Here is a 70,059-nt window from a genome sequence, read left to right as displayed (position 1 = left end):
AACATTTTTATTTCAAATCTCTTTTCACCCCTCCCCAAAAAGACATGGGTCAGTACAGCAATCATAAAAAGGAGATACAAACACAAGAGTCCAATGTCTCCCGCACTGACACTTACAAAAAACTGGGAGTTGTACAAGGGGTTTCCAAACAGGACCTGCAGCAGCTACTAACGTCCCTTTGTAAGAGTCACACATGCCTATTAATACAGTATATACAAACACCCAGTTCTGGAACTAATCTACAGGGACAGCCCAACACCCACCCATCTATCCCCAGAAAAATACCAAAACACACCCAAAGTGCATTTGTTTTGTTTATATCAAAACATCTTTCCCTTCTCCCACCCCACCCGCAGACCCTCCCACCCCATTTAAGATTGGCCTGCAAGTCTATTTTAACCATTTAGTAATTTTTTATAGTTTATGAAAATAAATTATACAGCAACTATTTTAATAAATTAAGCACAAAAAGGGGGAAGAGAGGAGGAAAACGAAACGGGAAGACAAAAGCCAGGCCACGCTTTGGCTTGGAGGAGGGTGGGGTGGGGCGGCACATGAGGACAGAAGTGGTTGCAGGGGTGCGGCTCCCCTTCTGGTGAAGGGCTGGCAGCCACCCTGAGCCCAGAACGACACCCCTCTTCACAGAGTTTCTTAAAAACAACCAAAAAATGTACAGCAGTGGCCGTGCCACAGGCAGTACCAGTCTGGGCATCCCAACGACCGGCCTGCCCACGGAGCGGTGCCGGGATCATGCTTGTCCCTTGGAAAAGGTGCTGGGCGGAACGGTGAGGGGGGCAGGTTCCCGTTCAAGGGAGCACCAGGGATGGAGGAGCCAGACCAGCCTGCCCGCCCCACCTGAGCCGGGCAGAGCAGTGTATGAGCTCCTGGCTTCTGATCAACAGAGTCCTTGGTTCTCTTCACACCCTCTCTCCAGGAGCAAAGATTGCAGTCCGGCTGCAACCAGACACTCACGTCCTCTCACCACGGCTGGCTGCTTTTTACCTGCCCCTTTGTGCCTCTTGGCACTACGGGGGCTGGGGCGGGGGAGGCGGGGAGCAGTTCCAGGGACCCTCTAACCGAGATGAAATGAGCGTGAAGGCAAGTCACAGACTCAGTGTGCAGGACTGGCTTCCTAGAGGTAGATGGGAGTGGGAAAGGATGGGAGAGGGGCACAGAGGACAGCACGAGAAGCAGGAAGAAACTGGGCTGGCACCTACCAGGAAGGTCAAGAAGCGATGAAAACGACAATGACAGTATGGAATCTGTATGTAAAGAAAGGTCTTTCCCTGGCAGATTAGAGAATCAGTATTTTAAATACAATTCCTTACTCTGTTTTTCTAACTGCAGCACCTGAGTCCCCCAGTGCCTCCATCTCTACGGTCCAAACCCCACCTCACTCCTTCCAAGGCTTTGCTCTCCATCTTCTCAAGGCCTCCTGTCCTTTTGTGCTGAGCACGAAGGCTCCGATGTCAAAACAGGATAAGTCACAGGGACTGGCAGACTCAACTTTGCCTTCTTGAGCTTTGAGGCTCACTAATCCTCCAGCTATCATGGGGGGAGGGAGCCACACTTTGCTTTCTTTCTCCTTTTTTTTTTCTTTTTCTTTTTTAATAAAAAAGATTTTACTCCCCAGGAGCAAATAAATCATTTTGAACTACTGATAAACACTGCTGCAGTGAAAAGAAAGATGGCTACATGTATGCAATAGCACAAATTCAGTGTAAGAACAGCTGTGTTGACAATTAGAGCTAAAAATCAGTTATCCACCCCCCCCCCCCACACAACAAACCAAACCAAGAGGATTCCCATAGGGAAAATGTCTAACTCAAAAGCTCCTCCCTTAGGGACAGGGGGCATGTCATTCTCTTTAAAGTGGAAAACAAATGGCAGGTCTCCCCACAATGGAGATGCTTTCAACACCCCAACTGGTAACAAGACCCCTGCAAATGAAGACACGCATGCGGACACACACACACACACACGCACACACGCACGCACACTGCCTTTCAGATCTCCTTCCTGCAGCCAGAGAGCCAGATCCCAGTACCTCGCCCTCCATTTCCAGGGCTCAAAGCCAAGGCAAAGGCAGAAGGGCAGGGAAAGGGTCTAACCTAAGGGGAAAGTCTCGCCTAGCCCCGTTTCCTGCTGGGACCTGAGGGCTTCAAGCAGTCTTGCCCTTTTGGGGGCCTAGGGTGAGGGCCAAAAAGGCAGGCACCCCAGGGCATCCAGCTCTACTTTTGGCTTTCATACCCGGACGTGTGAGCACTCAGCCCCCTCCCGGCTCCCCAGTTCTTCCTGGATGTACACCATAGGCTGGTTTGCAGCCGTCTCCGCGGCACTCCCAACCTTAGGGAGGCTGACACCATCAGCCCCCGGGGAGAGGGAGGAGAGGAGGAGTAGAAACCCTAATGGCGAGCTCCCCACCGAGCCTCTCCTCTCAGAAGCCTGCACGCTGCAGGCCGTGGCTCACATTCACTAATCTAGGCACAGGCTGGCCACCGGGCCAAAACCATCACCAACGGTCCCAAACTCCCAGCCGTTACCCACTTACCTAGTCCTCAGAGCAAAGCCCCACCCTCCTTATTCTGTGCTCCTGCCACAGCACGTGAATTTCAAGCAACAGCAAATTGTAGCAGTAGTTGTCACTTAGCTCACAGTGGTTCACACCTGTCCTGAGGAAGGTTACAGTAGATCAATCACGAACAAGTAAGGGTCACACAGGCAAGGACCCATTAATTGTGGGTTGTGAAATCGATGATGGGTCCCTGGAGGTGAGAACCTTTTCCAGTTTGTGACTTTAAAATACAACAACCAAAAAGGAACGAGTTGTGGACTGCATTTCGATTAGCACGACACAGAACTGGCAAAGGAGAAGTGGGCCCAGCCTGGAAAAATGAAGGGGAGTGCTGGCGACAGGCCAGCCACTCCTGTTCCCGCTCTGACCAGGCAGGCCGCTCAGCCAGCTGCCCCACTCCCGCCTCTTCCTCCTCTCACCTCCCGATGGAGCCTGTCTCTCCCTGTGTAACTGTCTCGCTCTACTGAGGAAGGTCTAGGCTATAGCCTGGGCCATACTAGCACACAGACAAATCACGGACACGTGTGCATACTACGCTCTCCCAGAAGGAGAAAGAAGGATGGTGGTGAGCTTGGATCATGCCTCCTCAGCTGGCTTGGTTCTGGACCTGAATGCAGGAATTGTCCAGTGGAAACCCCTCGTACCACAAGGGGTACAAGGGCTCTGCCTCCCTCCCTGGACTGCACTGAGAACAGTGAGGCCCCTGGCCATGGGCAGGAACCAGCCAACTTCTGGCTTTGGATTCCACTTCACCATCACAAGCCCTCAGCACTGAGACTTGCCTGATGACTAGAAGTTTCCATCTAAACCACAGGCCCTGAGAAAGGAGTGACTGACACCGTCACCTAACCTGGGGCTGTGTCCTGTTCAGAACACCCTGCAGATTGCTGTTTCCATGTTTCTGTTGTGTGTTTCCTGTCTGTCTTACCCTCGCCTAGCACCCGAAGGCCTCACTGCCACAGAGCTCTCCCAGACCATCTGGTCTGTCCTGATCTTACCCAGCTGAATTTCTTTAAAGATAGCCCTTGGTTCTTGCTGCCACACAGAGTCATTCTGCAGCTGCTGCACGTGCGGCAGTCACTTAAAAGCTCCCTTAGGCCAGATATGGTGCCTTTCCCCTCTTGCGTTTCCCACAGTATCTACCCCAGAGCCAGGTAAATGCATTAAAACACACTATAAAAAAAGAATTTTTAAAAAAGTATGGGTGGCTGAAATGTATAAAAGAAAAAAGTCCCCAAAAACCCAAAGAGCTGCACGTCAGCTACTCAAGGATCCCGATGGATTGCAGACTGTGGGCTCTCGAGCTGGGGGGCACCTTCTGCAAGACGGCAAGTTCATCCGCACCCTCAAGAGGCAAGACTCACAGGTTCAGCCAATTTCTGGGACCATTGTCTTCACTGGTTGGTAACACTCCCACGGGATCCAAGGAGAAAAGAGGTGCCTCATGACAAATCAGAGGTGGGCTATGTTTATGCCACGAAGCTCATTTTGTGACCCCCTCTTTCCAGACAGATAACAATGCACGTTTCCTTCCTGTTCCGCTATAAGGAGGAAGACTGGTCATTCCATGCAAGACATAAGGCAGAAGGCTAGCGCTTCCAGATGAAGCAGTCCTATAAATTACCAAGACACTGGGCCTCACCCCAAACCATCAGGAAACCACAAACCTGAAGATATTATTTATCTCATGAGACGAGGCAGATATAAACCCAGGGGAACCAGGCAGGCTAATGGAACATTTACGAAAAAGAGCAGTAAACACGCAAACAGCTCAATCTTCACATCTTAACAGCAAACCTCTCCCCAGAGTAACTCTACAGAAAAGCAAACTCATAATATCATATGACTTGACAACGGCCCACTTCAGAAAAACTCAACAACCACTGAAACACACTGGAGCTTCACCCCCCTACTCCACTCCCCCACTTCTGTCTGGAAGGTGGACAACTCACTCCCAAATCGGCACCGGACAGACTTCCCAATGAAGGGGGAGGCAAACAGGATCAGACTCAGGAAAATGTCTGTGTTGCTAGAAAAAACACAGGAAAATAAAAAAGCCCTTGCTACCTCCCATCCCAGAAGTGGGACAACAGGGATAAACCTAAAAACACGAGATCCAATGCTTTCCTCCTCTCTGATCCAAAGACACTCCATTAAGGCTGAGACACTGGAGAGCTTCTCGGAAGAGCGCTAGCACGAGAGCTTCGTTTCTCCCCATTCTCCATATTCCCTCTCACTCGCTGACAGACATATGGAGGTGAGTAACACTGACTCCTAAGTCATGGGTACAGTCTGCCATTAAGAATCCGGAAGCATGCTCCATTAACTTTAGCAGCTCATGATTAGGGCTCTCAACCGCTCAGGTGATGAGAAAGTCGATTGCTCGATTGCCTTGGCAGCTGGCAGAAGCAACAGAAATGATGCTACCATGATCAGAGTGAAATGTACAGTTATCTCAAGGGGAGGGGTGGAGGGTGGAGGGTGGAGGAAGAACGCGACTGACTTGAGGTCACAAAACTGCGGAATTCAGTATGACAAAACTAACACGGCTTCTATGAGAGGTGATTCTGAAACCAGGTTCCTAAACTTTAAAGGAAAAGGATGTGAGGCGTCCCTGCTTTCCCCGTCAGAGGCCCTCTGCCAGTTCTTGTTCAGCAATCTTCTATTCGAGACTACCCACTCTCGCTTCTTCCCTGCTCCCATTGAAGCTACCCATGCTCAAACAGAAGAGGATCCTCATCCCTCAGAAACTCCCAACTCGATCTGCACTTCTGACTCCTTCTCTTCCCTTCTTCAAGGTCAACGGTGAACACTCACACTCCGCCTTTGGCACCAGCTGAATGACCGTCACTGGCAATCCCCCCTCCCCTCCCCTCCCTCGGACCTGGCTCACCCTTGGCACCACTTCCAGTCCAATGGGCACAGACCCCAGCTGCCTTTAAAGGAAGTTTTCCATACCGAGAAATGCAAATATCCAAAACAAAATGTCTAAAAAAGGAACAGTGTTGAGACTTCTTCCAGTTTTCCAAGGAGCTCGTCCAGCTCCAGGGTAGCGCAGGGGCTGGGCGTGACGAGGTGGAGCCCCGCGCACAGAGTGTGGTCGTGTGCTTCTTCCAAGCCCCAGGGCTGCGAGGGGGACCAAAGTCTTCGCACGGAGGATCTCAGCCCTTCCAACTCCCTCATTTCTCCTCACTCCCCCTTCCACAGTAGCTTCATTTGGTTCTTCAAAACTGGAGCTTGGCAACCAAATGCCTAGGTGAAAAAAGAAAAAAAAATGAGAGCGGCTCAATGGAGTGGAAGCAAATGGAGAAGAGCCCAGAGTCTGGAGGTGGAAAAGTACAGCCCCAAAGGAGAACTCTGGATAGCCAAAGGCTTCCACAAACCGTGGGGAGGGCTCAGGATGTAACAACAGCACTTGCCGGGGCACCTGAACAGCCCATGACTTGGACGCCAAAAAAAGGCCCTAAAATAACTGACAAATGTATTCTGTCCTATCGCCTCACTTCTATTCCCCTTAATTTTCCACCCATTCCCCCCCCACTTTTCCTGAGGCTCACCTGCTCCAGGGACTAAAAAAGAAAGAAAAAAGGGGTGCCTGGGTAGCTTAGTTGGTTGAGAATCTCTCTTTTTTTTTAAAGATTTTATTTGAGAGAGAGCGTGCGAGTGAGGTAAGGAGTGGGTGGGGGGGCAGCAGGCTCCCCACTGAGCAGGGAGCCTCATATGGGCTTGATCCTGGGACTCCAGGATCATGACTGAGCTGAAGGCAGACACCCAATCAACTGAGTCACGCAGGTGCCCCGAGCATCTGACTGGACTTGAGCTCAGATCATATTCTGAGGGTTGAGAGACTGAACTGAGCGCAGAGTCAGCTTAAGAATCTCTCTCTCTCTCTCCCCCTCTCCCTGCTCGCTCTCTAAATAAAATCTTTTTTTTTTTTTTGAAGATTTTATTTATTTGAGAGAGAGGGAGCATAAGTTGGGGGTGGGTAGAAAGAAAGAGAGAAGCAGAATTTCCACTGAGTACGGAGCCTGACGGGACAGGGCTGGATCCTAGGACTCTGGGATCGTGACCTGAGCTGAAGGCAGACACGTAATTGTCTGAGGCCCCAAGCCGCCCCTAAATCTTGAACAAAACTGGAGTAACCCCTGGTGAGCCCAGTTGGGAACAGTCACAGGTCTCTGCAGCTTCTGGCTATCAAAGAGGACTGACACATAGTCACAAAGGCCAATGTGGTTTCTGATTTAAGAAGGGCATCATCCCACCTGTCACTCTGTCTGCTGACTCCAAGCACTCCAACATCAAACTCCAGGTAACAGCACGCACAGACCAAGTGGCCCACTCAGAATTCCCAAATTAACATCAGCCTGACCGACAGGAAGTCATGAGGGCCAAATTCTACAACATAAAGATTCTCCCTTCACGAGTGTCACTTGACTTTTTGTCAAGGGGCCCTAAGGTCTAAATCAGGAGTGAGGACAGCAAGATGCTTATTCTTTGCCATAGACAACAATCCTGGTGTCACACACACCAAAGACACCCTGGGAGTTCATTCAGTTCAACCCTTTGCCAATTGATGACCACGCCCTCCCCCATACTCATGACAGTTGGCTACCCCTGGCCTATACCTCATCAGATCAAGTCCCTTCCCATCTCAGGGCCTTTATACTCACTGGACCCCCTTGCCCAGAACGCTCTGCCTTGATATTCAGATCTCAGCTGAAATGACATCTCCTCACAGGGGCCTACCCTGACCACCCAAACTTGAGTACCACTATCCCACCCCTAATCACTAAACTCCACCGGGTTTTATTCCTCGTGTAACATAGACAGTCAACTGCCATTAGCCTATTCACTTCTTTACATGCTTCCTGTCTGTCTCTCCTCATGAGAATGGCAGCTCCGCGAGGTCAGGGCTGTAGACCACCTCGCCCAGCACGCTCTTCCCGGTCCACACTGGGGACTTAACAAGTACACAGAGCTGAAGGCAGAGCCCCATAGGGTGCTCACTAAAGCCGGAGGAAACCCACTCCGATTCTGGACCTGTCTGGTAAAACAGTTCTTCTGAAGTGGGACTGAAGTCGAACTCCTTATACCTTACATCCATCACGGCCCTTGTCCTACCCCCAGAACCACACAGGGTAAGTCTAACCACCCCCGCTTCACACTTCTTTCAGCTAGCAAGCCCCTCTCACCCTGAAACATCTCAGCTCCGTGTTAGTCATTTACTCCTCACCTGCTGAAGCTGGGAGCGCCGCCCCCCCGCCCCCTGCCCCGCTGCGCTGAGCCCACCTCTGACTGTGCTGCTGGGGAGGGGTCCTTTTAAGGCACAGCACCCACAGAGGGGCTCTAACTAGTGGATCCTGATTCCTCCACAACGGTGTGTTTGTGTCAGCGCGCCTCCCTGGCTCCTTCCTACCTTCCCATCCTAACTGCAGCCAAGCTGCCAAACAGAGAAAACCCCCAGCCATCAGAACATTTGGATGTTTTAGGAGTCGCTTCTGAGGGGATACAACTTGCATGTAATCGAAGATATGACAAGATGTACACCCAGTCCAGGATGCTCTAAGTTAAAGCTCTGCAGTGTTCCAGAGTTAGGATTTCTTGATCTCTCTTCTTTCATTCCTTCTTGCCTTGTTAATCTTTGTTAGCCCAGCTCGAGCGCTTTGCCCCCCATAGAATAGGATCAGTGACTTCCAGAGCTAAGAGGGGAGGTACACAGCTGGGTTCACCTTAGCCACGGCCCAGGAAAACCCATGGGGGCATAAATGCCAGTCATCACGCTCTCCAGTTATGAAGAGAGCAGAGAGCGTAGGGAGATGAAGACTCCCTTCATCCTCAGACCGTCTCACTGTGGGTTTCTCCCCTAGTTTGTCTCGTGTGAGAGACAGCGCTGGGGAAAAGAGAAGGTTGGAGAGGAAGCAGACGCAGTCAGTGTGCAAGGAGGACAGTCTACATGAAGAGTAGATGGGGTCACCACCCCTGGCGGATCATGAGAATGTGAGATTTCCCAGGTAACCCACAGCACCAAACTCATGACTCTCTGGCAATTTTGTTCCCTACTCACCTCTACCTTTCAATGCCTCCACGAAGGCAGTTGAAAAAAGACTAATTGGAATCAATCTGCACAAACCAGTATTTTTATGGGGAAATTAATGAGTAGAATTCAGTTAAAGTAGTGACGGGAGAAGAGCCTCTTAGATAAATGGATCCCTTAGCTAATTCACTTATTCTTTTTGATTGTTTACTCTTCAGTGGTCCAGGTGGAACCCTAACTAGAAGAGCGAGCTTGTTTTCCTCACCCTCACACTCCAAACCACTGGACCTAGGAGTTTTCACTGAAGTGCATGCCTGTTGCGATGAAAGGCACATCTGCATTCTCTTGGATGACATTATCCTTCCCTTTGGTTTCCTGTTTTCCATGTCATTCGTGCAACAGCCGGTAGATAAAGTATGAGAAGACTGCATACTTAGCTACATTTCTGTGTCGTCCTCCTTGTTTATATCTGGTGGTTAGCTTGCACGTTGCTTGGCAAATACTTTTTAAGCCCCTCGTGTCTATCTGCTCTTCTCCCATTTGGTGTATGTGCCTCCTGGGGGACCCCCATTATCAGACTTTGTGACTCTCTGGGCAGATGCCTGGATCAGGAGTATACACATGGGGTGTGGGGGAGGGAGGTGAGGCCCAGCACATGACAGTAACTGTCCGGGAAGAGACTCGGCTGGACAGTGAGGCAGTGAGCTCATACCCTTGGTGGCGATCAGCAGGGGGCCCCTCGCTACGTGGAGGGTTCAACCTCTTGCTTCTGTTTGGAAATGAGCTGCGCTTCCTTTAGAGACAGGTACACCTCTTCCTGAGGATCATAGTAGTAGAATTTTCGGATATAAGAGATCAGAGGTCTATGAAAAACAAAACAGGAATACACATGAAGTGTTATTTACAAAGACCATAAGCAAAAGACCCCCTTTGTTCAAGTCCTCCTTCTTCTTCAACCCCTATATGGCTGGGAATACACAAAAAAACCTCGGCCGACCTAAGAAACTTGCCACATTCTCACTTGTTATAGTTCTGTCTCCCTCCCTCTTACCACCTCCATTCCACTCCTCGTAGAGACTGCAGAAGGGAGTCTCACACACACACCTTCCTCCCTTCCAGCTGCCATGTGACGCTTCTAGAGTTAGGTGCTAAGACATGTGAGAAGTGAAAGGAGGATGCCTGTGAAGGGCACCAGGCTCCACCTGTGCCACCAGCGGACAGGCCTCACTCACATTTTTTTTTTTCTTTTAAAGATTTTTAAAAATTTATTTATTTGACAGAGATCACAAGTAGGCAGAAAGGCAGGCAGAGAGAGGAAGGGAAGCAGGCCCCCCGTTGAGCAGAGAGCCCGACGTGGGGCTCGATCCCAGGACCCTGGGATCAGGACCTGGGCTGAAGGCAGAGGCTTTAACCCACTGAGCCACCCAGGTGCCCCCTCACTCACATTTCTAACTACACCTTCATCCCTGCCCCGACCCGTAAGACCCCGTTGTACTTAGGCAGTGGGAGATCCGGGATGTGATCTATCCGGACGAGCTGTCGGATTCGGAATCTGCAAAGGTGCTGGAGGGATTTGACATTGCTGAATCTAGACACAGGATAGAGCAGCTGGACTGGAGTTGGTGGTAGTCCTTCAAGAATGAAAACCAAGACATATTCAGAAGGAACAATGCTGCTAACTACAATTCGTTTATGAAGCGAATCCAGGCAAGGGAAATAAGGCTTCTTTAGAGTTCTCATGTGCGTTCTGTAGGGTGCAAAAGCTCCCTTCCACAAAGAACTGATTTCCATTTGCTGAAGCATTACCACTGTATTTCACTCAAGGGACTCAATCCTCCTCTGCCAAGGGCCTCCCTAGCATCACTCTTCACAGCTGAGAGTCTCGCTCTTCAGAACAGCCCAGTGAAAACCGCCAAGCTAAAGACTTTACTTGGAGCCACGTGGCCAATCCCAGGCCTGAGGCTCTCTGTGAAGAGCAGGAATCAACGCACCCCTGCTAGGAGCGGGGGATACTTCGATGGCACATCTAACAGCATCCTGAAGGGGAGAACTCAGAAAGGCTTCTCAGAGGGGTCCCCAGCCAATTCCAACTAAGAGGCTGGTAAGCAGAAGGCAATGGCTGGGATCAAGGCTACAAGCCCATCACTCCTGCCATTTACTTCAACCCCCTATTCGCCTCCTCCCACCCCTTGTGCTCCTGAAATTTTAGGCTGGGTCCAGGAACAGGAAAAAAAAAAAAAAGATGATGCTTTTAAAAGAAAACCAACGATGGTAGCTTGGGGAGGCTGGAATTAGTACCTCTCAGTGCCAAAGTGCCCGCTGCCTGATGCCAACCAGGCCCGATGGGAGCCCCACCCCCTGCTTTCATCAGCATCAGCAGGTTTGGTGCTGTGAAATTCCAGCCCCACCCAGGGGTCAGTGCCACAGAATGGAGACATCCACAATGGCAAGGACACTGAAACTGGTCCAGGGGAACAAAGAATATTCTGGTTTCAATAAACAAAGGGGCTACAGAAGGTAAATAAGCAAACTGCTCTCAGAAAGAATCTGAGCTGCAAAATCTCTGAAAGAATTCTCTTCTCGGCCGCTGTCCTATTGAAAGAAATTCTGTGGACACAACTTGTTGGAAAATAACATATCTACTGTTTCAGGAGTTTAATTTCAAACATTTAAAAATTTTGCTTGAAGGGGTGAGAAGAAAAAAAATTAAAGCTTGCAGATTGTCTCCCAGAGCCTTTGCATGGTCACTGATAACAGACTTTCTAAAAAAGAAAAAAGTCAAAATATGTATTACACTGTTACTAAGCAAGCAAGTAGGATTGACTTTAACACATTTAAGTCATTCAGTCTTCAGAACTATATTTTGAGGCAGGTATCACAATTATCCCCATTTCACATATGAAGAAACTGAGGCCTATCAGGCTCAAAGAACTTGATCGCTGCACAGAACCCACAAAGCCGGCCTGCCATGAGCATCTGCTCTGTCTGAGGAAGAGCTGAGCCCACAGAACCTCAAAGGAGGGTTCTTCAGGCGTCTCCCCAGAGCATCTGCCCCTCTGCTGCCTGACGAGGGCGCTATCCAGAACATCCCCAGGACTTTGATTCATGACCAGCCTCTCTCAGGCCTCTCCTTGCTCTATCCCTTCAATTCTGGGGCTTGAAGCACTGTAGCCCTCTTCCACCCACATGAATGGTCCTCTCTGCTCTCTCTCTCTCTCTCTCTCTCACACACACACACACACACACACACACATATCACACATGGATTTCTCTCTTGAATATATTTAAACTCAAGTGGTTTTAAAATGGTATTGGGTTCAAAGGCCTCTGAATTTACCTTCTCTCTCCTATGTTTAAAAAGTATTCTTTAGTAAATTAAACTTGAGTAATTAAACTATGGCAAACAGAAAGCTTTTGGGGGGCGGGTTGTAATAATGCTAAATTCAACATGATGTTTCAAAAACAAAGGTAATTTATGTATCTAATTATTTATTCCCAAAGACACAGTACTATCAGACCTGTGCTTAAAGAGATCAGGGTAATAAGAAGCATAAAATTATCTGATAGTTTGCCTACTTGAATTTTAATGACCATATATACTTGCCTACTTAATTGTGTTACTTTTAGCCTTAGGTTCACAAATAGCAATTTGAAACCTGTTAATTCTCTGATATTCCCTGGGGTCAGCCTGACCACTTACTGTTTGCCCCAAACGCAGCAAACAGCTGGAGCTCTCACATCCAGAGCATGTTAGCGGAAGAGGATAGAAATGGAAATAAATGTGAGACGCACACCAGGACAGCAGAAAGGGAAAGGGTGAGGTGGACCGTGACCATCAGGAACCTTCCTCTGGTCCTTCATACCAGGGTTCCTGGGCACCAATCCAGTTTCTGGCCACTTCACTGTTTTTTCTTCCCCCAACAAACACCAGGTTAGGGGTGACAAATCTCTTCCCAAGTCTGAGCACTCCCACACACAGGTTATTCTGCCAAACCAAACTGTTCCCTGAAGACCAGAATTTTCCAGGCCAAAATGTCAATAGTGCAGAATTAAGAAACCCTGGGACACAGGGAAAACCTGTCACTGAACAAATAATTATAAGATTAATGATGGTTATGAGAGAGACCAATTTCCTTAATGTTGTGCGATACAAAGTGCAATGAAAAAACAAAAGGTATTGGGGTGCCTGGCTGGCTCAGTTGGTAGAGTGTGCAACTCCTAATCTCAGGGTTGTGAGTTTGAGCCCCATGTTGGGTGTAGAGCTTACTTAAAAATAAAATCTTAGGGTGCCTGGGTGGCTCAGTGGGTTGAGCCTCTGTCTTTGGCTCAGGTCATGATCTCAGGGTCCTGCAATCAAGCCCTGCATCGGGCTCTCTGCTCAGTGGGGAGCCTGCTTCCCCCTCTCTGCCTGCTGCTCTGTCTGCTTGTAATCTCTCTCTCTGTCGAATAAATAAACAAAATAAAAAATAAAATAAAATGAAAGCTTAAAAAGTTTTTTCTCTTTATGCACTTCACAGATGATGAAGGTCCTCCCAACTAAGAGAGCTAGACTCACTTTTGAGTTTTGGCTCAAACAGCATCAAGGGTTCTGTGCTAATCCAATCACAGTCTCTTTTTGAGACTGCTGCCTGGTGGACCAGACTCAGATGCAGACAATGACCTGTTTTGTTACGACCATGCTCCTCTATTAAAAAGAGATAAAGTGGAAACCAAGATTAGGTGCCATCATTCTTATTTTTACTAAGGGTCTCTCCCTTGATGCCACTTACTCCCATTTATTTCAATTCATTTCCTTCCTTCTGCTTCTGATTTGCCACCATCCAGAACTTTTCTGTTAGTCCTAGTTTTATGATTCCCATGATCCCTGGCATCTCTTTAACACCAGCCTGCAGGCCCTGTTAGTGCACCCCGCCCTAGTGCTGAGCTGGAAAGAAAACCTGACTTTGAACCCTGGCTCTGCAACTCACTGTACCTCAGTTGTTGCTGTTGCTGTTGTTGGTGTGTGTGCGTTTTAAGCAGGTTTCAGGCCCAGCATGGAGCCCAATGTGAGACTTGAACTCACAACCCTGAGATCAAGATCTGAGCTGAGATCAAGAGAAGGACATTTAACCGACTGAGCCACCCCGGTGCCCCACTGTACCTCAGTTTCTTAATCTGTATCAAAAAAATAGAAAGAAAGAAAAGAAAAGAAGAGAGACTGTAGTATCCCTTTAAAGGATTTTGTAAGGGTTAAATGAAATAACACCTGCCCTTGTAGGCATTGGTTATCATCATCCCAGAGTCTCAACAAACAGGCTCCTTTTAGAATCTACTGACTGGTGCAGGCTGAGGACGCTCAACCCAAATGCTAATCACTACCTCTTCTTCACGCCAAGTCCCTCACAGAATCAACCTCCCAGAATGCCTAGACTTTTGCGACAAGCAAAGGAGGACAGCAAACAATGGTAAAGGAGAATACTGGCTTTGCTTTTGCCTCAATCCTTCAAAGAGAGGTCACTTACGGTCTGGGAGCAAATACGAACTCTGCTTTGCCTTCTCAGCTTAATTACAGTTTTAAGTACAAACAGATATCCTCTCTGGAGCATTCCTAACAGGTCCTCAAAAGACATCCTCCACTAATAAACACACTGCTGACTTCCTTATGCAGTCTCCACAAATCTCCGCGAACTCAGGTTTCAATCTTCTTGCTGTTAGTCTTCCCCAGTTACAGACTGGCAGCAGATAAAGCACAGGCTTTGGAGTCAGTTGAGCCTGGGTTTGAACTCTTGACTTGAGCCCTGATCGGCTAAGTGCCCTCCCACTGGAGCCTCTCAGCCTCAGTTTCTTCACTGGCAAATGAAAATGGTCTTATCTATCAACAGACCAATCTATTAGCTAACTTTGGGTTGTTGTAAGAAATGCGAGCTGTTAATACCTGACAAAGTAACTGGCACAGGATACACAGTCAATAAACAGTAGCAACCGCTACAATTTCAAGCCCTTATCAATGTTAAAAATCTTGGTTAAAATTTCTGCAAACAGGGCACATCTGTAGAATGAAATGAGCTACAGCTGAGAGTCCAGGACCCTGCAAAGTCTCTCAAATACTCTACAGGTAGTTACACGCTCCAGATTCCAGAATCTTCTGAGACGATCTCCCTGGTTCACCCATAAACAGAGCTGCTTCCCCAGCCCTTGTCAATCATCCACCACCAACCGCCATGCCTTTTACTGAGTTCTACATGTGCTTTTGCCTTTTTCTTCCTACCTGTCCTCTCTTTGAGGCTATGAGATCTCTAAAGGTAGAAACGTGGCTTATTTTTGATACTGAGTTACAGAATAAATGTTTGTTAAATAAATAACCTCCAAAAGCCACAAATTTTAAAAATTACTAGTCAATTCCTATAAGAAAGGATTCTAATTTTTCCCTTTAACCAAGTCAACTGCACGAGTTCCAACTATGTTGACGGCGCTGAGGCAAATACAAAATGAAGTGAGAATTAATACAGTTCTCACCCTGTCATGCTTTATTTAAATCACCAAGATTATAAAGCGCATTCCTGTAACCTGGCTCAATTCTGTTACTGATGTTCTGCCTGGGGCTCCCCTGGAACTTCTTTTTAGAGCAGTTTCTTGGCACACAGTTTGTTTAAGAATCTTAATTTGATTCACTGGGAATGCATGAAGTTCTCATTTTAAGTTCTGTTTGTATCTTACAAATCCCTCAATTAATATGCTTGTCATTTTGCTTTTCCCCAACCTTAGAAAAGCAGACAGACTCCTCCAAACCACCCCCTCTCTCCCCTCCATAGAGATGATACAGACAGCTCCCTACTTCGTGGGCAGAAAGGCTATATAACCACACCAGTAAGGACGGGGGATGGGAACTGCCCAATGCTCCCAAATGGAGAGATGTCTTTATATTTGCCGCTGGCAGAGATAAAAGATACAAGAACTACCTAGTCTTTAATAACAAGTTTCCTACGAACAGACAAAATCCACAGCAGACGGCCACTGAATTCAGCCTCCCTGCCACTCACCATGGCCTTTCTAGTGAATACTCTTTTTCTGCCCTGTTCCCGTAGAAATAGCCTGAGCAAGTTCTCGCCTCTCTGCTTCACATGGAAGCGTGAGATGCCTAGATCAGGGACAAGGGACACCTCTGAATGTTAAATATTCACATGTTAAATATTCACAATGTTAAATATTCTCATCCATGCGGTCTGAGGAGCAGATTCCTTCTCAGTACGTCAAAGGATTAATGCTCAGGAGCAGGGACTTATCCACTTGGCTCCAGGAAGAGCGGCTGCCATAAGAGCCAGGAGAAACGACCTCAAGGGAGTGTGGCTCTTTCCGGGAGGCAGGGGGACACATGTTGATACTATACTGCATCATACCCAAGGAAGCTACATAATGTAACTCTAGCCTTACCTGGAACCCTGGATCTCAAGAAATAGAGGAACTTCCCATTCTTGGAGTGCATGATGGCTCTCTTGATGAACTCCACCACCGACTGACAACGATCCTCAAACTTGGGGTGACACCACAGGCTGAAAGTTCCTGCCATGGAAAATTAGGGAGAGATAAAGATGTAAAAACTTACTTTTAAAGTATCTGGGAAGCTCACTTGAACATTTTAACAATTTGCAATTCTGGGAGGGTCATTTGTGGGCAAGCAGTCAGACAGAGGTCCCTGAAGCTGCCTGTTCCCTCTGCTCCACAATGAATGGAAAGAAAGAAATCGTCTTTAATAAGACATTAGTATAAACACTAATCCTTAAATCATAGACCGTAAAAAAAGACTGCCACAGAAAAGGCCAATTGAAATGCCATCCCCTCAGGAAGGTCTGCGCTCAAGCATTCATAGAACAGTCAACCAAGAAAGGAAGAGTAGTTTTGCAAGTCTCACTCATTCATGTGTTAGGCACAAAACACCAAATTCTAGTCTTTTCTTCTTTAACTTCCAAAGCCACCCCCGGCCCTGGTATGTTGCAAAGATCCCACCCTAAACCCAAAAGCAAAAGGGAATATGAAACTCCCGTGACTAAAAACAAACCAAAAACTCAAGCACTAAGTGCAAAGGAATCACCCACAAAAAGGATGGAATCCAAGAGAACTACAGTTCTGAGTCTCTCTAGCTACTTTTACAGTATCACTTAAAAAGATGAAGACAAACGCTCCATTGCAAACTGGCAACTTAAAAACCCACAAGGCTTCCATTAAAAATTCCATTTATACAAGGAAGAAAAGCCCCTTTGAACAAAAAGTAACTGGAGCACCATGTGAATGTTCTCTCCTTACTGGCCTCTCGCCTATCAGGGACCTTAGAGGTCAGGCATTTCCTGTCTCATGGCCAAGCCGTTTATCATTTTCACAGACTTATAAAAATACTTCATTCTGGGGGCGCCTGGGTGGCTCAGTGGGTTAAAGCCTCTGCCTTCGGCTCAGGTCATGGTCCCAGGGGCCTGGGATCAAGCCCCACAACAGGACATCTGCTCAGCGGGGAGCCTGCTTCCTCCTCTCTCTCTCTCTCTCTGCCTGCCTCTCTACCTAATTGAGATCTCTGTCAAGTAAAAAAAAAAAAACAACAACAACAATAAAACTTCATTCTGAAATGCTTTACTTTGCAGGGTGTTTTTCTGCTGGTTTGATTTTGGCCTTTGGAAATAGCAGGAGAGCAGGCAACAGCCATCTAACCAGTTCTCAGGTCTGTGGACTGAAGGGCCTCTCTCTTCGTGCACCTTTAAGGCAGGGGTGGGGACGGAGGAAACCATGGACAGAGCTATGCTGGCGTAACACGCCACTTCCTGCCTCACAGGAGAAGCAAACCAAATAAATACAGCACAACACGACCGAGGGCAGAAAAGACACAGCGGGGGCCGAGAAGAGCCTGCAAGAGCAGGCTAACACAGCTCGTTTGAGGCTGATCCCTGAAACTCCCCTAAGTTCTCTCCATTTTTCAAGTTTGTGACACAGGCAGTTATTCGGACAAAGGATGTAGGAACCAGCCCGGCCACTGCTGACAGCATGAGTTTCTGGCCCACGTCAAACACAGAATGCCACGATGTAAAGTCAATCCAGACAGCAGGGTTGAACAAATCAGCTTCTAGACGTGACCACAGCATTCAGCACCAGCTGAGCACAGAGGAGGAGAGACCCCTAGGGAGGAAGGCAGATAGTCTAAAGCATGTTGATCCCACAAAGTCTCTGAGTTTTGATGGCTATTTCCTAAGAGACCACACAGGTGACCTGAAGAAATTATCACCATGACGTCTGGGAGGAGGAGCTGATGCGACTCTCAGGCAAAGAAATTCACTACAGGACGGTCGCAGGGTAATCACTAAATTCTCCTCTTTGTGTATAGGATTATAACAGAAGTCTCTCTCGACGTTAAGTCTAATTATGTTTTCTTTATTAGCTAGAGCTACAGCTACAGCTACAGCAATTACCTACATAGAGATGAAAGTTGAAGCGACATCATTCGTTAAGTCTAACTATGAACAGAGGCTGGGAGAATTTGTGGAATGGTCCTAGGTTATTTCTTCCTTCTATCAAGAGAGTTCTATGGACTTTGCTCTGTTTGACAATCTTGTTCAGGCTCTCCTCTTTTGGAGAGAAATGCTGAGAGTATTTTTCAAGAGAACCCTCACCTTCCTCCCTAGCCCTGCCAACATTCCTTCTAGGGCTGAAACCAGCACCCGTAACAACATTCAATGGAGCATGATGAGATTTTCCTCCCAATCCGTAGTTCCACTTCCATAAAACCTTCCCACACAAAGGCCAGACAGAAGTAGTGACCAGCAAAGGGGGAAGAAGGCTCTCCCCAAACGGCAGCACCTCTTACCTCTGTAGTGCTCCATTCTTGTGTGGTGAGTGATACCCTGTGACCGGAAACTGAGGCTCAGGATATAGCGAGGGTCAGAGCTGTCTCGTACCAGGAAAGAGCCGTCTGGCTTCCCTTTCAGCTTCATCTCTGCATCTTCCCAATTCATTGGTCCCCAGTACCAACCACACTATCAAAGACAAGAAGTGGTCAAGTACTTCACAGCATGGGGGTAACGGGTACGTTTTTCAGCACAATCTATTTTACTGCAGGAGAATCCCCACCCTCCCCCCACTTCCAAAACATTTCACTAGGTAAGGGCTGCTAACAGTGTCTTAACCATTAGCCACCAACAGCAGACTCATTCTTTTAGCCCTCCAAAGTATCAGAAGAATAAGCCTACAATCCCATTACCAAGGCCTACAAGGAAAAGAAGAGGGAACTGTGTCAGTTAATCTGTCAAAGTCAGCTTCCACTATGTAAACAGTTCTCCACGACCGTTCTTCACCACATTCAACTGTTTTTCTCCGGGATTCGATTTTCCAACGTCCCTTATGGAATTGATCATCGCAGCATACTGCTTTGGCACTGTAAATATCGAGGCAAGAGAACTACTCTTCCTCTAAAAATAAGAAAAGGAGAGCCCAGGACAGAAGATGGAGAGTGGGAGAGGAGGCCAGCCGCCAGTCTCCAGGCACCGCCTACCTTCTCCAACTCTCGAAGGCTGGCGGCAAAGCTGCTTGAGTCGGGCCGGTAGAGGGGACACTGGAGATGCTGGGGGGGCTGGCTGTGCAGGGATTCAGCTGCTCGGATGGGAGCCATCCGGGGAAATGCATCTGCCGGGCGAGAGAGGGACAGTCACTTGTTCACCCTCCCGGCTCCCAACCATGAGCAGACCCTCCCTCCCCCCCACAAACAGAGATGCTAACTGAAGAGGGGCAAGGCATCAGAAGCTAAGCTGGAAAGGGTGGAAGCCAAAGCAGTGGGAAGGAGCTGGATGGACTGTAACAAAAAGCTGTGTGGGCTCGTGTAAGCTGTGAAGGATGGGTGGGGGCGTCTGACCCCAAGAGCGGGGTGGGGGAGCTGCTCACTAACCTGACTAAGGTGACTACTTCAGGGGCTTCACCAGCCTAGAGCGATTCCAGCTTCTCCCACCTCGAGGTGAAGCGCCGGTAAAGCAGCCTTGGAAATAGTGACTCGCTTACTTGCCCAGGAAGGGGAACGATTTTGCCAGGCAAGTAGGAAAGAATGCCGATCTCATTCATTTTACTCCTTGGGTACTGGAGGCTGGCAAAGCAGGTGTGGGCTACTAAATGCTGGGTACTTATTTACAAGGCTGCAGTAAATACGGAAAGCTTAGAAACACCAGAGAACCTTGAAAACTTTAAACGTTCTCACCATTTGAAAATTAAGGCTGTCTCCTAAATGGTATCTACTCAGAGATTGCAAAGCAGTCTCAGCAGCAAAGAGGTGAAAAATTCAATAGTCTTTTATCCCTAACAAAAGTCAGATTCACCTCCACAGGGAAAATGGGTTAGAAAAACCAGTTCTTGGCCTCAATTCCAAGGAGTTCTGGCCCAGCCAAAGGGATAAGATTTAAGTGTTCTCGTTAGTCCGATTATTTCCATAAATAGACCTCTCCCATCCATCAACAGTCTATCACTTTGTACTCCCAACTTTTACAAGGCTTGCCTCTATACTAAGCTAACCTGGGGCATGGGGTGGAGGAGGCGGAGGTAGGGGGAAAGACTGCAGGGAAGACCCCATCGGAGCCACAAGGACAGATGTAGGCAGCGTCCCACTGATATCATCTAGAAGAGAGAACAGAAGCAAGAGGTTCAGAAATATGAGCACAGGTGAGTGAGGTGAAGCAGAGGTGAGGGAGAAGGATCATCAGGCTGCCCTCTGGAGCGAGATGGCCTGACCTTCCCCCTATCTTTCTGCACAGAGGGCAACAAGCATCTTAATCTGGTGTCCTTTGTTGAAAGCAGAAATGTAAGGATGTTCCGAAAGCAGTCTACTAGCTGTAGATTCAGGGCTGATCAACAGATGGACCGTAAATGTTACAGCATGCAGGTAAGAGACCCATTTAACTGCTTAGGGAGATGACAAGGGTGCCGAGAAAGGGACAGGGAATAGTTGGGTCATTATTAGAAACCCAGGAGCTTGTTGGCTCCTGGAAAAGAAAAACAGGTCCCTATAGCTCACCCCCTCCCACTAGGGCAAGGCAGCAGAGAGGGGCAGAGACTATACCTAGGAGGCTGAGGCTTCTTCTCGGAGGAGGAGGGGGAGTTGGAGGGTGTGGAGAGGTCAGGCCCCGCTGAGAGATGTCCACGTCCACAAGCGACACAGTTTCACCTGAGGGATTCATGGACCAAGCATGTTACGGAAGCACCTTGCCCGCAGCTGAGGCCAAAAGCAAAGGAAAGCGAAGGGCAAGCAAGGGAGGCTAGAGGTTCCCCAGCTCTCAAAAACCTCAAATCCTAATGCTTCCCAGAGCTGGAGTCACCCCCAAACACCTGGGAAAGTCAGTTTTAAATTCCTTCATTTCTTGGTCCTGTTAAAGGTCAAAGATTCTTTAGGATAGAAACATGGGATTGACAGTGGAAAGGCCAACTAATTGTGGTTGTGCCACTCATTATGTAACCTTCACAAGAGGTCTTTATTCAAATGGAACCCACACCATTTATGTTTACAGACAGGTGTACCAATTTCCGCCTTAGGGAGGAAGGTAAGCAGCTTGCAAGTCCAAATGGACATGGAAAGTAAGTGCCAGAAAAATGTAAGAACTGGATGGTAACTCAAATGCAAATAAAGTTCTCAAGGTGAGCCTCAACTTCTTCCCAAATGGCTTTCTACATCTAGATTTTCCAGAATATTCGCTCACAAGAGAAGCAACCACTTCGCATATCAACTGATTCCTAAGAGCTGAGGCTACAAAGGGCAAAGGTGCATTTACAATCCTACTAATGAACGACTTCCACAGTCAGCCAAATCAGGTAAGCTCCAGAGTAGCCTGATGGGGGACGGCACATGGTTTCTTCTACTTAGAGCCTATCATGCAGTTCCGTTCTCTGCCTTATACCCTCCATCTTGCCATCCAAGCTCATCTACCCTCTCTCTACCTCAGTCACCAGAGGGTAAAGGGTATTTCATAGCAAAGGTTGAGAGACAAGTTTTGGTAGGTCTGACCCACAGGGAGAAGACTCTTAAGATTTCTCTAATTTGGCCCTTAAGGTGTTATTTCCATCAACTTTTTCTCATTCAGGAGGCTGAATTAGCCCCTCGGCTAGAATTTTATTATTTCCCAGTTAAGAAAATTAGGTAACCAACATCTCTAAAAGGCCAAGAGTTGGGCTTTCAGAATCTAATACACAGTTTTTTTACAAAGGTCTGGAGCACTAATTAAGGTAAGCAGAAAAGTTCTGCAAGGGGCGCCCTGGCTGGCATAGTCAGTAGAGCATGTGGCTCTTGATCTCAGGGTCATGAGTTCGAGCCCCATGTAGGGCATAGAGCCTACTGAAAGAAAAAGAAACAAACAAGCAACGAGAGAGAGAGAGAGAGAGAGAGAGAGAGGGAGGCAGGGAAGAAGGGAGCAACAGAGAAAAAGGGAAAAAAAAGCTCTGCTAAAAGTCATCAGCAGCTCTGGGAAGCTGGACCCAGACTCATCACATAGCTTAGTAACTGAGAGCCTAGCAGCCCAGAGCAACGCCATGAGCCCAGACAAGTGCGTTTCCTGAAGGGTCAGAGGTCTGGACAATAGGTATAGCACCTATTTTTTAAGATTTTATTTATTTATTTATTTGCAAGAGAAAGCATGATGGGAGTAGGGGCAGAGGGAGAAGGAGAAGCAGACTCCCATCTGCACAGGGAGCTCAATGTGGGGCTTGAACTCAGGACCCTGAGATCATAACATGAGCTGAAGGCAGACGCTTAACTGACTAAGCCAGCCAGGCACCCCTAGGTATAGCACTCAAATAAAACATGTAATTACCCAAAAAAAAAAAAAAAAAAGATGTAATTCAAAAGAGCTAAGGCTGTCTGAAACAGGAACATCAAACCCAAAAGTACAAATGTGGGTGAGCGTTCCTTACTTTAGAGGAAACAATGATTAACGAGAAAGACATGCTGCCACAGGACAGGATTCTTTAATTCTGGACTTTGGGTAAGAACAGAGGCCTCCCTCTCCACCTGTGCCTATTACAGACACCAACTCAGTTGTTCGGACACCTCATGGCAGGCAGCCCATGTGGTAATGGGGGTCCCACAAGTCCGCTGAACGTCTTCTGTACATGTCCATTCCTAACTCATAATCCTTCCAGTCATCTTTTCGAGGGACACAATCTCCAAAGGACTTTGAAGTTCGGATTTTGGGGCTGGGCCACAAACAATGAGGAGTACTCCGTTCCTGAGACCAGAGGCAGTGTGCTAAAGACCTCCTCTGGCGCTTACTCAAGCAGGAGCTCCATATAGGACTGACATAAGGAAAAGGCTCCCTATCTGAACAAGCTCCCCATTAAGGAGAAGGCAGTCCCCAAAGTACATTCGACCACTTTCCCTACTTGAGCAACTGTGTTCCCTCCTGCAAGAGGAAAGACTTAAATTAGACACAACGAAGAACTCCAACAGCTGCAAGAACTCCTGGCCCCCAAATGGGTAAGCCAAGAGTTCACGTAATACCCTGTGCCCAGAGTCTTTAAAAATAGACCAGATGATCGCGGATCATGTTGATTAGATCATTCACGAACTCCCCTGGAAGCAGGAACAGGAACTGCATGACTTCTAGAGAGTCCTTTATGCACTGTTAGCCTATAAATTTGTAATTCCTACTTTTAATTTATATTGATAACCCTGAACGGAGCACTGCGTACCTGCCAGTACCACCTAATTACCAGCAAGCAGTCTCTACCTCCAACTATAAAGCCTCCAAAGTCAAGAACACATTCCACACCATAAAAATAGCCTCTCCCCAACCCCAGTGGACATGGAATGAAGGAAGTGACTGCAGGCCCGCCGGAAGCTTGCTCTGTAAGGCATCTGTAAGCGCCCCCTGACAGGTCTTAGAACACTCCCGCTTTCAGAGGTCAGAAGAAAAAGAGAGCTGTCACCCTTACCTGTGAACAGGGGGCTGAAGGAGACCGGAGAAAAGGCACTTTGAGTTCTTGTCAACCTGGGTTTCCTATGGGGTGAGAGAGCACACAGAGAATGTAACGGAGGACGGGGGGATGAGCACATTCGCGTTTAAGTCACTATGACACTCAAGTCTAGATGCACTGAAAAACCAAACAAATCCCAGTCACTGTCAACAACATTTCTGTAATAAAGCCTAAAATGTAAAGGGGGAGAATGAAATAATTCAGGCAATTTCTTAAATAAATTTCACTCTGAAGTTCAGCCTACAAAGCAATGAGAAATTCCTTTAGATCTCCACACCCAGCATAATGGAAGAGTAAAACACCTTGAGTGGTAATTAGCAAGTCCATTTCTAGAGGAAGGTAGGCAGATGCAAGGCTGATTTTCATAAGGGAGCCAAGACAATGGCTCTTGACCTGAGCAGGTGCCATTTTGGAGCAAACGCTTTCCCTACGGCCCTGCCCCAAGGTGTAGAAGGTCCCAAAGGGAACCAGGGAGTAGATTTGGACTTGAGAATGGCACAAGAAGCACAGGCAATGTTAAACCACTAAGATCCCCAATTTCTAACAAATGCCCCCGAGCCATAGAGCAAAGCTATCAGCTTACATGGGGGACTCCCTCAGGTTAAGGGCTCTGCCTGGCTCCCAAAGAAAATGGCCCTTCCCCTCTCTGAGTAGCCAGTCACACAGCTCTCCCCATGCCTTCTTGATGCTGCTCCAGGGAGCCAGCTGGAAAACCCAGATCTCCTGTGAAAAGATACACCACAGGTAACTTCACCTTGTACCAATTGCAACTGGCTTTTCAGTGAGAAATGAAAGAAATCCAAAAGACTCTGACAAAGACTTTCTGGCCAGAAATGTGCTAAGTTCAAAAACCTTACCTCAGGATGACTGAATTGACTACAAGGTAAAGAATTTGCAGAAGTGATAAAAATATGCTATATCTGGACTATGGCAGAGCTTATATGACTGTATAGGCTTGCCAAAATTAATAGAGCTAGACTCCTAAAAAAAGGGGGGAATTTTAGGTGGTCATAAATTATGCCTCAATAAACCAGACTTACAAAAAAGAAAAGAAAAAAAACCCCACGAATTGAGTGCCTGACTCTAGGTCTTATACCCGGCTCAACTTCCAAAATTACTCTCACCCAAGGACCAAATAAAACTTCAAATGCACCAACAGAGAAGCCGCATAGAAAATCCGAAATGAAACCCTATTTAAATTATTTGACTTTATCTTTACACATTTGTTTTAACACAGATGTCTAAGCTTCTCAAGACTCCCTTCAAACAAAATTCCAAAACCATACTGCGAAGACCTTACTCAGAAACAGCCAAGATGCTGGATTCCTACCTCACGCTCCCTCTGCAACTTCTTCCACACTAAGACTTCTCATCTAACCATGGCGCCGCCTATGCCTGCCCCACCCGAGGGGCACACAGGAGAGACATGGCCGTGTCAAAACAAGACACAACCACAGAGCCCTCTGTTTATATAAGTTGCCCATGACAGTCTGCAGCTTAGTTCCAATGCTCCAGAGGGCTGGGATGGAAAGTTAATTCTGCTGGACATGAACTTTAAGACTGAAGGGCTTCCAAGCTGATTTTTATTTGATAACTTGTGGGTACAACATGAAACCCAGCAAGCAGAAACCCAAAGCACTGGCCTCTCAAAGGGTTCACACCTCAGCCACTTGGCCGTTTGCCTCTTTTCAAAGGAAGCTGCATTACTCTGCCATCTGCCCATGCTGGGGACGAGTCTCTTCAGTGCCAAGCACTGAAGAACGGCAGTACCCAAATGCACACATCTTGCGGGGGCCTTCTCACTGCGGCTCATCTTCTCCCCCACCCCCGGCATTTTGCAGAAGAAAATCATAGTTTCTAGGATCTAGAGAAAGAAATACATCAGAATCTGAACATGGGCAGAGCCATTTGAGAACACTGGCATGGCTTTTTCTGGCAAATAAGGGGGCCTTGGGGCGGGAAGCTTGAAGAGGTAGAAGGTCTAGGGGGCTTACAGGCTAATAATAAAAACAAGTGCTTCCTTCCCTCTTCCAGTAGACGCTAACTAAAAATCCTAAGCAGTTTCTGTCTCAAGGATCCTGAGAGCATTCTAATGGCAGTCATTCATGAAAAGACCAATCCAGACAACTATAAAAAACAAAGCAAGGGAACGATTAACATAAAATTGAGGATGGTGGTTACGTGGGGGAGGGAAGAGATGTAATCAGGAAGCAACACACAGGGGTCTTCAAAGATACTGATAACATTCTATTTGCTAAGCTTAGTGGTGGGTACCCAAGTATGCAATTCATTATTATTATAGTACATACACTTTATGTATCTCCTTTTGTAGATCTGAAGCATTTAAAATGATAAAAGCCCATCTAAGCTGGATGTGCCGTTTTGGGAAAGGAACATGAATGATTCAGATCCAGTAACATCTTTAACTAACCCTTCCATACTACATTCCCATGTTATTTTATTCCTCCCCAGATCACCCTCATCACCCTGACAAGTATTAGGGTGCAGAGTTAAGTCATTTTAACTCTGCCAGTAGGCCACTTGCATCTTAGTAGTAGAAAGACTTGAGCGGTAGGGTGGGGGAGGATCTGGTGGGCTGTATCTCACATGGCAGAAAAGGACAGGAGCAGCAGAAGATCTGAGGCAAAGGTCTTCTTTGGGGCTAGCAGTCCTTTGTGTCAGCTACACACTGCTGGTGCTACAGATGACAAAGAGAATGCCTCTGTCCACTTCCACTCTGCAAATTACCGACTGGACGGCAACAGATCCGTGGGAGAAAATGGGCCGTCAACACATTGATAAAACCATTGGCCACTTTTCAAATTCCTTGAAACCTAAAATATAAACCACAAAATAATGATGTCCTCACTCTCCCTTGTCCACAAACTCCATCTACTGATGTCCTAAGACTTAAACATGTCCTTTTCTACAGTAACTCCCTAACTCGGATGTCCAAATGCCAGGTTTGATGGCCACAATTTACCTCTGCGCCTGCTACAGCACACAGTGCCAAGTCAGCCAGCCCGTGCCATTTCAACACGTCATAAGCCAGTGTCTGTTCATGTGCTGCAGGCACAAAAACCATGTGTTCATTTGTAGTTCCAATACACAGACATCTGTGCAGCAAGGTCAGATCCAAAACTCCATCATACACCAACTGAAGAACCTATGGTGGGAACTTCCGGGGAAAAGCCAAGAGACGTGGTCCAAGGTCTAAAACCTTGGAATGATTTTAGCAGGAAAAATGTGAAGGAGTGAAAGACACAGGCTCAATGGACAAAGAATTCTGAACTTAGGTTGCTCACTCCAAAAGATGCCAACCACAACCACTTTGTGGCGTAAGAGTTAAAAAGATCCATGGAGTATGGACCTAAAACCCAAGCCCAAAGTCAGAACTTCCTCAACACACACCATAGAATCATCTTGCTCTCGCCACGTCAGACTATTCTCAAAAACACTCCCTTAGACCTAAAGACCCGAGGAAACAGAAAAGGCTCTCTCATGTCTGCCGGGTCTGTCCATGACAGCAGGGCCCCAGACTAATGCCAAGGCAGCCTGCCTCTTTCCAGAATTCTATCTTTTTTCCAAACAAATAGATAGGAAACCACTACAGAACTATTCTCCATTTTCCCACCTCACAATTACGAAGACTGCCAGGAATAATCTCAACTGTTAACTCCGAAAAAACAAACCTTGAGAAATGAACAAGGTACCCATTTCCGACCATGTGTGTACTATGCGATGATTTTAAAAGGTTAGATCAAATGCCATTTCTCAGCAAATACAAAGGAAGACAATCAGCTCAACATATGTGAAAAAGACAAGGGAACTTCACTGGTTTTCCTGAAATAGCAATTCTATATCACACCGAGGCCCACAGGCATCAAGCCCAGCTCTTTGAATTCCAACATATGTGTGTTACAAGGCCTAGCCCAGTTCTCCAGAAGAGAAACCTGATTAGTCGGTGGCCCACTTCTTCCTTCACTTGGAAAGGGTTCTCTAAGCTATCACACACAAGACTTAAGACTTGGTATATCCAGGCAGGTCCATTTCCCAGACTCTAAAGCATCTGAAAGGAAGTAAAGGTTTGCTTCATGCTAAAACATGGAAACTATCAAGCCTTATAATATGACGGCAGGAGGTACTTTCCAGTGATAGCTGTGGGAAAGGTAGATGTGGAGAAGGGCAGAGAGAACCATACCCAGAGGTTACTGAAAAGCCCCAAATTATACAGCAAAGACTGCAGAGACCCGTAATTAATTCCAAACAACAATAAGGCGGGAGGCCATATACCTTCTGGCAAAAGACTGACATTTCTCACAGCCTCCAGGCCCCTACCAATCAAAACAAGAGAAAAACCTAAAATTCCAAACTCATCCTTCCTCCCAACGGGGTGCACTTAGGAGGTGCAGATCCATAGAAATCACAACTACCCTGGCCAGACTTACCAAGTTTCTCACAGCTGCGAGGCTGCCAACAAGACTGGCACATCGTAAGCTGTGGAAAAGCTAACAAGCAAATCTAGCAGCACCAAATCCTAAGCATTAAAAAAGAAATACCAGTTCAATCTTATTACTTCTCCTCCAAGAACACAAAATATTCCATCTCAATTTCTCTTGTCTTCACTCTATTTCTACAAGGACAGGAACAAGACGAGAATCACTCCCATTTTACAGAAGGGAAAAAAAAAAAAAGCATGAAGAAGACAAAATTGGCCTACATTCCACAGACGCTGGAGTTGTAAGCAGAACCTAGATGTTCACGTTCTCTGTGCAACATGCTGCCTCCTAATAGCAGTCAACCAAACGTTCATACACAAATACCTAGCTCTTCTCCAATTCATCAGAGAAAGCCCTTGGACCAAAAAATGTAATTCTCCAGTGCCCTGAACTAAGCTTCTTTGCAGAGCTACATCCCAATTTGCTCTGCAGCAGAAATCTGTATTGTGCTTAGTGTGAGGGTTGGTAACAGAGCCGCCAATGACCATTAAATTCTGCTTCCAAAGGCAAAAAACCGTATAATGTTATATGCCTTTTCCTCTTCCTAATCTATTAGACGTAGCAGCTAATTTCACGCCACACCTCGTATCTGGCGTCTCTGGAATCTTAGACCAAGTCCTGGTCAATATGGAACAAAGACAAGACGGACCACAAGAAAATTAGCAGTCTATCCTATGTCATTACCCACAGCTTCAATCCTGCCCTCCCCCTCCTCTGATGAACATTTCCTATACTGGGAAGTAGAGCATCCAATGCAGAGCCTACAACAAAAGGAAGTCACACAGTTTTTAAGACCTGAGCTCCCAGCGTAAGTTCACTTGGGAAGCAAAGGCAGAAACATAGGTCCGTTTCAGTCAGCAACCTACTGACTTCTTCAGGGAATTTGGGTTGGGTCTGATCCCCAAGATGATGTTCTGGCCCAGCTGTTCAGAAAGGGCAGCAAAGTCAAAACTGACCCCATACTTTCCTCTTGGGAGCACGCAAACTCCCCTGAAAGGTGAAGTCCAAGGATAAGTGGTTCCCAGTGGAGGTCACACTTCAGGGTCATGTGGGAAGCTTTGTAGAAATTCAAACTCTTGGGCCCTCAGACACACTGATCTCTTCCCAAAGCTCCCCACGTGATTCTGATACACAGTAAAGTTCTCAAATCTATTGGTCTACCCATTCTTCAGCCTTGGGTTGTGGTTGCCAGTGTGTCTCAAGAATCCATCGTATGAGCTGCACCAAAACCAATTCCAATCTTTGTTCAGAACCCATTCAGCAGTGCAAACCACCAAGGCAGTTACCACAAGGGAAGTCTCACTTCTTGACACACAAGTTGACAGCTTTTAAACTAGTATACAGACCTAACAATGCATGCCAGAGTGCCGTCCACCCTCCAGAAACGCAGAGAAAAAAAATGATCTCTAAGTTTGGAATTTTCATCAACTGGCCTAGAACCCACGCACCTATGTCTATACCTCACCCTTAGCACACTCACACCGGCTTGAGAGCAAACTATTTTCTATTCTCAGAGTCGGTGGTCAGCACAGGCTTGAGATACCAAGTTTATCTAAGAAACCAACCAGGAAAATATTAACATTTTGAATAGAGACGCCCAAACAATTGCTGGCCTACAGCCGCACAAGTGTGTCACATAATTTGTAGGCATGAGCATGGCAGGGGTGGGGAACACAGAGAGAATAATAAGCAAAATGGTTACAGGACCAACTTTTTGCCCCTAAGACCAAACATTTCCAGCAACCTCCTTACCAGAAGTAATGGTAAACCGACACCTTGGAAAACTTTATAAAAGCCAGACCAGGGTGGGGGTGGGAGGATGGTTTCAAATCCTCTCCCAACTGGGGGGCTGCTAACCAGCTGAGAAATGTCGCCGGACTGAACTAAGAGTAAAAACTGTTCCCCCAAATAGCTCTGACCTAATGGGCGAAGTCACCACCTTTAGGCCTATGTCTCTATGCATCCCTATGAAAAGCACAGCCTAAGAATCGTCAGAATAAAAGGGATATGAAAGAAGAAAAGGAAGTTTTGTCAGTCAGCCCCCCGGCCAGTCTCACCTCCCCGCGTCCAGCTCCCGGCCCGCAGAGCCTCCCATGTCTGTCAGGCTCGCAGCAGAAGCAGCCAGCTCTCCAGAAGGCCTCTTGCCGGCCCCATCCCCGCCGCCGGAGCCGCCGTTGCAGCTCTTCGTGCGAAAGAGGCGACTGAGGCGGATTTTGAGGGAGCCCTTCCGAGAAGGGCCCGCCAGTGGCCGGAGGGGCCCGGGAGGAGGCGGGGGCGGGGGCGGTTGCTGCGGCTCCCCTCTACCCAAGCGCCCTGGGGGGACCAAGTCCTGCATGGGGAAGGGCACCGGGGGTAATTCGGGACCCGGGGGCTGCAGCAGAAGCCGGCCGCCCCCTCCTCCTCCGCGGCCCGGGCTGCTGAGCTCCTCTTCCGAGCAGCTGTTCGTCTCCAGGCTCTCGGCCTCCGACTCCAAGCCCTCCAGGACCAACAGCGCGTCGCTTGTTTCCGTGGGGTCCTCCCCGGCCTGCGGGGCGGCAGCAGGCGGCTGGGGCTGCGGAGGCGGCGGCTGCGGGGGGCACGGGCACGGGCACGGGCAGCAACCCCCACCGACCGTCTTGACCCCCGGCCCCGCCGGCTGCCCGAGCCCCAGAGCCGCCAACTGCGCCTCCAGTCCAGCCGCCGGGCCCCAGGTCCGCTCGAGCGCCAACCCCGGCGGCAGGGCCTTGGGGTCCAGGGCACAGCGGTGCCGGGGACACAGCAGTTCCGAGGGTCCCGGCTCCGGGGCCGCCTCCGCGTCCTCTTCCTCTGGCGGCCGACCCACGTTGCGGAACACCATCAGCTGCGGCGGCCGGGAGCCCCGCGGGCCGGGCCGCGCGAGGAAGGGTGGCGGCGGGGGACCATGGCCCGGGGGCGGCGGCGGCGGGCCTGGCTCGGAGACCGCCTCTCCATAGCCGAGCAGGCGGCTCAGGACGCGGTACGAAGCGGCGGCCGCCGCCGCCTCGCCGTCCCGGAGCTCGGCCCCCTGCATCGGGGAGAGGGAGGGAGGGCGGGCGGCTGGGAGCCGGGCTGGGGTGGGGACTAGGCCGGGCCCCGCTGGAGCCCCGCCCGCCGCGGCCCCCGGAGCGACAGCGCTAACGGCCGCCGCGGCCTCTGCCTCATAGAGGGGGGCGGGGGGCGCGCGGAGCCCAGCGCGAGCCCAGGCCGCGCGCCGCCGCCGCCGCCGCCGAGGACCGCCCCCGGATGGCGTCACTTCCGGGAGGCTGTAACCACGCCCCCTCCCCAGGGCGTGCTCGCGCTGTCCTCCGCGGAGCATGACGTCTAGTGCAGCCTGGGCCGCTATTGGCGGTGGGCTGCTTCTCGCCTGGCAGTTGGTCCCCTGCCCCGACCCTCGCTTTTCACTTCCCGGGCGCTGAGGCCGAAGCCGCCCCTCCCCGGTGCGGTGGGGAGCGGCCCTGAAAAGCCTGGTTTGGTCCTGGCCGAGAGCGCCTGGCCTTGGGGGAGTATCTGTGATGTCCCGCCTGTGCCGCCTTTGATGTGTGACCTTGGCCAAGTCATTTCTTCATTGACTAAGCATATCCCCGCTGGCATCCAGTAAATGTCTGTGGAATGACACATGAATAATGTGTGTTCTAGAGCCAGCGGTGTGCTGATGAATGTTGGACAGCTGGCTCTCTGTGGGCAGGGGGCATTGTATGCATATATATATATGGGTACATAAGTTTATCATGAATTTTACTGATGTAAAGGATGTATAGTACACAATTTACAAATGATAACAATAGTATACAGTTGCAAATTCTATATAACCAATTGATTCTCAAGAATCCTTTCATTGGTTTTGGTCAAACTCTTGTATCGGTAGCCAACCTAAGGTTTCAACTAATGGAGGAATTGCAGCATGAATGTTGGTTGATGTTTTCCTCAATGTCAGTGTAAGAGGAAAGTGAAAAAAATAAAGACAGTCTTAACTGTCAATTATGGGAGTGACTTCCTTGCTGAATCAAAATGGTTTTCAAATACTGAAAGAAAATTTCCTTAATTTGGGGGGCGCCTGGGTGGCTCAGTTGGTTAAGCGTCTGCCTTCAGCTCAGGTTATGATACCCATGTCCTGGGATGGAGCCCACCTTGGGGCTCTTTGCTGGGCAGGTAGTCTGTTTCTCCCTATCCCTCTCCTGCCCCCTCCCCCACTTGTGTCCTCTCTCTCCCTCCCTCCCTCTCTCTCTCTCAAGTAAATGAATAAAATCTTTAAAAAAAGAATGTTTCCTTAATTTTTGTACTATTCATGGTGTAATGGCTACAGGCATAACACATTAAATTTAAATCTGAATTACTAATTTTTCCTTCATCACTTTTTAAAATATAGATAATCAACAAAACAATAAATCAAGGCCCTGATTTGTAGCATTTGCTGATATCCATTGTGTAAATACTCCCAGCATGGCTGATTTCAATCTTCAGAACACAGAGTTACTGAACACAGAGTTAGAAAGAGATGAACAGTAGGATACCCTTATGTAATAGTTTCACCGTGCAGATAGAATAACAACCCCAGGAACATAGGTAAATAGTAATAGTAAAATTATTAGAAAGTGATGAGTTTTGAAAATTTTATTACCTTTGTTTTAAACATCATTTAATTATAAGTGTACATAATTTAATTTTGAATAGTGGCTGTGTTTCACAACTGGCTTACAGAATTCCTGAAATGTTAACAGTTGGATTTCAGTCCTGTATGAACCAGCTCCACAGCACCTTCATACCTCAGTTTTCTCATCTGCAAAATAGGAATCAGGATGGCTGCTTCACTTACTTGCAGACATGCTGTAAAGCTCAAATTAGAGAAAGCTTGCTGTGTAGAGGATCGTAGACTGGAGGGGAGGGAGACGACTGAACTGGAGATAGCAGGCAGGGAGATCAGTTAGGAAACCATTGAAATTGTCTCCTGAGAGATATCGAGGGATGCAACAGAAAGGAGGAAGGATAAGCCAGCAGAACTTAGCAACTTTGTTCCTGAGGGTGCATTGGAGTGAAGAGGGTATGCATCCTGGAGCAAGAGAGAGTTTTTGTGTGTGTGTGTGTTTTTTTTTTTTTATTAAATTCTTTTTTTTTTAGAGATTTTATTTATTTATTAGACAGATAGAGATTACAAGCAGGCAGAGAGGCAGATAGAGAGAGAGGAGGAAGCAGGCTCCCCGCTGAGCAGAGAGCGCGATGCGGGGCTCGATCCCAGGACTCTGGGATCATGACCTGAGCTGAAAGCAGAGGCTTTAACCCACTGAGCTACCCAGGCGCCCCTGTGTGTGTGTTTTTTAAAAAGATTTTATTTATTTATTTGACAGAGAGAGAGAAAGCACAAGTAGGCAGAGCAGCAGACAGAGGGAGAGGGAGAAGTGGGCTCTCTGCTGAGCAGGGAGCCCTATGTGGGGCTCGATCCGAGGACCCTGGGATCACGACCTGAGCCTAAAACAGCTGCTTAACCGACTGAGCCACCCAGGCACCCCCAGACAGAGCTTTTTAAGACAGAAATTTTCAGGGCATTTGTCTGGCTCAGTCCAAAAAGCATGCGACTCTTGATCACAGGGTCGTGAGTTCAAGCCCTGCCTTGTGTGTAGAGATTACTTAAGACTAAAATTAACATTAAAGAATAACATGGAAATTTGTCTGTAACCCGTGATTATATCCCTCCGTAGTTTCCCATTGTTCTTTGGCTGAAGAGAAAACTCGTTAAGGAGGCCTGTGGGGTCCTGTGTGATCTGACCCCTGCTTCTGTCTGGCCTCATCTCCCACCAGCCTTCAGTTTGTTCTCTCTCCCCTGCAGTTCCGCTAGCCCTGTGTGAGACTCGTACACATATGGCCATTACGTAAGCTATTCCCTTTTCTTGAAAGGTTTTTTCCCTTCTCTTTTAGCTTAGTAAACTCCTATAAACCCCCAGGTTGAACTTACTCCTCACTACCTCAGGGAACTCTCCCTGCCTGGGTCCTTACTTCCTCCCCACCCAGCTCCCAGACCGTTCCTTTGTCACACTTCCAACATAGCTGTGATTTTTCATCTCTCCGTGGGGTTATTTGATTAAAATCTTGTCTTCCCTACTGGGCTGTAAACTCCACAAGGGCAGGAGCCAGATCTGTTTTTCACCCATTATGGACTCTCCTGTGCCACAGACACTTCCTGCCACAGAGTGGACCACTGAAATAGAAGCATGGGATGATTGTTCAACCTCATGCTTTGCAAGGGGCTCCTGATACAAATTCATGTCGAATTCTGCACAACAAACCATCTTTCCTTGTCCATGAAAAAACTGAAGCTCAGAGAGCTGTTTACCTAAGGTCACACAATTCCAGAAGGTACAGTGGAATTCAAAACCACCCACTCTCCTTCAGCTCCCTGGCAGGTGTCACTCAAATTTCTGGAGAAAAGAAGAGAAATTGCTACAGGATCACAGAACTCCAGAGGCTTAAGACGACCGCTCAAGATCCCTGGCTGTCTCTGGAGGAAAACCTCCCTGGCCCCAGAACAGATTAATTAGCCTATGAATGCGAGGTCTGTAGCTCTGCAGCGCCCTCTGCTGTCCAGCTACTTTCTTGGCCTGGGAGGGAAGCTCTGTCCACACCTGGTGAGTCCCCATCTAGGGTACCACCCCAGCACCAGAGCACACAGAGGCATAGGGCAACACATCCAAGGTCTTTATTTTATTTATTTATTTATTTATTTATTTGTTTGTTTGTTTGTTTGTTTGTTTTTATCTATTCATTCATTCATTCATTCATTTGACAGAGAGACAGCCAGAGAGAGAACACAAGCAGAGGGAGAAGGAGAGGGAGGAGCAGGCTTCCTGCTGAGCAGGGAGCCTTACGCAGGGTTTGACAAGACACTGGGACCATGACCTGAACTGAAGGCAGACGCTTAATGACTGAGCCACCCAGGCACCCCAAGCTCTTTTAAAGGCAGGGCAAGGAATACTGCCTTTCTCCACTTCCTTAAATGTCCAGGCCTAGAGCCCAGGTCCGGGGAAAAAGCATTGAAAATTCAGCTTCAAGCAAAGGAAGTGTTATCTTTGTATGAGTTGGATTTGTGTGTATTTGTTGAGTGGGTCTTGCGTCTACACATATCTCTTTCACTGAGGCCCATCTAGGTGGTCCCTGAAGTGGTAGGACCCTAGTTTCAAAGGTTTGGGAAGAGAAACCCACAGAACTGAAGCCGCTTCTGAGGTCACTTAGTCGTTCAGTGGTGGGCTAGGCCTCGGGGCTGCAGTGATGAGGGAGACAGGGACCATCCCTGCCCCTCTAGAGCTCGCCAGCTACTCTGAATCCTACTCACACCATTTCCTAGATGGACGACCAAGAGCAAATAATCTAGTATCTTTGAACCTGTGTTTTATTGGCAAAAATAGTTCACTAATAATCCCCCCCCAGGGGCTTTTGTCGGGGTTAAATGAAAGCTTACACAGAAATGCGAAAACACGACACAAATGTTGGTAGTTATTGTTATGAAAAGCTTCTTGGGGGATCAAAATGATTATTATTATGTCTTCATACAGTGTGTTCGTGACCCTCCACTAACAGTAACCAGTAAGACCCAGAGCTTGGAATGGGTGTCTTTTCCCCTCCATCCCTCTCTCTTAGCACATGGAATCACAAAGGCTGAGGACAGAGCTATGCATGCGTCCTACAGGTCTGACTCCACTCACAAGCAGCTTCATGGCTTTTAGAAGGTCAACGATGCCCACCTGCAGCTTTAGTCTTATTTTCCTTCTCTATCAGAGAAAGGTCTGGGCGAGAGGCCCTTCTAGTTCTGGCATCATAGGGGTTCTGCTGGGGGGGGTCCCCTCAAGCCCCTCTTCTCCCTCCCACTCTGACGTTCTCACTTAGGATTCAATGCAGAACTGTTTGTAGAGCCCACCAGTAAAGCAAAGGGAGTTTCTAGAAATCATCAACCCATCCCTTCCTGCATACACTCAGTGCTCTGGGACATCAAAGGTTTAAGGGAGTGGGCAGAGTGAGAGAGGAAGAAGCCAAGAGACAGCTTGTGTATGTGGGGCCAGATCTCTGGGAGTGGGAGTGTGGAGAGCACAAGAGTGATGGAAGATGGCAGGAGAGGAAGGTGGGAGCTTTGTTCTATGGCTACCTGCATGAATCCACACCCCTCTGGGGCTCCTGGGTGGCTAAGTCAGTTAAGCATCTGCCTTCGGCTTGGGTTGTGATCCTGGGGTCCTGGGACCAAGTCCTGGGATCGACCCCTGTGTCAGGCTCCCTGCTTGGCAGGGAGTCTGCTTCTCCCTGTGCCTCTGCCCTGACCTGCCTCTTGTACCTCCCTCTCTCTCTGTCTCCAGTGATAAATGGAATCTTAAAAAAAAAAAAAAAAAGAAAAAGAAAAAGAAAGAATCCACACCCTCTGGATCCAAGGCAGTACTAACTCAATAAAGGAAGACAGGATTTAGGATGACAAAATGAAGGTGTGCGAAGCAGAAGCAAAACTTTGTTCACTCTCTTCTCCCTGTCCTCATTACACACAAGCGCCCGTGCGTACACGCAAACACACACACATACATACACCCCATTGGCTGTGATTGTTACCTCTGTGGTGCTGGAGAAGAGAGTCTCCCCTGAGTGGAAGGTGAAGACCTGCTGGAGGTCACGAATGACAGTGTGATCCTTGCGGGGGGGGGGGGGCGCTTTTAAACTCTCTGGGCCTCGATTCACTCTTCGGTAACTAGTCTTGAATAATAGGGTCATGGGAGTTTGATGGGGGCCAGTGTGGAGAGTCAGAGCTCTGGGTTTGAGTCTCAACTTAAAGTGAGCTATGTGATCTCAGGTGAGTCTCTGAGCCTCAGTGTCTGCATCTGTGAAGTGGGGTTAGTACTGACCTCCCATACATGCTTGTGGGGAAGATCCGTTGAGATAAAGCACACAAGAAGCTCTTGATAAACTGCCACAGTTTGTTCAGAGATTGGCTGTGGTTATATTAGGCTCTCTTCCCCGCCCTCACCAGCCCCAATCTCAAATTCAAGTTCGGCAGCACCGTGTCAGGGGGGTACAGGCAGCCAGAGCTGCCTGCCAGGAGCTGCAGCTTGGCCCTTTATCATGCCCGTCGCAATTGCTGCCAGGAGGCTGAGTGGAGCAGAGGGGAGGAGAGAGGGGCAAAAGCTCATCTGCGGTTGCTATGGCGCCCCATCCTGGATTTGCCCATCTCTCCTAATGGAGCAAAGGGCAGAGGGAGGGAGGGAGGGAGAGTGCGACTGGTCTGGTCTCATTCTCTCCCCTCCCGTTCATCTCTCTCTGGAGCTGATGTGGGGTGCCCAGTGGGGGAAGGGAGCCTAGTTGCTGGATGAGAGGAGGAGGGAAGAGGGGTGGTGCCAGGATTAAGAGGGTTTGCAATGGGGGGTCACACTGAGAGAGGAGGGGCAGAGCCCTCATGCCTACATCCAGAAGCCAGCTGATGACGTTAGAGAGAAGGAAAAACAGGCAAGACAGCACAGCGTGAGAGAGAGAGGGAGAGAGGAAGAGAGAAAGCGAGGATAGGAGGTGTGGAGCCAGTTAGCCTCAGCCTGGGCTCTCGTGAGCCTTTAGATCCCCCAGGCAGCCTGGACCCCTAAGGACCAGAGAGCTGCCCTGAGGATGGGCCCCAGAGCGGGGGTCATGCTCCACCCTGTGTGGGGACTGCTGGGCTGCTGTTTCCTCTGCAGCTGGGCTCTGGGGGGTCCGCGGCCCCTCCGCTCTGGGCCACCTTTGTCGTCCCATGTCCAACTGGGGTCTGGGCCCCTGTGGGTGCCCCGAGAGGGAGCCGAGGCAGCCCTGGCTTTTCTCTACTCTGGAGATGCCCTACAGCTGTCGGGGGCTAATTGCAGTGAACGCTATGAAGCCCAGGGTGCAGAAGCCAGCCCAGGGCTCCCCCCAGTCCTATGGAGGGCAGCAGGCACCCTTGCCCAGGCCGCTAATTTCCTCAACATGCTGCTGCAGGCCAACGACATCCGTGAGTCCAGTGTGGAGGAGGATGTAGAGTGGTACCAGGCACTGGTCCGCAGCGTGGCTGAGGGGGACCCAAGGGCGTACCGGGCTTTTCTGACCTTTGACCCTCCGCCAGGGGCCAGCCACCTGCCTCTGGCCCTGCAGGCCACCCGGTTGGGGGAGGAGACCCTCCTTCAGGACTTGTCTGGGAGCAGAGTTCAGGAGGAGAGCCCAACCGGGGCCCCGGACACCTCTGCCCTACAGAAGCGAGTGCTGACCAATGACCTCGGGAGCCTCGGCAGCCCCAAGTGGCCACAAGGGGATGGCTATGTGGGGGACATGAGGCATGTGAAGCTCTCTCCTCCCTTCCTGGATTGCCAGGAGGGCCGGCTCCGTCCTGGCTGGCTTGTCACACTTTCTGCCACCTTTTATGGCCTCCAGCCAGACCTCAGCCCAGAGGTCAGGTAAGTGGGTTTGCGCAGTCTTTGACACATTTGCGGATATGTGGGGGTGGGAGCCCTGAGTCCAGCCAGCTGTGTGTGGGCCATTTGGCACACACATATGTATCTGGGGGGGCACAGATGTGCCTATTTGCATTCAGCTATTTGCAGTTGACTCTGGGAATCTGTAACTGTCTGTTAGCACGTACAGGTGTGAGTGTACACAGTGCGTATGAATCGACCCACTTGTACGTAGGTATAGACATATGTGTGTGTACAGCTGGGCATAGGTCTGTCCCCAGGTCTGGGGAGAAGGCAGGAGCAGGCTTAATGTGGATGACAGTGACAGGCCATGCACGAGTAGTCTCATGGGCATTCCAGGAGTCCAACCTGCTGCTCTTAAGCAATCTAGAACTATAAAAGGAGGCTTCTCCAAGGAAAGAAAAGTTCTTGGGGGGGAAGCTTGGGAACCATTCATTGTCCCTTCTGTCTAGGAGTTGGCCAGGTCCCCAGGGTCACTCCCAGTGGCTATATTTTCACATCAAGGGGGTTCCAGTCCTGCTTGTCCGGACTGGTACTCTTCAAATGACTGACCTCCTCCTTCAACCGGAATAAAGAGGTGATTGGGAACCCTGGTGGGGAGGAGGCAGCAAACGGGCACAGAACTGCAAGGCACGCAACAATCAAATTGTTTTTCCAGCTCTGTGTCCCTATTCATTGCTCCCAACAGGCTTTCCCTCCTGCCAGCCAGCAGCCTGGCCCCTAGCCAGCTCTCCCCACTCAGCCCAGAGTAGAGTTTGGGAGCTCTGGGGCCAGGCAGCTCCATTCCATAGTTCCTATGCTGTGATCAATTCAGATCTAGTTTGGGCAGAGGGAGGGGGTGGTTAATAGCTGAGTTCTGGGCCTGTGCGTGCGTGCGTGTGTGTGTGTGTGTGTGTGTGTATTCATGCGGTGGAGAAGTGTGAAAATCCCCTTCAGACAGATCATCAGAGCCCCAGGTTCCACATGTCTTCACATGCCGCCTCCGTCTACCCAGTGATAGAAACAGGAAATGCTAGGATGTTGAAAAGCTGAGGGATGTCAGGGAACAACCTACAGGGAAGAAGACTGTTGCCCACAGAAATAGTGAGGATGAATAGCACTGGAGAAATGGAATGCAGGTGTGCCCTCTGTCCTTGCACACTGCAACTGCTCTGCTAAAGTTTGCAAAGCTTGCAATGCTCCCTGGTCTGGGGCCTGAGGACACATGACCACCTTGGCATTCTTCGCTGCACCCCTAACTGCCAATTCACTGCCCTAGGGGGCAGGTGCAAATGGACGTAGACCTTCAGAGCGTGGACATCAATCAGTGTGCCAGTGGGCCAGGCTGGTACTCCAACTCACACCTGTGTGATCTCAACAGCACCCAGGTAAGGATAAGGAGGACGGTGTGGGGGGGCACTGGGGTCCTGCCTTCCTTCCCCTCTCCCATCCCTGCCACCGCCCAGCTCCTGGGAGCAACTGACCAAAGCATATCAGCCTCAGGGCTTCAAGGGAATCCCTAGTGATGAGAGAGAGACAGAAATGAGATTCCAGGCTTTTAATTTTTTTAATTTTTATTTTTTCAAGATTTTATTTATTTATTTGAAATTGAGAGAGAGAGAGTAGGCGTGTATGCATGCGTGCACGCGTGCACGCATGCGCAGGGGGTGGGGGGAGGGACAAAGGGACAAGCAGACTCCCCACTGAGCAAGGAGCCCACCCCAGGGCCCTGAGATCATGACCTGAGCTGAAGTCAGACACTGAACCGACTGAGCCACTCAGGCGCCTTTAAAAGTGAGGACACTTACAGTAAAAAAAAAAAAAAAAAACAGTGCCCACATTGAGTGTAGAACCTACATTAAAAAAAAAAAAAGTGAGGACACTTACAGCCTGCTCCCCATCCCCCACTGGAGATAGTCATACTCGTTCCTTTGAACTCTCAGTATGCCTCCCTGTCTGCTCTCCCTTTTGGTACTGGGTGCCCTAAGATCCATCCCCAGGACCACTTCCTAAGCCCCTATTAATCATCCCCTTTCCTTCTCCTGGACCACATTCTCCATGTTGACAGAGCTCCTAAGTGTAATTGTTGGTTGGGGTGTGGGAGGAATCTAACCAAAAAAGGAGCTTGAAGAGCTCTGGGATTGGTAAAGGTGAGGGAACCCAAGCCAGATGCTGGCAGACTCAAAGCCATGGATGCAGGAGATCGGGATAATGGAAAACAATGGCTGGTAATCCTGCAAGCCCGGGACTGAGAAACTGGGAGGCCAGTGAACTAATAATAATCTGCTCCACGGCTGCATTTGACCGCGTGTCGTGCCTGAGCTGAACCAAAGCCAAGGCGAGCCCTGCAGCCTGCTGGGAGGTGGGGCGGGTTTGGGCATCTGTGGCTCTTTGGGGCACATGTTTTTGGAACTCTAAGTCCAGGGATGGAGAAGGGCTCCCATTATTCAGTGCATTATTAAACCCAGCCACAGCACGTCTCAGTACACATTGGCCTGATTGTGCAGACGCTGGTGGGAACATAGCATGTTCTAGTGCTCCTGGCAAGAAGGGAAGCTGGGCCACGATTTCAGAAGTACCACCGTGTAACTTTTCTAGGTGAAGTCAGGTGCTCAATGTAGAAGCGCCCAGGGCGAAGCCCTTCCTTCATCCCACTATTAGGTCTGTCCCTAACCACTGCCTCCAGCAGATCCGACCTCATCCATGTGCTCATCTCCCCTGCCTGGCTCTGAGGTCTGCTCCGTCCCCTGCTAGGCAGACATCAATGGACGGAGGTGGAATAAAGAGCTGGCCTTGGCATCCCACCAGCCTGGCATTAGCCTGGCATTAGGGCTGGGGAAGTCAGTCCTGTGCCAAAGCCAGATGGCCCCTGGTAGGGGAAGCCTCTCCTCTGTGGGGGCCTTTTCAAACCACCTGTGAACCAAAGAGGGAAGGTGATGGGGACCCTTTGAAACAGGATGTAGGCACACAGGTGTGATTGGACTCCAAGTTCTCCCTACTTCCACCTCCCCGGTGCCTCACTGTAGCAACGGCTGGGCACTGGGACATGGGATCTGTGAGGCTCCCGTCATTGCCTCTCAGAATAAAAGGGTGATCTCTTCCCAAACTCTTTGTTGAAAAGAGGGGATGACGGGAATAGAGTAGGGTTTCCAGAGAGAGAAGGATTCCTAAGGACTAGGGAGGACTTCTAGTTGGGGGGGGGTCCCTTGTACGGAGCAGGTGCTGTGAATAGGAAGGTATGAGGACCCTCCATCTCTTCCCAGGAGCGAAAATCCCATGTAAATCCCTATCGTGTTTGTCATCCCTGCAGTGTGTCCCCTTGGAGAGTCAGGGCTTTGTCCTCGGCCACTACCTCTGCCGCTGCCGACCTGGCTTCTACGGGGCAAGCCGCTCCGGGGGTATGTTAACCGCGGTGAGGGTCAGGCTGGGGTGGGTGGAGGGGGCATCTGGAGAGAAAAGGCTGGGGTGAGACACTGGCAGGGGTCTTGTGGGGCAAGGGCAGAAGGTGGAGAGAAGCAGGCAAGGCAGGCAGGATCCACTGTAGGGTGTCTGCGCCTTCTGAAAATGAGCCCTTACCACGCCAGTCTGATGCAAGTTGAGCCTCGCAGTGAGTCCTTGCCTGGCATTGCCTCTTTCTGTTTCCCGGTCCTTCCCTGGGAATAACCACTTCCTCACTCGCCCTGCTTCCCAGCCCGCCCCCAGTGGTGACCAACTGTAGGAGGGCAGGGAGAGGGCTATGGTGACCCATGGGAGAGAAGGCTTGCATGCCCCCAGCGGGCCCCTCTCCTTGCAGCCATCTTGTTCTTTATAGGGTTGGGAGAGAGTGCTGCCCAGCCTGCTGGGCAATTCGGGGCCCCACATGGCAGCTCCGGAAGGCTGCTGCGGTGCCAGCCGTGTGCTGAGGGCTGCACCAGCTGCAGGGACGCTAGGCCGTGCCTGGTGGAGGAAGCCTCAGCACTGCGGGCGGCCGTGCTGGCCTGCCAGGCCTGCTGCATGCTGGCCGTCTTCCTGAGCATGCTGCTCTCCTACAGATGCCGCCGGAGCAAGGCAAGGAAGGCCCCGCCTCTCCTACACGTGTCCTACTGTCCCTTGGGTCCCCGGCATCACCTAGGGGCCAGAGGCTCCCTAAGACTAGAACTCAGAAGAAATGGGTTCTGGTCTTCATGCTTAATCTAACACACCAGGTGACCTTGGGCAAGTGACCCCATTGCCTTAGATTTGTTGCCTTACCTGTTAAGTGTACGCATTGGACTTGACTCAAAACACAGTGTAGGCACTAGGGAGACGTGGTCTAGAACCCCCTGGAAAACCCCCTGGAGCTCCCAGTTGAACGGAGGAAGCAGGCCTATAAAGAAAATGACAATGCAGCACAACAGAGGAAAGGATGGAAGTGTGTGCTGGTTGCCATGTGAGCTCAAAGAAAGGACCCAGTTGTCCTGCCTGAGACTGCCTGGGAAAGCCCATCTGGAGAACATGACATTTGAGCCAGGCTTGAAGGTCAACTGACTGATTTCCAGGCAGAGAAGGGGTTACCTAGACAAAGAAGCTGTCTGACCCAAAGTCTGGGGAATGCGTGGGATCCTTCTGACTCCAGCAGCTGGTGACTGGAGCCCATGTCTGCAATCAGGCCCCTTCTAGGATTGGGGAGGCAGGGGGTGGGGGCTGGGGGATAGACGCTATGTGCAACCTTGGTCTTAGCCTGTGGTGGGGCTGGGGGCGGGGCGTGGCTGTGGATCGAGAGGACAGAGCTGATGTTACAGGGTGAGACCTTAGCCCAGGGCCACCAAGTGACCCCTAAAACAGGCCTGAGATTCTCCCCCACGACCGTCCAGGCTCTGCTTTCCCACTGCCCTGCTCACATGCCTCTCTCTTTCCGGGGTTCACAGAGGATCCGAACCTCTGGTGTTGTCCTGCTGGAAGCCATCCTTTTTGGATCCCTGCTGCTCTACTTCCCTGTGAGTCTGTGGCCAGAGTCTGACCCCACATGATCCCTGCCTGATGCCCTCCAAACCACAGAATCCTTCCTCCTTTCTGCTCCCTTAGAGAGATTTGGAGACCTCAAAATCTCCATACTCATATCTACAAATGGCAGACTGGCCTGGGGAACTCCGAAGCCAAAGAGTCCAGGCTAAAAAGAGCTCGATGTCCTACTGTGTGACTTAGGACAAATGACCTAACCTCTCTGATACTTCAGCTGCTCCTCTGAGGGATGGAGGTGATGATGCCTCTGTGGCAAGGCTATTAGAAAGGGCAGCAGATCAGAAGAGGAAGTACATGGGAGAGCCCCAACTTCTGTCCCCCTCCCGCACCCCCCAGGTCTTCATTCTGTACTTCAAGCCCAGTGTATTCCGCTGTATCGCTCTCCGCTGGGTCCGGTTGCTGGGTTTTGCCACTGTCTACGGCACCATTATACTCAAGCTTTATAGGTAGGGTCTGGGGCAGACCTTGCTCTGGGGCTGCTCACTCCAGGCAGCCCCAGCTTGTTTGGAAAGGGGTGGAGTTCTTCCCAGCCAGACCCTTACCAGCTCTATTCCCCAGTACACCCGCCCCACCCCTACCCCAGGCCCATCCCTATCACCATAGCCCTCCTCAGATGCAGCATTTTGGGGGGGCAGGGAGGCAGCCAGCCATGGAAAGGACAGGAGGACAGGCACGTGTGGAGGGGAAGGAAGCCATGGACAGAGGCCAGAGACCTGGCCCCTCTTCTTGGCCCTTCGTCTATGCCTCTCCCCACCACCCGCACCCTTGTAGAGTTCTCCAGCTGTTTCTGTCTCGCTCCGCCCAGCGGGGCCCCCACCTCAGCAATGGGCGGCTGCTGCAGCGGCTGGGGCTGCTCCTGCTGCTCGTGCTGGCCTTCCTGGTGGTGTGGACGGCGGGGGCCCTGGAAAGAGGCAGCCACGCACCCCTGGTGGCCCGCGGCCACACTCCTGCGGGCCGCCACTTCTACCTCTGCCATCACGACCGCTGGGACTACATCATGGTTGTGGGTGAGCTGCTTCCGCTGAGCCCGCCTCACTGGGGACCTCCATGCTGCACCTGCAGGGGTCCTCCGGCCTTGGCCTTGCCCCCAGTCCCCGCCTCCGCCGGCACACCCGGCACAGAGAGGGGCCACCGCCCAGCTGCTGAGCTGGTGCCCGCATCTCTGCCCCCCACTCCCTCACTCCCCCACAGCTGAGGTGCTGCTCCTGTGCTGGGGCAGCTTCCTGTGCTACGCCACCCGAGCCGTTCCCTCCGCCTTCCATGAGCCTCGCTACATGAGCATCGCCCTGCACAACGAGCTGCTTCTGTCCTCTGCCTTCCACGCGGCCAGGTGAGACCGCCCCTCACCCCCCCCCCCAACCGCCCCAACCCACACCTCCCCATTGCCCATCACTCTCGCCTCTCCCAGGCCCGAGGAACCCCATCCCACAGCCATCCTCGCTGCGCAGCCAGGCCTCAGCCAGGGGGGAAAGGCCCCTCCGCCATCTGTGGCCCTCCCCTCAGATACCCTTCCTGCACCCCAAAAGAGGAAGCGTGCCTGCTCCTAATTCTCCTCCTAGTCCTAGGCCACATCTCCAGCACCTCCACTGTGCTCCTTCCCACACATGCTCAATTCTCCCTGCCTTTTCCCCCCTCACACCTCAGCCCCTCCAGCCACAGTCCCGCTGTGAACGTTCACAAGGACTTGGCGGTGTGGCAAAGGCAGAATCAACCCACAGGGCGTCCATAACAGAGCTGGGAGCATGAATCTGTGCTCTAGGCGACCAGAGAAGAGTAGTCTGGGAGGGCTTCTCAGAGGTGGGGGTTAATGTGAGCCTTGAGGTAGGACCTACATCCTTGGGAGGGCAAGAAGAAGGAGAAGTGCCCCTTTCAACCCAGAAGCTCCACAGAGATCAGGACTGGAGCTAGGAGGTGAGCCAGTAAGACAGGTGAGGGAGAAGAGGCCCCTGCCACCCAGAGCTGATGTTCCCCTCCCTCACACCCTCAGGTTTCTGCTGGTTCCCTCCCTGCACCCAGACTGGACCCTGCTCCTCTTCTTCTTCCACACCCACAGCACCGTCACCACCACACTGGCTCTGATCTTCATTCCTAAGGTGAGGTCTCCCCCCTCCTGGTTGTGAGCCTACCCCAGCCCCTTGGTAAGGGCACCGTGGATCTGCCGCCGCTGCAGCGCCCTCTCCAGGTCAGAGTGAGGATGACACCCTGGGGGTGGGCAGAGCCGCAGGGGCCTGTGGGAGGAGCCCGCTTGGGGTGGGGGTTGGGGAGGAAGCGACGGTGTCTCTCTGCCTCCCATCTGAGGGCAAAGGAAATCAGAGCTAGGGCAGGAGGGGTCTTTGTAGCACACCTAGCAGTTTAGTGTGGTGGACTCTGAAAAATCAACTTGGAAGCAGTTAGAGAGATAGGTCAGGGAGCTGAAGGCCATGGCTAGGAATCGTGGGGGCAGCTGCGTAGGACCCCACTCTCCCCAGTCTGAGCTAAAGAAAATCAGGGAGGATGACAGGGCGCAAAACTCTTCGTGCCCTCGTGCCTTGCGAATTAGAGAGGGGGTGAAGATGCCCCAAGTAAAGATGGATTCCCCGGAGCAGGCGGGAATAGGAGTAAACAGGGAGCCGAGCTGACTCTTTTTCTCCCGCCCGTCACACCCACCCTGGCCAGTTCCAGAAGCCAGGGGCTCCTCCCCGAGAGGAGATGGTGGATGAGGTGTACGAGGATGAGCTGGACCTGCAGCGCTCAGGCTCCTACCTGGACAGCAGCATCGCCTCAGCCTGGAGCGAGCGCAGCCTGGACACGGGAGACATCCGGGTACGTGCCGGCCTCCTCGCCTCCTTTGGATGCTTGTTTTTAGAGACTGGGCCAGGATCACTGCTGCCCTGCAGCCTGGGCCGTGTATCCTGCAGGCCCCTCCCCTGGCCCTCACTTTCCCCCTCTCGAAGACCTGCCTCCTTTCCTCCTTCCCTTCTCCAGCCGCCTACCCCGACTGTTCAGATGCCTTCACACACCACCTAAGAGACCACCAGAGGCCCAGAACATGCATCCCTGAAACCCAGGCCACTTGGCAAGTGAGAGGCAGGGCGGTGGGTGGCGCTCCCACCCAGCAGGGGCAGTCGTGAGGGACAGGACATCTGGGCACTTGGTGACCCTAGGGCCAAGTAGTTCAGGTTCAGCTGCGTAGTTCAGGTGCTTAGCGACTACCAGAGATTTCCACATCAGGACACCCATTCCCTGGACCTGGCAGTCTTAGAGAAGGGAAGTTTTTCCTGAGTCTTATATCAGGAGAGCATCTTTGCCCTTCTTTTTCAGTGTAGGGGCATCATAGTCACGGACCCAGATCAGAAGCTCAGTGGGTAGGAAATAAGGAAACCTGGTGGTCTCAGCCTGTTGTTTGATGAAACCCAAGGTGTGGGAACAACCTCAGGAAGCCATTTTGTCCATTGCCTCCATCTCCCCTGGGGCCTCCCTGTACCCCTGACTTGTTTACATCTCCCAACTCCCTCCTTGTCCTAGCCGCCTCTGCCTGTCTTTTCCCCATGTCCTCCTCCCCTCTGGGCTCTGCCTCCCTGGGAAGAGGCTGAACCGAGGCCCCAGTGGAGCTGGGAGGCCAGAGAGTGTGGAGGTGCTCGGCCACAGCAATGCCAGCCCGCACCCCTACTTTGCGGAGCAGCACACAGTCTTCATCCCTACGCTGATGCTGGCTCTGGGGAGGGATCCAAAGTAGAAGGTTCTCAAATTCCCATTCCCGCACTTGAACCCGAATAGAGCACTTCCCACACCATCAATCTCACGTGACCTTCCTGAGGATGCTCACAGGGGACAGCCAGCTCTTGTTACCTCGTAGAAGCAGAGGCTCTGAGAGCCTTCAGGGGGGACCTGGGTGGCTCAGTCCATTGAGCGGCTGCCTTCAGCTTTGGTCGAGATCCTAGAGTCCTGGGAACGAGCCCCATGTCCTGGGATCAAGCTCTGTGCTCAGCAAGGAGTCTGCTTCTTCCTCTGCCCCTCACCCCACTCATGCTCTCTCTCAAATAAATAAAATCTGAAAAAAAAAGAAAACAGCCTTCACGCACATGCTGGGTCAGCAGCCTCGAACCCAGGCTTCCCATCACCCAGGCAAGTGGCTTCCATCAGATCACAGAGAAAGGAGTGCCCCCTGCATCCTCAGAACCAAGCAGATGTGACTCAGAGAGGACAGGTGGATTCTGAGGGTTGTCTAAGCAGGGAAGGGACACAGCTTGGTGGGAAGAGATGCTCCAGAGAAAATGGTCCAAATAATGGCTGGGAGAGCGGGAGGCAGGGCAGTCAGGCCCTGGAGAGAGCTCCATGCTCCATCTGCTCTCCTCATGCCTCCCTCCCCGCAGGACGAGCTGAAGAAGCTCTACGCCCAGCTCGAGGTCCACAAGACCAAGGAAATGGCTGCAAACAACCCGCACCTGCCCAAGAAGCGGGGCAGCTCGCGCCAGGGCCTGGGCCGCTCCTTCATCAGGTACCTGGCCGAGTTCCCCGAGGCCCTGGCCCGCCAGCACTCCCGGGACTCGGGCTCCCCCGGCCTGGGCAGCCTGCCTGGCTCCTCGCGCCGCCGGCTCCTCAGCTCCAGCCTCCAGAACCCTGAGGGGACCCCGGCCCTGCGCAAGTCCCGCAGCACCTACGACCACGAGCACCAGGGTCACCGCCGGGAGCAGGACCCACCGCTCCTTGACTCGCTGCTGCGCAGGAAGCTGGCCAAGAAGGCCTCGAGGGAAAGCAGGGAGAGCCGGGAGTCGGTGGAGGGACCCCCTGCCCTGGGCTTCAGGTCCGCCAGCGCCCACAACCTGACGGTGTGCGAGAGGCTCCCCAGGGCCCGGCCCACATCCCTGCAGAAGTCGCTCAGCGTGGTGGCGGGCTCCAAGGAAAAGGCCCTGCTCGTGGCCAGCCAGGCCTACCTGGAGGAGACCTATCGGCAGGCCAAGGAGCGGGAGAAGAGGAAGAAGGCCGAGGCAGCCTTGGCGAGCCCAGTGAGGAGGCCGTCGTCCAGGAGGCTAGAGCGAGCTCGAGGGCCCCCCCTGTCAGCCCCACCATCCCCGGCCAAGAGCCGCAGTGTGGACGGCTCCCACACGGCCGCCGCTGCCACAGGGAGGCTTCAGGAGGAGGCTGCCAGGAGGCTGCCTCACCCACCGGTCCGGCACCAGGTCTCCACACCCATCATGGCTCTGTCTGGAGCGGGCCCGGGAGAGCCAAGGATGCTGTCTCCCACCTCCACCCTGGCTCCAGCTCTGATGCCAGCTCCAGCCCCGGCCCCGGCCCCGGCCCCGGTCCCAGCCCCAGCCCCAGCCCCAGCCCCGACACCAGTCCCTGTCCTGGCACCCATCCCCGTGCCCCCCCAAAGCCCCAACTTACTGCCTTTCATCTGCCCCTGGGAGAATGCAGAACTGCCAGTCAAGAAAGGAAATGTGGCTCAAGAAAGCCCCTCAGGGCCAGAGCGGAGCAGCCTCTCCCCTTCCCCAGCTCGGGCCAAGCTCTGGAGAGCCCTCTCTGTTGCAGTTGAGAAAAGGGGCACAGGGGAGAATGCAGGGAACACAGAGGATGGACGCCTCCAAGGGGGAGCCGATGAGGGCGATGAGGACAAGTCCAAGGTCTTCTCTAAATCCCACAGCCTCAAGACCCCCGTTCAGCAGGTTTCCGTGCACAGTCTAGGCCTGGCTATCAAAGCTTTGACTCGTTCCCGGAGCACTCACAAAGAGAAGGAGAGCGGGGAAGGGAGTCCTGAGACAGAGGAGAAAGGCAGAGCTGCAGCGGAGGGCGAGGGTGTGGGGCCATGCCCCAGGTCCCCCAGGCTAAGCCGGCCCAAGGCTGTGAGTAAGCAGGCTGCCCTTGCACTCTGTGATGACGAGGAGTCCCTCCAGAACCAACAGAATGCTCACACCAGCAGAATGCTTCAAGTCTGTCACCGGGAGGGCAGCAGGGAACAAGACAGAGGCAGGAGGACATCCCACTGTCTAGGGGAGGGGAAAGGAGAGAGAGCAGGTAAAGCATGGTCTGCTACACTGAGGCAAGCCAGCCAAGGCACAGCTGGGGACAAAAGTGCTGAGGGAGCAAAAGAAGCCCCTTTTGGGTGGCGGGAACTGCCCAAAACTGGTGGAGCTGTCCGCAGAATGGCAGAGATGTGCCCCAGGGAAGTCACCCAGTCGGAAGCACGTCAGCCTGACCGTGGCTACAAGGCCCAGATCTGCCCCTGGGAGGCGAGCGATGGAGCCCCTGAGAAGGGGGCATTACAACAAGATCTCGATGACTCCCAAGAGAGAGGGAGAACCTCAGAAAAGTCAGAGCCCCAAAGTGTGGTGGTGGTTGCTCGGAAAAAGCCAGAGAGGCTGGTCAGGGGGCAGGAGGCCGTGTGTCCCTGGGAGGGCACCGATCCTGGGAGTCTGTCCTGCTGGTCAGTCTCTCAGGACTCTGACAGAACCAAGGGCAGGTCTGAGGCAGTGGGCAGGAGAGAGGCTGGAGAGGTGGAGAAGCATCAGCAGGAGGCCACAGGCCCAGAAGTTTGTACAGCTGACACTGCCAAGGCAGAGCTCTGTCCCTGGGAGGCATGCGAGGGAGGGAATGGGAAACCATTCCAGGAGGGCATGAAGAAGCTTCCCCAGGAAAAGCAGGAAATCTCCAAGAAAGCAACCTTCTGGAAAGAACAGAAACTGAGTGGAAACTTGGAGTCTTTTTGTCCGTGGGAGAGGACAGATTTCCGGGGCCCCTCAGCAGTCTCCACTCCGGCCCCAGGAACCCCTGGATGCTCCGGGAGTGTGGGCAGTAGCATCTCAGAAGTGTGTCCGTGGGAGGCAGGAGATGCTCCTACCAGGAAAGCAGAGATCTGTCCCTGGGAGCTAGGTGATGAGGTAGTGGGGAAGGAAATGCTGAGTCAGGGGACAGGGGGAGAATTTCTCCAGGAAGAGGGGAAAGCCTCCAGACAGGCTTTCCCTAGAAAGCCTGGAGAGATGGGAGAGATGGGAGAACAGGCTGGGAAGGCAGTGCAGAAAAGGGATCAACGGCAGGAGTCAGTGTGTCCCCAGGAGACCTCAAACCCTGGGCCCTCCCGCCCATGTCTAGATAGTTCCTCAACCAAAGCTGATGGCCAATTCCTTAGCAATGGAGGAAGCAGAGCAACACAGGTAGGTCCCCGGGAAGATCCCAGGCCACAGCCAAAGGAAGTAACACCTGCCAGGGCAGAACTCTGTCCCTGGGAGGTAGATGAAAGAATAAGGGACGACTGGACATTGGACCAGACAGCAAAAGCAAGAGAATCTCAAAAGGACAAGGAGAAAGTGCCTGGGATGTCAGGAATCAAAGATGGCACAGCTGGGGAAGAGCCTGAGGGACAGATCCAAAAGCAGGAAGCAGTCTGTCCTTGGGAGAATGTGGACGCTGGCAGCTTCTCCTCACAACCAGGCCCTCAAGAAGCAGATGGACCCAGAGCCAGTTTCCACACGTCGGGCAGTGTGGGAAGCAAAGCTGCGGAGATCTGTCCATGGGATATGGAGGACACTGTGTCTACTGAGAAGGCTGAGGTCTGTCCCTGGGAGGTGGGTGCTGGAGCAGGGCAGGAAAGGGCTTTGGGAGTTGAGGCCGTTAGGAAATTTCCAAACGACACAGGAAAGGTTTCTGCACGTCCTGGACCCAGCAAGACAGCTGTTGCTGCTCCAGAGAAGCCAGAGAGGCCAGCCTGGGAGCGGGAGGTGGCCTGTCCCTGGGAAAGCTTGGATCCAGGCGGCTCCTCTTGGCATTCAGACTCTCTGGGCACAGAGAGACCAAAAGCTGGATTCCAGGAACTGGGCCACGTGGGCTGCCGGGCAGCTGAGGTGTGTCCCTGGGAAGTGGAGGAGGTCCCTACCAGTGAGAAAGCCAAGATCTGTCCCTGGGAGGCGAATGAAGGAGCTACCGGGATGGGACTGGACCTAGAGAAGAGGAGTGACTTAGCAGGACAGGGGGAGAAAACTCTAGAAAAGGAGAGACTCACCTCCCTGGGAGAAGACATACCAAAATGGGAGACAAAACAGAGTCAAGAGCAGGAAGCTGTTTGTCCTTGGGAGAAGGGCTTGAGGGAACCCTTGGCGGAGGGCCCTGAGGTCTCAGACTCATCCGTCAGCGTGAGTCGTGAAGTGGCTGAGGGACGTTCCTTGGAAGTGAGGGATGAGGCAGCAGAGAGAGGGCGCCTGACACACGACCCAAAGACGGGCTCCCTCCCAGGACACAAAACCCCAGAAAGAGCTCCATCTTCAAAAGTAGGAGAATTCACTACTGACGATGGGGGAAAAGCAAGCAATGAGTTACACTCTGTCTGTCCCTGGGAAAGCATGGCCCCGGCAGGCGCTGTCTCTCACCCTGACCATCAGGGCTGTGACCAGCCTACAGCTGGCTCTCAGACACCAGCCAGCGTCCGGGGCAGGCTCACTGAGGTGTGCCCGTGGGATGCTCCTGCCTTAGATGCTTCTAAACCTGACAGCAGCGCCAAAGCTGCCGTCTGCCCCTGGGAGGTGGCTGAAAGGGCCCCAGACGAAGGGATGGCAAGCCAGGATGGAAAAGGGCCACCCCAAGAGGAGAAGGGGAGAGCCCCGGGAAGACCAGAGCCCAAAGCTGTGGCGGTTCAGGAGAAGCCAGAGAGGGCAGATGGGAAACGGGAGGCGGTGTGTCCCTGGGAGAGTCAAGACTGTGGGGAGCTGTCTCCACAGCCAGCCCCGCGAGCTTCTGACAGGCGCAAAGGCAGTTCGGAGGCAGCAGGCAGTGTGGGGGCCAAGGTGGCAGCAGTGGGTCCGTGGGAAGCAGAAGAAGCTCCATCTGCTAAAGAAGTGGAAATCTGCCCTTGGGAGGTGAATAAGGAAGCTGCAGAGAAAGGGGGACTGGGGCAAGAGGTGGACAGAAAGTCCCGAGGGCAGGGAGAAATGATCCTTCAAAAGGCAGCATCTGGAGGGACAGAAGAACACATTTCCAAAGAAGCGGCAAAAGTCAGCCGAGAGCAGGAGACAGTGTGCCCCCAGGAAGGCAGAGGTTCGGGGGCGCCCTGCCCCCAGCCAGACGCTCCCAAAACTGGCCATCCCACATGCAGCCCCCAGGGAGCCAGCCGTGCAAGGAGCAGGATGGCGGAGGTGTGTCAGTGGGAAGTCACAGATCCAGAAGGGAATAAGATAAAGGGCACCATGGCAGACATCTGTGATTGGGAGGGAACTGGCGTGCCATCTGAGGAATCCGGCCTTCTGGCTTCAACAGCAACTCAGAAGGAAATATTTTTCCCCACAATCCCTGAGAACCCACCATGCCTTTTAGTCCACAATCCTCCAGGTAGCTTCCTTCCAGAAAGCAAAAGCGCCCGCCCTGAGGTGAGTAAGGCAGGCCGTACTTTTACTCCGGAAGGTGTCAGAGAGCTCCAAGAAGCCTCAGGACATGGGCTGAGGATGAGCGCAGCCCCAGAGCCGAGTCTCCAAGAAGCTGAGGTTCAGGAATCCTCCTCCTTAACTGGAGACCAAGGAGAAGGGGCTTCTACAGCTCCACACGAGGAACTTTCCCCGCCAACAGTCTATCCTTGGGACTGTGAGTAACAACTCCACCACATGAAGTCGAATGTTGGGTGGTTGGTTTTCAGAGGCCAAGGTCCTTTCCAAGTCCTACGTGTTCCCAAAGAGCCAAGTCAGAGACACTGGGCCACTTCCCTTCTCCAACAAGGCCAGAATTCAACTCATTCTGAGACAAACTGTACAAGACCAGGCAGCTCAGAACCCAAGAGTCTCACCCCTTCTTCACTTCTTACTCTTGCTCCTGCTCCAGAGAACAAAGGCCAGACCCTCTGCTTCAGGGGAATCCTCCCATCCAGCTAGAGGACTCAACACGAGCTGTGTCTGGACACCTGCTTCTGCAGCCGGTGTCAGGGGTGAAAGAAGTCAGCAGGCCCAGCCCACGTTTTCTCCCAAGGAGACCCTCTTTTTTGACCATTTTCTGAAAAGAAATGAAACCATGCAAGGCACTGGCAGTATTAGGGACTGAGGAAGGCTGTGAAGGTCACCGTAGGCAGCTTGAGAAGTCACTTAATTCAAGTTCAAGGATAAGTCTGGGGAAAAACTTAAATGGCTCAAGAGGGGTCTGAAATGCCTTAAGGACCTTGCCATCTTGACTTTGGCTCCCCCCTTCTGCCGTATTGATCCTCATGCCCACCCTGCTGGCCGCTGATGGAGAGCCAAACAAACACTCTTACTTCCTTACCAACATCTGGTATCCAAAGCAACACCAGAGATGGAGAGCACAGGAGGTAAGGCAGTAGCTCCAAATCCTCCCAGGGGGAGCCCTCCCTTCCAGACACCCTCACCATCTGCGTGTGCCCCTTACTAGCTTTTTCAGATGGTTTTTCCCCACTTCTCCCCCATGTTTTGCATCTCGAGTTCACCTCTCTGGCTCGTTCTCCTCCCAGCCTTCCAGGGCTGTCATCAAAGGGACCCCGCTCAGCTGTTGGTATAAACGGGAGCCAGGGGTTTCTGGTTCTGATGTGAATACTGCTCCAAATCACTTGCTCAGTAACAAGAGGGCCGCATCAGTTGCCTTTCCAAGAAGCAAGAAAGCAAGCAGGCCCTGTTTACGGCCGGCGCCAAGATCTGTCCTCAGAAAGAGTAACCCTACCAGGCAGGTTCGAGGCCTGAGGGTGGGGGAAAGGGCATCATAGAAACACAAAGCCTTCTTCGGGGACGCCTGGGTGGCTCAGTTGGTTAAGCGGCTGCCTTCGGCTCAGGTCATGATCCCAGCGTCCTGGGATCGAGTCCCACATCGGGCTGCTTGCTCCACAGGGAGCCTGCTTCTCCCTCTGCCACTCTGTCTGCCTGTGCTCACTCTCTCTCTCTCTCTCTGACAAATAAATAAATAAAATATTAAAAAAAAAAAAAAACAAAGCCTTCTTTGTAGTGAGCTCGGCTCTATTCTCTCAAGTGAGTTCAGTTCAGGCTACCCTTGCTTAAGTGGTCCTAGAGAAGGGTGCTGGAATGAGAGGACACTATCAGAGGGAAGTGAGGAAGGAAAAAGGCGCTGGTCAAAGCCCAGGCATTGGCAGGGGTTAGGTGGGGGGAGGAAACAGGCAGACTAGACATGGCAGAGCTTGGCAGGGACCCTGAAGATGACAGTAAGTCTGCTCTCTAACTGCGTGGACCCTGATGCCATTCACAGGGAAGAAAAAGACAAAACAAGGAGACCAAATAGCCAATGGGGGAAAAAAATGAGTCTGCATATACATACTCTGGGCAGCTTCAAGACTTTGCCAGAAAAAGTAACAAAATCCTCCATTTCCAAACACAAAGAATGGAAAAACCCAGTCTTTCGGGGACCAGATGCCCTTGTTCTCCTATCTAGCCCTTCCCACTTACCTGGTCCCTTGCCCTGGGATTTCAGAGCAGTAATTAAAGCGTACTGCTGCTCTGGGCTCTGGCTAGTTAACCTCGCTGCTTCTAAGCTGATGAGAAGTTTGCTACCACACATCAGAACAAGTCCATTGGGTCGGGTCTCGCTGGGAACGGAAAAGTTGTTCCTATAACCCCTACTGAGGAATAAACCATGGGGAAAAAAAATAAAGAATGTTTTTTAACCACTCACGTTAGCTCCAGCTTATTCATTATGGTAATTTTCTTTTTCCAACATTTTTAAACAGGCACAGTAGACAGGTAGGGAAACAAGAGTTAGCCCGAGGTAACTACACTGCAGCCTCCCAGCCTTCGGGGTGGTCTGGCTAATTGTCAGCCAGTCCCCCACTCTGTGGCTGGCACTGCAGACGGACTCTGCCCGGGCCTTCGAGCCAATCCTTTACATCTGGGCCATTCGCTCGGCTGGATCTGATCCCAAGGGAAAATGGAAACGGCACTTATCCTCTGGCTGCCCGTGGCAGCTAGTGCTCAGCAGCTATTCCGGATTATCTGGAGACCCCTGAGACCCATCTGGGGGAGTGGGAGGAAACAGCTCATTTGCAGCACTGTTTTTACATAGTCAGAGGCATCAGTCGGTCACGTGCCCAGTAAGTGCGCTCTCTTCCTTTCTCTGCTCTCCTCCCCTCCCTGGATTACTTCCCCTCACTCCACAGTGCCCAGCTGTGGATCCTGCTGATAGCACTTGCCTTCTCATTTTGCCTTAATCCAGGGCTCAGGCAAATAGGATGTGGCCAAACCTCACTTCAGCGGAAATGCTGCAAACCGATGTACATTTTAAGCCAAAAGGGTTGAGACTTAAGTAGTATGAGCAAGACTGGCTGCTTTGGATTAACCCACCAGCACTGCCTCTCCCCTAGGCATACACATCTCGTTCCCAGCGTCTGCATTCAGCAGCTGTTATAAAAACATCAGTTTTCCCCAGTGAGGACTGGTCTGTTGGCTGCCTTGCTGACGTGGTAGTTTCAGAGAGACTGAGGAGTTAGGCTCTTTTTTTTTTTTTTAATGAACTTATTTGAGATAGAGAGAGAGAGAGAGAGTGTGTGAGTGAGGGGAGAAGCAGAGTGGGAGGGAGAGATAGAATCCCAAGCAGACTCCCCACTGAGTGTGGAACCCAACTTGGGGCTCGATGCCAGGATCCCAAGATAACGACCTAAGCTGAAATCAAGAGTTGGATGCCCAACTGACCAAGCTGCCCAGGTTATTCTTTTTTTTTTTTTTTTTTAAAGAATTTATTTATTTGACAGAGTGAGAGAGCTCAAGCAGGGGGAGCATGACAGAAAGAGGGAGAAGCAGACTCCCTACTGAGCAGGGAGCCTGATGTGGGACTCAATCCCAGGGCTCAAGGATCATGACCTGAGCCAAAGACAGACGTTTAACCATTTGAGCCACCTAGGCACCTGGAGTTAGGTTACTCATGACCTGATTCTAGTTTCTTTGGACTCTGCTCTCAGGATAAAGTCAGAACAGATTAATCCTGACCCTAAGTGACAGACTCATTAAAAGAAAATTCTAGGCTGGGAAAATAGGAAGTATGATAATTTAGGTCCTGTTTTTTAAGGGGAGCCCACACTGGATTGATGAAAGTAATAGTACCAGCCAAGCCTGCTGCTGGTACAAAGTGATTTCCCTTGTCATACCTCGGACCACCCAGGATACGCAAGCAGGTGAAGTCCCACACCCTCCTCCTGATAGCCCAGCTAGAACTCAGGAATAAGATGGGGCCAGGCTGCTTCGCTCAAAACAGGCTTGTATTCTAGTACATTTGCCTTACCAGCAGGGGCTGGAAAGAACAGTCACCATCTCTAAAAGGTTCTAGAAATCAGGGAACAAAGTCTTAGAGATGGATTTCCCAGAAGTATCACCTCCTCCATGGCTCCTGCCTCCTCCCACGCTTCCTGGGACCACACCAGGATGCAGCTGATAATTAGGAACACAGTTCAAAGGCTGAAGGATAAATGATTTCTCTGGAATACAATGGAATACAAATGCTGATTAGATGTATATCTAGTCAGTATGTGAGAAAAGACCTTGAACCTTCAATGAACACTAATTATTTTTCCCACGTCTGGATTTCTTAGAAGCCACATCACTCACAGTTCAGTCCATCTTCCATTTCTGCCCTCTGGTCTACTTCTAGTCTAAGCCCACGGACAGGTACACAACTCACCACAGTTTGTCTAACACCCTGACAGTGTTTTATTTCAAACTCTAATCTCTGCATTGTAATTAAAAAGAAAATTCTGCCAGTTTGCTTCCTGATGGTCTCTGCCACTGAAAAAAACAGGTATCCAAAACATACTTTCCACTGAGACTCAGAAGCTAGATATACAATTTTAAAAGGAAGAAGAAGTGGGCTCATGGCTGTGTATGTATCAGCCAGCCACCCACCTGGGCCCAGCCATCAGCCATGACTGCCGAGATGGCTGGGAACACCCAAGCAGGACAGGAAAGGACAAAGGTAGATCTTTCTACAGCATGATGGAGAGATGATGGACTTCACAGCTCCCAGACTTCACAGCATCCAGCCAACTCATTACCCATGTTTCAACCCAGAGTCGTTTTTTCAATCAGGACAGCTGAAGCTGAGGGGCCTCTCCCTGTGGCTCTTCATAGTCTTCCCAGGGTTTCAGCTGGGGCCCAGGGATCATCACCGTCTGAAAGAGCAGGAAGCTGAGTTACCTACCATCCAAGCCCATGACTTACCCAGAAGAGATTCACCCTCACTTCCTCCATGGAGGACTCCCCTTCCTGGTGCTGCATCACCCCTTCTCTCCACTAGGTGGAGCCCAACAGGGGTGGCTTAAGATGGCATAAGCGCCGCCCAGCTCTCTAAAATCACCCTTACCTTAAGGATGGGCTGCTTAGGGGGTGCCCATGGGGGAACGATCTTGCCGTGCATTCTCCAGCTCCCATAGGGATTTACCAGGTGCTTTTCAAACACAACATACTCCAGGACATCCCTGGGCACATCTTCCTGTCCGTACATCAGGCGGCCAAACCGGTCATAGATGGCCAGAGTCTGCAAGGATGAAAGCAAATCTGACCTGTGAGTACTCAGAGTTGGTTTCTTGTTTTGTCTTTATTTTTCTTTGTTTTTAATTTTTTTAATGCCACACAACCCATCTGAAAACAACCATAACAAAAACTTCTAATGGGTAGGAGAAAGTATTTCAGAATTCTAAATCTAGAATAATTAAGTCATCAACTACAGACACTTTACTAGAGGGTTTTTGACTAGGGCTGGGGAGGTGGGGGAGGGAGGATCACGATGGGTGGGAGAGAGTATCCTCACACCTGTCTTAGCAGAGCTAACATCTAGCAGTGGGCTGGGCACACTGACTGAGCAAGGAGAACCACGGTGAACCATTCCTTAGAGCCCAGTCTTGGGAAGCTGTCCCCAAGACTCCCGAGGCAGGTACCCAACCTGAAAGTGAAGAAAAGCTAGGAGGAAAGCAGACTGGCGCCTCTACCTGCCGGGTGTGCAGGCGGACAGTGATCTGGCCGTATATGTTGCCTTGGTTCAGCAGATTTGAACAGCGGACCTGAACCACCTGCGGTGGCTCTAAGGATTCTACGAAGCTCCAGCGGACGGTCTTGTAGGTTATGTCCCAGACCATGTCCTGAGGGCAGAGGAGAACAGGTCAGCTGGGGTTTTCCTTTCCTTTAGGGAAGCTGGTGCGTCCTTCCTTAAGCCCACCTCAAAATGATTGTATTCACCCAGATTAACAACTCAAGACCCACCTACCTTCTTAAGCAACCTTCTTCAAATCAGTGAAAACCACACTCCAAAATGCCAGCTTATCTAATATGCCATTACCCTCTCCTCCTTATACTCTGTTCTTTTTTAAAGATTTTAAGTAATCTCTACAGCCAACATGGGGCTTGAACTTACAACCCCGAGATCAAGAGTGGCACGCTCTACCCACAGAACTGGCCGGATGCCCCTCCCTTACACTTTCATAACCTGCTAGTTATTGCACGTGTATCTGTTGACTGCATATATGTTGTCTTATCCCCCTCACCTGCTGGCACTGAAGAATGAGATTTTACAGAGACATAAAGCCTAGCTGGTGAGAACCAGATTATTATACGTGACCACAAGGAGATGAGACTGAACGGATAGGAACTGAAGTTCTTATTCTTTTTTTTCGTGCTGATTTTTTTTTTTTTTTTTTAACTTACTTGTCAGAGAGAGGGAACATGTGCACACAAAACCAGGGGAAGTGGTGGGCAGAGGGAGAGGGAGAAGCAAGCTCCCTGCTCAGGAGCCCAATTCAAGGCTCAATCCCACAACCCTGGGATCATGACCTGAGCCGAAGGCAGACACTTAACCAACTGAGCCACCCAGGCATCCCTAATATTCTTATTCTTGAACCACATAGTACCTAGCACCCAGTTAACACACTATGTAAGCTTTGTGAATGCTCGCTAAATCCTTTATTATACTTTAGGCACACAGAGGGCTGTCTAATATGGCCCACACCATGACCCCAGCCCCCACAGCCTGAGGTTTCAGTACTGCTTGCTGTGGGACTTCCTCCTTCCTTGTCCGCGGAGGCCTTACCAAAGTCCGTGCCAAGTCAGTACCATTCACCCCAAAACAATGGAACTTCAGCTTTTGCCTTTAACTTCCTGTACTTGTGAAACTGATCCTTTTTAAACCAGAGGTGATGTCTAGAATCTGCCCATTCAGGAATCCCACAGTTCTAAGGAGGTTGAGGACCTACCGGAAAACAGTTTTCAGTTACCAAGGTATGAAGCCGGTCATGGTCTGAGCTAAAAAAGAGAAAGATATACATCACTGGCTCCTGCTTTATGACACCCCTTCTGAAAGCTAAAAATGGCCCTCAATATGGACAACAAGTCTTTTTACAAACATTTTCTGCATGCTTACAATAAGGCAGGTAATATGCTAAGTCCCGAGCAAACAAAGATGAACATGGTTAAAAGACCCTGAAATCTAATTGCAGAATGAAGTTATGTTTGAATCTCAAGAGCAGAAACAAATTTCTCAGAAATTACCACACATCCTTAGGAAGGGGAAGAGACCCTCACAAATCCATCACAAAAAAACAAAAAGCTCATCTCCTCTTACCTCAGACACATCACCAATACCAACTGGATTGGCCTCGCACCTTCGACTTTTTTTTTTTTTTAAATAATCTCTACCCCCAACATGGGGTTCAAACTCACAACCCTGAGATTAAGAGTCACACGTTCCACTGACTGAGCCAGCTGGGCGCCCCACATCTTACACTGTCTGTGAACCCAGCCAAAAGACAAGCAGCTGTCTTTTCTGGTCCTTTCCTTCCACCCCACCCGCACCTCCCCCAATCCTTGCTGCTACCAGAGTGACCTAGTCATGCTGATTCTATCCAGTAATAGCAAGAAAACAGACAGCAAACCCCAGCTCCTGGATCTATAGGATTTTAGAAGGTTCCTAGCTGAGGGGTTTCAAATAAACCTGAGGTCAGGCATGAATTACTATCTTTCAGATATACATTCATGACTCTTCCCCACAGTTTAATACCTCCTGGGAAGTTTGAATCTTTGTTCCTTCAAATAATCTTGTCCCTAATCCCAGAGTGGGTAAGGGATTAGTTCTGTTCACGTGCTTCCCTTGCACCTCTACTCCTAACAGGAAAGGTCATTTCCCCCAAGTCAATTCCCCCACTGTAGCTCTAGACTAGACTAGACCAGACTAACCTGAGTGGGGATGACAGCTACAACCACCACCAGGCCTGGCACCCCTCAATGAACTCTTCCTCCTCACTATGCTGGCCTAGACATCTTCAGTAGAAATAAACTCCCTTGTCTAGGAGTTCACTTAGCATTTATAATAGACTTGCACTGAAAAATAAATGGAAGATACCCATTTCTGGCAACATAACGGACTGAGTGCATGTACAACTATTCCCACTATAAACATCTAGAAATGCTGGATGGAATGTAATATACACAGATACACACACATTTTAAAATGCTCTAGTTCACATGAAAGGTAAATCTCCTAGGTGCTAAAAGGAAGGAGAGCTAAAACCACAATGGAAAGACCACCACCTGACATCATGAAAGCATATGGGATGGTTAAAGGGATCTAGAAATAGGATCCGATGGCTGGGAACAGACTCTTCCTAAATCCTTGAACCCTCAAAGAGCAGGGTGTTGGAAATGAGAGTCCTGCACCTGCAACAAAGGAAGACTACAAAAATAGTAGAGAGATAAAGCTTCTCTCCGTCAAGGGCTGAGTTGGGGGTACTAAAAAAAGTAAAGTCCTAAGCCCACGTTATACTCAGATTTGGACACAGAAGTTATGACACCTGTATGATGAAAGAATTCCTAAGATATGAAATTAACATTAAAAACTGAACCTAGGGCCTCCTGGCTGGCTCAAACACACACTGAGACTTATCTAGATCACTCTAGAACTCTTAACCAAAGGGAAAAAAATCTGTACCTAGAATAACAGCTGCTGAAAACATAACAGGTATAACACAGAATTCACTTACTTGTTCAGACAAAGGTGAGCTTCAATAAAAATATCCTTAGCTTTTTCAGGGAAGTCCTTTATTTTAAAATTCGGATCATATTGTCTTATCTTCCGGACTCTGTAAAATTAAGTACGAGAATCATTTCTTTCTTTTTCTGCCTTTTAAGTAAGCTCCATGCCCAACGTGAGGCTTGAGCTCATGACCCCAAGATCAAGAGTTGCATGCTCTACCAACTAGGCCAGGCTGGCACCCCAAGAATCATTTCTAAAGACTTTATACACTATCCATAACTCACAGCTTACGTTAACTGTCATTAATGTCTGTCTACTTATTCAACAATTGTTTTCTGAATGTGCCAAGTCCTGTAAAGTCAACCTTCTAATTCACACTTACATCAATCATTCTATAGAAAGACCAAGGCTTCTCATAGTGCAATTTCAGAATTCTGGCATTAAAGAAAACATCTTATAAGCACTAAGAAAGAAAACACAGGTTTTACGCAAAAGCTCAAGAATGAGAATGACAGCAGGCTTCTACCTAGAAACATCAGAAGTTAGAAAAACAACGGAGCAGTGCCGTTAACTGAGGAAATCCTTTTTAGCTCAGAAATGTACACCTGGGCAAATTATAAATGAAGTGGGAGAGTAAAAGACTGTTTCTTAGACATGAATGATCTCATGTGTCTACTAAGCGCCCTTTCTCAGGAAGCTGCTGAGGAATGTGCTCCACCAGAATAACAGAATAAACTGTGAAAGACAGATGTAAAATCCAGGAAACAGGGAAAACAACATCAGGGCGAGACAAAAGGACTTATCAGAAGGATGAGAGAAGTAGATCCCAAAATGTACAATGGGCCTGAAGAGCAATCAGTCCAGATAGAAAAAAGTAAGAAAGGTCCAGGAGGGATTTCTTCTTGAAGATGAAATTAATAAAATACTTGATGCTTTCAATGCACTGAGAAGAAATTTATACGACCAGATATTCCTTAAGCAAATGAGGGGGGAAAAAAAAAAGACTACACTTAACTCCTGGAAAAAAACATATTATGCAGGAAAAGTCATGACAATGTCCTGCATGACTCCGCTGTCAACAGTATTTTCATAGTTATAATAATGTAAACAAGGAATTCTGATCTAATCAAAGTGTTAGATATACTGGAGGACGCGAAATACTGTGACCAACTGAAATTTATCCCAGGAATGCAAGGTTGGCTTAACATTCAAAAATCCACTAATGAAATACAATGTATCAATAGAATAAAGGAAAAATATCACATGATCATCTCAGTAGACAAAGAAAAAGCATTTGTCAAAATCTGACACCCCCTCGTACTTTTTCCGCCTCTGAGCCTTGCCTGTGCTATTTTCTTCCTAGAATGCTATTCCTCACCACACCTAGCTAACTGCGACAAATCCTTTAGGTCCCAGCTTTTTTTTTTTTTTTTTTTTTTTGCTTTTTGCTTTTAGGTGATTTGCTTTTAAATTTTTTTTAATTTTTTATTTTTTATTAACATATAATGTATTATTAGCCCCAGGGGTACAGGTAGGTCACAGCTTTAAATGTCATTTCCTCAGGGATGCTTTCCCTGATCTCCCAGAGCAAGTTATCTTTCCCTGTCATGTGATCCCATAGCACTCATACTTACTATACCTGTAATTATTTAATTGTGTGCAATCAGTATTTAAAGGCTGTCTTCCTCCCCTAAATGAAAACTCCATGATAAAACCACATGTGCTTTGTTCATCATCATCATGGACCCTACCACCAAAGAGCTCACAGTCCTAGAGAGAAATATGTGAGAGGAAATCATCACAGTACAGTTATCAGAAATAGTAGGTGTGAGTGCACAGTTACAATTACAGTAAAGGCAGCTCCAGAAAGAGTCAGGGAAGGCTTAAAAGCATACACGATGCTCAACTGGTTCTTGATAAATGAGAGTTATCAAGTAAAGGAGGAGGAAGAAGACATTTTCAAGGCAAAGGAAGAATGTACAAAGACACAGAGTCATAGCACAATACCATCAAGGAACTGGCAATTAGTGTGGAAATGCTGAAGTTTAGGATGAGAAAAGTGTGATAAGAAGATGACAGTGGAACAGAAGATAAGAGCCAGATTTACAAAAAGCTGTGAATACCACTGAAGTCTGGATTTATTCTCCAGGTAAGAGAGAGCCACAGAAGAGGTTTAATGGAAAGATGATATGATAAGATCTGTATTTAGAGAAATAAATTATGGCTACATGAAAAATTAATAAAGACTCAATATGCTTTTGCACAAAATCTATAAATGATCCCAAAGAACCTTTGAGTGACAAATACTAAATGTTTCCATCCTTGCAACTAAAAGAAAAACTAAGAAGGTTTTGGCTTCTGCTCCTTAGTTAAGACCTAGTTAGTTCCGTAAAACAGGTCTGTCTTTTTGACCCTTTTTAGCTTTTTACTCTCTGTACTTCAAACTCTAAGGTACTCCCCATAAAAATATGCTTTTCTTATTATTTTAAATTTTAAAATATGTGATCAAAAAAGTGTTCTATGAACTTCTAAGTCACCCCCCTCAACTGATGTGACAAAAAGACCAATGAAGGCTGAGAGGCTAAGAATCAAAAAGCCCATATTCTTCTACATTAACTAAATTCTATTACAGAGAAAAATATACAGTCAAGTTATCAAAGGAGTTATGTCCAACCCAATTCACCTAAGATGGCCTCGCTGGAATAAAGCAGCAACAAGAAATTTGTGTCCTAATACCGATTCCCGGTTGTTCCAGACACCTACGACAATTGTGATGCCACCTTCTTCTTCAATCGCTCACTTCTCTGCGCCAGTCCTTCCTTTGCAAGGGATGACAAGCGAGCATCACCTTCTGGAGGAACATAGGTGTCAAAGATACCAGCTGTAATGAAAGAAGAAAACAAGGAGGCATTGATAGATTGACGAAAAAAGTCATTTTGAGGGGCGCCTGGGTGGCTCAGTGGGTTAAGCCTCTGCCTTCGGCTCGGGTCATGATCTCAGGGTCCTGGGATCGAGCCCCGCATCGGACTCTCTGCCCAGCGGGGAGCCTGCTTCCCCCTCTCTCTCTGCCTGCCTCCCTGTCTACTTGTGATCTCTCTCTCTGTGTCAAATAAATGAACAAAATCTTAAAAAAAAAAAAAAAAAAAAGTCATTTTGAGGTCATATAAAATTAAGAGGTACCATGGCTATAAAGTAGACTAATAAAGTAAACTTCCATGCAAAGGGAGCTCTGTTACATTACAGAAAGCAGAATAAGGTTATTTAAGTCTTCTCTCAGAGCCTCAGGTTCTTCTTGTACAAAATGGAGAAATTTTACCCTTGCCTTCTAAGAACAGGTGTGTAAACAAGATCAAAGATGACCTCATGAGAGGTGCCTGAGTGGCTCAGTCAGTTAAGCATCTGAGTTTTAAATCTAGCTCAGATCATGATCTCAGGGTTGTAGGATCCAGCCACAACTGGGCTATAGGGCTCCGAGCTCAGTGGGGAGTCTGCTTGAGATTCTTTCCTTAAGCCCCTCCTCCCACTCATGCATGTGCATGCTCTTTCTCTCTCAGATAAATAAATACATTTAAAATATGGTATACAGGGGCGCCTGAGTGGCTCAGTGGGTTAAGGCCTCTGCCTTTGGCTCAGGTCATGATCCCAGGGTCCTGGGATCCAGCCCCGCATCGGGCTCTCTGCTCAGCAAGGAGCCTGCTTCCTCCTCTCTCTCTGCCTACTTGTGATCTCTGTCTGTCAAATAAATAAATAAAATCTTAAAAAAAAACAAAACAAAACAAAACAAAAGAAATAACATGCCTCACCTGTACAGGCCAGATGTAGGGGACGCTCCAAACGTTCTGGAGGAATGACCAGACCTGCTTTCCGGGCAAATTCCATAAACTCCTTTTCTGATTTGAATTTGGGTTTATAAGGAGGAGGTGTGAAACGTTTCTTAGTTCTCACTGGAACTACAACTGTGGACTGCGTCACCAGGACTGGCTGTAAGACAGGAAAAGGTTAGGATAAAGGTGACCTGGAAAGAAATCTATCTTGAACAAACTCTAAGCAGATAGGAAGGGCACATCCAAAGAATGACTTAGGAACAATTATAAAGCCACATATGATGGGGGAAACACTTATGGGTGTCTTAACTAGAAGCCGGTAAGCAACCTTTACTAACACCACTCAACATCTACTAAAGGCTTTCCTCTGGTCCGTTCCATTGTACACAACTATGCAAAGTCCCAGGGATGCAGAGCTGATTAAAACAAGGCTTCTGCTTTCAAAGAACCTTCAGTCCCGTGGGGAACTTAAACATAAATCCAACGCTGAAAAGAGAGGTAAGAAAAGTCCTCTGCTTGGCATCTCCCTTATATTTACTTGGATTACATCCTGCTCATTCTATTGGGAGCCCAAATATAAACTTCATTCTGCCATTCTAGCTCCCAAAAGATCAATAATATTTTTAAAGCCCAGATCTCTCTTCTCTCTGACCCAGAGTTTTGCTCAGTCAGGTACAGCGACAATATGAGACTCCCTCCTTTCAACTGTTCAATTTGTGCATAAGAACCAAGGGGAAGCGAGCCCAGCTTCTAAACCATCACTTCTTTTCCCTTTAATACCTCCCCGCTAGACAGACCCAGAGCAAACTGGAGAAACTTGATCCCGAGAATGTGCTCGTCCTCGGGGTCTTTACGGGGGTCTCCCCACGCCGCCACTTAGTTTAGTAGCTGGGTCCCTTCTACTTCAAACTCTTCCGTAACTGCGTGTGATTTGTATTGTCCAAGCCCACCAAGGACAACTGCAAAACGAGTATTCCCCTCTATGCTCTGGTCCCAGCCCCTAGAATCCTACCACCCGGTCCCGACCCACCTGACGAGACCACCATCCTAAAGCTTTGGATAAACAAAACAACCCCCGCGGCATGGGGGCTGCCATTTTGTTCCCGCAAAGGCCGCTGGGATGGGGACTAAGCGTTAAGAGCCGAGGGCACAGGAGAGGGCGCATAGGGGTGGAGCTTCTCCGGGTGTGGAATTTTCCAGGGCGCGCGCCCTCCGCTGAAGTATGAGCGGCGCGAACGCGCACGTGCGCGTCAGGGGGGAGCGCGTGTGGCCAGAGAACGGACTGTGCGCGTGCGCACTTAAAGGCGTTGTGGGTGGGGCGGAGTGCACGGCTGTCACGCACCAGAGCGCGCTGGAGCGCGAGCTGCGCCTGCGCTCGAGGCCTTATGGCCGCAAGGGATTGCAGCATTCCTGTTAAGATAGGGATGTTGCTGCACCTTGCTTGCATTCCCCTAAGGATGAAGAGGTATTGCCCTTTGGAGATAAGTGTTTTTCTTCAGTGCCTACTTTTTATTTTTTATTTTTTTTTTTATTTATTGGACAGACAGAGATCACAAGTAGGCAGAGAGACAGAGGAGGAAGCAGGCTCTCTGCTGAGCAGAGAGCCCCATGCGGGGCTCAATCCCAGGACCCTGGGACCATGACCCGAGCCGAAGGCAGAGGCTTTAACCCACTGAGCCACCCAGGCGCCCCTCTTCAGTGCCTACTTTGATCACAGGACGAAAATGACTAGTTTCTGGATCTGGATCTGACTTCAGTACGCTATGTAACCTTAAACAGCGCTCCTTTCCCTGATCTGAACTGTGAGAAGAAAATTCCGTCGAATTAAAGAGAATAATGCCTACTATGTTTATTGGACAAACATAATACCTACTGTGTTTCTGAAGCAAAAGACACGTGGACTGACAAAAACATTTCTTGTTTGTCCTTTTGGGAAAGAGTTTTAATCATCGCAAATAATAGCTTATACTTAGAAATGTTTACCAGGTGCCAACCAATTTTCTAAGCATTTTGCGTATGTTAACTCAATCACTCCTCACCACAAACAAGAGTTAAACTGTTGGTTATGAGGTTGGGTCACAGAGAAATTAAGTGTGTAATTTATTTACGGTCACACGGCTAATAACTGTCAGAACTGGGATTCAAATCGAAGCTGACTGAATCCGGAAACGATGCCGTAATTACTATGATGTACTGCTTCACGTGTGGTTGTTAAAGGATTTATGATGTTGGGATCATCCTGGAAAATCCAGTGCTGTAATCACTGCTGAATGCCAAACACCTTCCACACTTACCTGTAAGTTCTTATCTTATTCTGCCAATTAGTGTTTATTGAGCACTTACCTACGGCATTTTGCAATGAGCTAAGAACTTGTGGTATGCATATGCAAGAGTTTACAGGCTGGAATGGAACGGTTACGAAAGTCCAGATAAAATGCTACAGATATCAAAGAAGAGAGATTACTTTTGGGTCTCAGGATTGCTTATATTGCTTTAAATCTAAGTTTGTCAATTATACTGTAAATTATTCAAGGGTAAGAATGTCCCCACAATTCTAGCCACAGCCCTGAACCTATAGCATGACACATTAATAGGGACGTGAAGTTAGGTGCTAGATGTAGGTATGAAAGAATGTATATTACTAAGCATTTAAATGAGAGGTCATTATTTTTTAAGACTCTATGCCTCAGAAAATAAAATGCAATATTTTTTTTAAACTGGTCTCCCTACCAAAGTGAGGAAACTCCATTCCATAATGAATGGTTATTAATACAGAACACTGAGATAGTCTATCCGAGATTATCTCCCCCATCATTGAGTATTATATTGGCTTTACATGGTAGCCAGTACATCCCAGATCACTTCTGTCTGCCCTCTGATCAGTTTTTTTTCTTTCCTTTTTTTTTTTTAAAAGATTTTACTTTTCTTTGTTGTTGGTTTTTTTTTTTTTTTTCCATTTTCTTTCTTTCTTTTTTGGAAGATTTTACTTTTTTTTTTTTTTTAGATTTTATTTATTTACTTATTTATTTATTTATTTTTTTAAAGATTTTTATTTATTTATTTGACAGAGAAATCACAAGTAGGCAGAGTAGCAGGCAGAGAGAGGGAGAAGCAGGCTCCCTGCTGAGCAGAGAGCCTGATATGGGGCTTGATCCCAGGACCCTGGGATCATGACCTGAGCCGAAGGCAGAGGCTTTAACCCACTGAGCCACCCAGGTGCCCCTTATTTATTTATTTGACAGAGATCACAAGTAGGCAGAGAGGCGGGGGGAAGCAGGCTCCCCGCTGAGCAGAGCAACCGATGCGGGGCTTGATCCCAGGACCCTGAGATGCTTGATCCCAGGACCCTGAGATCATGACCTGAGCCGAAGGCAGAGGCTTAACCCACTGAGCCACCCAGGTGCCCCTGGAAGATTTTACTTTTAAGTAATGTCTACACCTGGGGCGCCTGATGTAGTTAAGCGTCTGTCAGTTAAGAATCTGTCTTAAGTTCAGGTCACGATCCCAGAATCTTGGGATGGAGCCCCTCTCTGCTCAGCAGGGAACCTGCTTCTCCCCCTCCCTCTGCCTGCTGCTCCCTGTGCTTCTGCGCACGCTCTTTCTCTCAAATAAATAAATAAATAAATAAATAACTTTTTTTTTTTTTTAAAGTAATGTCTACACCCAATGTGAGACTCAAACTTACAACCCCGAGATCAAGAGTCACATGCTCTACTGACTGAGCCAGCCAGGGGCCCCTGTAATCAGTTTCTCAGGGAATACAAACTTGTTCTATATCACCCTGGATGAAATAATAAGGGGAGTTGATATCAATTAATTTCATTCTGAGCTGAATTGTAAGTGGTTTTTTTAAAAAAGCTGCTCATTTGGAAAATTCATATTATCTTCCTATCTCATTAACTCCCTGGAAAATTGGAGCTGTCTTAACACCAAACACTGAAAGGGTATTTTTTGAATACTACAACCCTAGTAGTTCGCATTTCTGAAAAGGCAAAATAAGAGCAATTAGAGTAAGGAGTAAAGTGATTGGGAGCTCAGCCTTGCAAAAAGAAAAAGTCTTGCACATAGTAGACACTCAGATATTTATTCAATAGATGGATGAGTAGAATCCCAGAAGGCAAAGTTGATTTCCTGTTTCTCCAAATATAGGGGATTCCTGGAATCCCTGGTTTTCCTTTTGAAATTTCTCAATGGAGCCAAAGAGAATGGGCTATCCCTTGAGCAGTGGGACATGTACTTGCGGGGTTTTTTATCCTTCCAGTGGCAGATGACATCAGATTGGAACTTCTGAAATTGTGCCTGGTGACCTACATTCTAGGAGAAGCACAGTTGATTTGAACCAAGAAAATCCTTCTGGAGAACTGGAAGATTCTGATTATAATATTTATTGATTACAGTAAACAATGTGATACTTGGATTGAAGCAAGTAATAGGCTTGCCATGTGTTTATATTGTATTTCCCTCTCTTGAGTGAAAGCATGAAAAGCAAAATAAATGAGTTGTTCAAGATAAAGAGACAGAGGAAACCAAGAATTCTGACTTACTAAGAAACGCTCCTAATTGATCTTTAGCTAACGATGTTAGCAAAGCTTCTCTGTCACTCCAAGAGTTAACCATCTATAGCTTTCACATCGTACTTAAGAACACTATAGTGAGGGGGGCGCCTGGGTGGCTCAGTGGGTTGGGGCCTCTGCCTTCGGCTCAGGTCATGATCCCAGGGTCCTGGGATCGAGCCCCGCATCGGGCTCTCTGCTCAGCAGGGAGCCTGCATCCTCCTCTCTCTGTCTCTGCCTGTCTCTCTGCCTTCTTGTGATCCCTGTCTGTCAAATAAATAAATAAAAAATCTTAAAAAAAAAAAGATTAAAAAAAAAAA

The 70,059-nt window shown here is 49.6% G+C and overlaps 3 protein-coding genes across 4 annotated transcripts; 1 reads left to right on the top strand and 2 right to left on the bottom strand.

Moving 5' to 3' along the window:
• Positions 1-9,351: 9,351 nt before the first annotated feature.
• SOCS7 (suppressor of cytokine signaling 7) lies at positions 9,352-31,109 on the bottom strand (the record flags this gene model as incomplete). Its single annotated transcript, XM_080826793.1, has 9 exons — positions 30,124-31,109; positions 23,526-23,590; positions 20,665-20,769; positions 20,121-20,222; positions 19,117-19,247; positions 18,433-18,601; positions 16,020-16,148; positions 10,105-10,240; positions 9,352-9,472 (listed from the first exon to the last, which is right to left on the bottom strand). The coding sequence occupies exons 1-9, from the start codon at positions 31,092-31,094 to the stop codon at positions 9,352-9,354; spliced, it is 1,929 nt and encodes a 642-aa protein (XP_080682919.1). The 5' UTR covers positions 31,095-31,109.
• Positions 31,110-37,681: 6,572 nt separating this feature from the next.
• GPR179 (G protein-coupled receptor 179) lies at positions 37,682-53,003 on the top strand (the record flags this gene model as incomplete). The annotated part of the gene is made up of 12 exons (XM_080826644.1): positions 37,682-38,475; positions 39,752-39,860; positions 41,783-41,870; positions 42,284-42,519; positions 43,359-43,427; positions 43,789-43,898; positions 44,224-44,459; positions 44,644-44,782; positions 45,440-45,545; positions 46,108-46,254; positions 47,805-48,728; positions 48,774-53,003. The coding sequence occupies 12 exons, from the start codon at positions 37,682-37,684 to the stop codon at positions 53,001-53,003; spliced, it is 7,188 nt and encodes a 2,395-aa protein (XP_080682770.1).
• A 3,585-nt stretch (positions 53,004-56,588) lies between these two features.
• On the bottom strand, positions 56,589-66,429 carry MRPL45 (mitochondrial ribosomal protein L45). 2 transcript variants are annotated; one of them, XM_080825782.1, is made up of 9 exons: positions 66,217-66,322; positions 65,166-65,343; positions 64,126-64,243; positions 61,370-61,468; positions 59,588-59,636; positions 58,331-58,480; positions 57,706-57,879; positions 57,249-57,514; positions 56,589-56,824 (listed from the first exon to the last, which is right to left on the bottom strand). In XM_080825782.1, exons 1-8 carry the CDS (start codon positions 66,280-66,282, stop codon positions 57,428-57,430), a joined length of 921 nt encoding a protein of 306 aa, XP_080681908.1. In that variant the 5' UTR covers positions 66,283-66,322; the 3' UTR covers positions 56,589-56,824; positions 57,249-57,427. The 2 variants fall into 2 exon arrangements, with proteins under 2 accessions (XP_080681908.1, XP_080681907.1); XM_080825781.1 differs by lacking the exon at positions 56,589-56,824 and having other exon boundaries at positions 57,033-57,514; positions 66,217-66,429.
• Positions 66,430-70,059: the final 3,630 nt, after the last annotated feature.

This window comes from Martes martes, assembly GCF_963455335.1.
Source record: "Martes martes genome assembly, chromosome: 16".
Lineage (NCBI taxonomy): Eukaryota > Metazoa > Chordata > Mammalia > Carnivora > Mustelidae > Martes > Martes martes.
Note: the sequence above shows the minus strand (reverse complement) of the source record. Positions and strands in the feature narration are given on the sequence as shown.

Coding starts and splice junctions, on each gene's coding strand:
- MRPL45 (XM_080825781.1), bottom strand. CDS start 66,351: ATGCGCCCTCTCCTGTGCCCTCGGCTCTTAACGCTTAGTCCCCATCCC. Junction 61,469..64,125: donor AAGGTGGCATCACAATTGTC/GTAGGTGTCTGG, acceptor TTAATTTTACAG/AGTCCGGAAGATAAGACAAT. Junction 57,515..57,705: donor CTAAGCAGCCCATCCTTAAG/GTAAGGGTGATT, acceptor CTGCTCTTTCAG/ACGGTGATGATCCCTGGGCC.